Genomic DNA, 72,089 nt, shown 5'->3' with positions numbered 1-72,089 from the left:
TTTCCGGTATGGCACCCATTAAATCAGAAATAGAACTACCTAGAGGAATAGTTTCGAATTCATTTATTTTATCTTTATGCAGGCACAAATCTTTTAGAAACTTAGCGTATTTAGGTACTTGCTGAATGACATCAAAAAGGGGAATTGTTACCTCAACCTTTTTGAATATTTCTACTATTTTGGGGTCTAGCTCCATCTACTTTCTGGGCTTCCTAGCAAGATGTGGAAATGGAATAGGAATGGCGCCACCTGTAGTGTCTGCGCCTCTTGGTGCTTCATTCCTTGGTGGGGATGCTTCTTCTTCAACTGCTCCTTGTACTGCATCCTCTTCTTCAACGTCCTCTACCTCAACAAGTCTTCAATTGGGATGTTTGCTTTTGAGCTCGGCTCCTCATGACTCCTCTCTGGCAGTGTAGTCCCGAACCTCAAAGTAATGGCATTGATTCCTCCTTTAGTTTTGGGTAAAGGTTGAGAAAGAAGTGTATTTGAGCTTGCAGGCTGATTGTTGGAGGTATTCAATGATCCAATCTAGGAGACGAGAGCTTGTATAGCAGAGGTTAGACCAGTAAGTGTGCTTTCCATGGTCGTTTGTCTTTGTGAAAGAGAGTGAAACAACTCGTCATTGGGAGAGGAAGATGGGTAAGTGACTTGAGGGACCTGCTATTGGTTGTTTTGAGATCCTTGGGCTTGCCTTTGGTGAGGTACTCGGCAAGGCTGGTTTTGGTTCTGCTGATTATTGTTGTTGTTCCACCTCTGATTACCACTATTATCTCTGCCTCCTTGGTTGTAGTTGTCCCTCCTTCCTTGGTTGGAGTTGTCTTGCCAACCTTGATTGTAGTTCCCACCTTGGTTGTAATTACCACCTTGCTAATAGTAGCCTTGATTAGGGCGGTCATAGAAGTTATGGGTAGCTGCCACGGTGATGTCTTCTTGTTGGAGTTACATACATTCATCAGTGTAATGAGTATTGCATGCACATATTCCGCAGACTCTCTGAGGGGCTAACTGTTGATACTGTTGTTGTGGAGGAGGCTAAGGTTGTTGTTGATTCAGCTGTATCTGCTTCAGTAAGTTGGTTATCTTATATAGTGTCTGTGTGAGAGCAGTATTCTCACTGCTAGAGGAAACCTCTACAACAACCTTGGGATGGTTTTTTCTGTGCCTAGCATTCCGAGTGGACTCAGCTAGATCGGTGATCAGTTGCCACGCTTCATTCGCAGTCTTGTACTTTTTCAGAGAACCATTACTCACACCATCTAATGTAGTCTTGTCTTGAGACTTCATGCCCTGTGTGAAGTAGCTGATCAACACCAACTTGTCAATTATGTGGTGGGGACAAGCGTCTAGGAGATTTCTGAAGCGCTCCCAATACTCATACAGAGTCTTTGATTCGCCTTGAATAATGCAGGAAATTTCTTTCCTCAGTCTATCAGTAACTTCAGCTGGAAAATATTTTTCTAAGAATTCTCTCCTGAGTGTATCCCAGTTAGTAACAACTGCTTCAGGTTGAGTGTAGTACCACTCCCTCGCCTTTTCCTCAAGAGAAAATGGGAAGGCAGTTAGCAGAATAGAAGTCTCGTCTGCACCATGACCCCTAACAGTAGAACAGGCTGTCTAAAAATCTCTGAGGTGCTTGAGAGGCTCTTGAGTAGGCAAGCCATGAAACCTTGGCAGTAGATTGATTAGCGCAGTCTTCAGTTCAACATCTGTGCCCAGATTTGGATGACATGCTCCTGCTTCCTGGAGAGTTACCCTCCTGGGCGCTGCCATATTATCTGTGCGTAAATCAACAGAGTCAGTAGAAGAGGAGCTTGTTTCTCCCTTAAATGACGCTTCAGATTCGTCCTCAAATAAGACTGGTGAATTGGTAGTACCCACATCACCACCCTCAGAGGCTAACCGACACCGAGCTCGCCTTATACGGGAAAGAGTTCTTTCAATTTTCGGATCAAACGCGGCTAAGCTCAGATCAGGTAGTGAACGCGTCATTCAATGAGAGAAACATACAGCTCATGGTAATAAAAATATAAAAATATAAAATAGAATATGCAAATATGTAAATATTAAAATATTTACACTAATCAATAACTTAGCACACTGTTGCAACTCCCCGGCAACGGCGCCAAAAATTGACGTACGAAAAATTACCTATTAAGAATTTAAAAAAGAAATTAACGTTGCAAGTACAATTTTTAATCGATAAGAATTCCGTGTATCAATTTAAAAGGGGTTGTCACAAAATTTAGAAATAAATACGGGGAGTAGAGTTCCCAGCTCATCTCCCAACAAGTTGCTAAGAGAGTGCGAATTATTGATTAGGGGGTTTCTCAAAAATTTGGAGTTTGGAGAAGATTAATTGGAAGTTCTATCCTTGTTGGATTTCCCAAGATAAATAATGATAGGTTGTTGTTTCTACTTAGTTAACCCTCAACGAATGAAGGAAAGTCAAGTAGTTAAGCTAACCCCAATTCACAAGTCATAATCCTCTCCCTCGGGAAGGATTAGCGTTAGTGACTAGAGAGCCAGCCAACAATTTCCAATTACTATTTAACTCTTGAGTCTTCCCACTCAAAGGTCTCCAATATTAATCAACCCCAAAGCCAAGTAAAAAGTCTACTCCATTGACATGGATGCCAATTTCGCATTCATGTTAAGGGAGTAGACAAAAGACATGGCAATTAAACTCAATTGAAAATAATCAAGAAATAAAGAAGTTAAATAGAAAAGTATCTTTGCATTAATTAAATCCAAAATAGAGGATATCCAATTGTAACTCTAAACAGAATAAATGGGAAATTAAAAAGAGTAAGGGAATAGAAAACAAACTAGAATAATAAAGACTTCACGGAGGTAGTAACTCTTTGTAAAATCCAACTCAAAAGCATAAAGCTAGAATCTATGAATATCAAGAACCCTAGAGGAAGTAGTAGTTTTCTCCCTCAGATTCAAAAAACTAAAACTAAAACTATTGAATGAATGAATGTGGGAATGTGTGTTGAGTCTCTACTGTCCCCTGGCTTTAGTCTGCATTTCTGGGCCGAAAACTGGGTCCAAACGCAGCCCAAAATCGCCCCCAGCGTTTTCTGCGTTTTTTGCACGTGGCGCATGTCACGCGTACACGTCACGTACGCGTGCACGTCGATGGTCCTCTCCGCGTTTCGCGTGTCTGCGGCAAGTATGCGTTCGTGTTCATAGGGAATGCGCCAAATTTGCGCGTGTGCGCCGGTCCTTGTTGGTCAGCTCCTTTGTTTTCTTGTGTTCCTTCTATTTTTGCAAGCTTTTCCATCCTCTAAGCCATTCCTGCCGTATAAAGCTTGAAAACATTTAACACACGGATCACGGCATCGAATGGTAAAAAGAGGAATTAAAAATACACAATTTAAGGGCTTGGGAAGCAAGTTTTCAATCATAGAACAACACTGGGAAGGATTTGTAAAACCATGCAAATTGTATGAATAATTATGCAGAGAATTGATAAATACCACTCAATTTAGCACAAGATAGACCATAAAATAGTGGTTTATCAAAAAGTCACTAGAAACATGAAGGGGACACAAATTTTGACCTAGTTGGGAATTCAGGTAGCAATCACAGGCGAAATTGAAAGTAATACAGAAAGAAGGGAGAGTGAAGTTACAATGCGATCCTGAAGGATTTTGGCGCCCTCGGCGACGGCTTGGCTGGCGTGTTGTACGACGGCGCGAGCGAGGTTGGTATTGTTCCCAACCTCCACTGCTTTGGTCATCGCAGATCTCAGCCACGACATCTTCTATCACTATTACTCCCTTTAATTTCACAGTTCAGATTACGAATGCCAACACTCAAAATAGAAATGCATGCACCAAATTTAGGGTTTGAATAGTTGGTACGTAGTGACGATAACAAGAATAAGGTGGTTTTGGAAATTGGAATCGATACAGAACCAGCATGTGTCTAAAGCGGTAAATTATGACCAGAATAAACATGACCAGAATTTCTAGATTTAGAAAACAAGATATTACAATTAGATCTTAGTTAGAGGATTTCTAAATGAAACTGAAGTTGGCTTTGAAAAGAGTTCAGTAACAGTCAGAAAATGATACCTGGTTCTTGTGAGCTCGATTGAGAGAGAGTGGAGAAGGACCAAAGTAGGAGGAGCGACGGCGGCAACAAAGAGAAGGGGCGACGGCGGCACGGCAGCAACAGAGCGACAGGTGGCGCCAGCAAGAGGAGCGATAGTGGCGGCGCGAGCAAACAGAGTGACAGCGGCACAACTGTAAAGTGGGCTGAAATTGTGTTTCTGAATGCAGAAAAGAAGTGGAATGCAAAATAGAAAAGAAAAGGATAAAATTGTGTTTCTGAATTTGGAGCGGGAAGTGGACGCGGGCTAGTGTTTTTAGCAATAAAAATCGACGGTGTGTATGTCGATTTTATTTTGAAAAAAAACAACGCCTTTAGCATCTATTTTATACATTGAATCCACACCATTTATTTGATTTTAAAAAGTAATCTGGACCGTTCAAATTTATCGACAGAAACTTTGTCGATATTTTAAATATAAAAATAGACGCCATGTCTGTCGATTTTAATATAAAAGTATTTTCAACCCCCACTTCGTCGACAATATGACAATGGTTAAAAGGAGATTTAATGCATCATCAAAAAATCGACAACCAAGCTATCGATTTTATTACTTTACTTTTATTTTTTTTTTTAAAATATCGACAGCAAGCCGTCGAAAAATATCGACAGGAGAGATAGCCGTCGATTTTTTGCGTCGATAAATACGCTAATTCTTGTAGTGAGTGTCACTGTTTCTCATCTGACAATTAGATACACACTTACAACAATATATCCACTACCACTAGATATTTTTACTAAATTTATTAAAGAAATGGAGGAGAAGAAGAAGCGAAATATTTGTAGAAAAGACTAATAGTTGCAGATCTTTTTATAGCTGATTGAAATTTGTCGTACTTTATCTCGTTTACAGTGTCAACGAATTGAGTTTAAGTGTATCTCATTTACAGTGTAAATAAAATATATGCATATCGCTCCTCTTATGTAAACGACATGTCTTATCTCGTTTATAATGTAAACGAGATACACTTAAACAGTTAAACTCAACTCGTTTACATTGTAAACAAGATATGTAAAATAATACAAAATGGTAATTAAACTATAAATTATCTATATCTGTAAATAAAATAACTAAATTATTCATTTAAAAAAATCCAAAAAAAAAATTAATACCTAGGAGGTATATTTACAGTATGCAAAGACATATTCACAGTACATAGGTGGTGTATTGTACTTCTCTTATTAAAAAGAATATAATTATTAATTAAAATATTATGAAGGCAAAACAGTCAAACTTTTAGGTTGAATGCAAGTATGTGGATGTTTTTCTTTTGGAGAAAAAATTATTTAAATGAGTTTAATAAGAATATAAAAATAGGTAAAAGTATTAGTTTAAAAATATATTATAATGATCAATTTTTTTCTCAAACATTTGGGGTGTCAATTTTGTATATAAAAATTTATGTGATGTTTATTTTACAACAACATGCAAAGAATTTAAGATTGTACTTTATCAATATGTAGATAATCAAGTATTAAAGAGAATCATAAATATTCTTTATAGTAGCCTGTGTTAGTGTTCAGTGATTTCGTTCAATTTCAAATGATATATGTGGCTAACAAAGCAAGCACGCAAGAAATATTTGATATATCAGCAAACACAGACAAAAGTATCAATTATCGAATTATATATTGAGTTTGAAGAACTAGTTGGGGTTGATTTAGTGGAGCCTAACATCGACTGGACAGGTTATAACACTGAAAGCGACAAGAAATTTAAATGTACTTATCATATTTTAGTCCAACGGAAGATGGTGATAAAATTGATATAATAGTTGAACCTGATATGAAAAAGCACTAGCAAGCCAACATCTATATGGAGAATTTTCTTTCATACACGCTTTAGATTTTGACAAAATTTTATGAGTATGTCAATACAGGTAAGTTTATTATTATTATTATTATTATTATTATTATTATTATTATTATTATTATTGAATCGTATAGTAATAATCAAATTTATTTTTTATTATTGGTGTAAACTCTCCTATTACAAAGAATGGTTAGTTTGTCATTGACATAGAGTTCAGTTGTAGAGAGATGGTAACTACGGCAATCAAAGATTATATATTTTAATAATATATTAATAAAATATATTTAAAATATATTAAATATAAAAAAATATTTAATTCTATTTTAAATAACATAACATATATTAAATTATTTTTAATATATTTTTAATAATATATTATATTAAATATATCTATTTTTCATAAACTAAAAATATATCTAAATATTACCTTCATCTAACACACACTAACTAATTTCAAAAATAATAAACTAAATTATTTTTTAATTATAAATCACAAATTTAGAAAGAAATTCTACTTACATCATTAAGTAAAAAATTATCATTAAATAAAATATTTACTTGTAAAAAATGAGCTCGTGTTGATGAATGAGTTGAAAATAAAATTCTCAGAGAATGAAAAAGTGTGTGAAAGAAGAGAGAGAAACAAAGCGTGAAAATGACATGAAGAGTGAGAGATGTTTCGTTTAAGGTTGGAGCATCGGATCACAGGTCTGTCTAGTTTGCAACGCATGTCGCGCAAATAACGCAATACCTAAGAGAGGTATTTTGATGGCGTCAAAACTATGCATCCATCTTCCTATATGTTTGCAGCCATCGATGTCCAGAGTCTCTTTGAGATTTTAAATGCTTTGTCTTAAGGGAACTCTTGATGGTGGGCTTTCGATCGGTAATCCCAGACAAGTTGGTCCAAGTTATTGGGTGATGAAGTACCCCTTGGATCTAGTCGCCTGAGCCCTATCCTTAGACAATCATACCACAGACATATAACTGGGTTCTTTAACCGTTGATGCTCAAAGCTTTGCAACCTTTGATCTTTATTTTGATTTTTCTTTGTTGTTTCTTTCTCTCTTTCTTTTCAATTCATGTTCAAGGATTCTTTTCCTTTTGTCAGAAATCTCATAATACTTCTCTAAGCTTCAGACGCATAAGGAATCATCCTTTCTCTTCACACAAGATCATCAACCATAATCAATCCACGACTATCACAGTTAATGCACCGCCACTTATTGTCAGAGGATTCTTTATTTATTGAATCCAATCCTCCCTCTATCTGGCAACTATTTCTTATGTGTTTAGAGTGCTTAAGAGAATTTCACAAGTAGTAAGTTCAGCAGGCATGACATGGTGTAAGAAAATATGAAAATAGCAAACCTATAATGGAAAGTATATGACTGGGAGCGAAAAAGAAACAAAATCACCTTAACTATTGTTATTGCCTTCCTCATCTCTAAGGTTATATAGCGCATAGCCTCCAACACCAAACTTAGAATAGTTGTGTAATACCCTAATTACCCTAAGCCTTACTTCGCGTCGTAAAGTTAAGGCGAATAAAAGGTTACGAAAGTTCTAGAGCTTATACATATAATATATAGAAGAAGTAATATATTCTAGAAGCCCGATGAAGGATACAGCTCAAATCAGGATTTGAAAAGTGCAAAACGTACACACAAAGCTACAACTTAACGCACAAGATATAGATGTAATATAACAAAATACCAGAGTATAATGGTATAAAGATATAGCCACGGCTCGCAGAGTTTAAGCCGGCTAGCTATAAGTTCAGACAATACAGAACAGTTAAAAACAGCTTATACAAGTTTTTCTCTTAAAATAAGCCTCTAGGCAAAAGTAAATACAAAAGTAAGAGGTATACACAAAATAATCAAAAGACTCCAAATATATGTCTAGGATCCTCCGCTCTGTTACCACCAAAACAACCCACTGAGGTGGGTTGCGACCTGCATCTGAAAAATAACAACAGAATATGGTATGAGAACCAGAGGTTCTCAGTATGGTAACAGTGCCCAGTGATGTAAGATATAAGACCCCGGGATGCCAGAAGCAATCCTAGAACTTCATATCCATCACAAGATTCATCTTAAAGCATAACTAAAACATTAAAGTATAACTTAAAACATTAACATAATAAAAAGGTAATCTAACTTAGGAAACTTTCTGGTCTAACAGTTCTCCGCTGTCCCACAGCCTTCATCACCAACCTATCCTCCATGCGATCCCATTGCCACCGCCTTCGGAACTTCCTCAATCCCAGTAGAAAGCACAGATAATATCAATGCAAGTAAAATACAAGTATAAGCATATATGGCAAGTAAGTCAAGTCGGCAAAGCAAACAAACAAATAGAAGATGCACATGATGAATGCCTGCCCTATTGGCTGTGATATCACATTGTCGGTTCAACTGCCAACTCGACACATCTCCATGGAGATGTTGTCCTTCGGAATCATAATTGGGAACCCCCGAGATATGGTGCTCGGAACACCGTCCAGGATTTTGTGCCTGCACACTCTAGTGATCCAAAGGGATGCAAGCGGGATATTCTTGCCACGGACCTCACATCTCAACGCAAGCGGGATGAACCACCGCCCTTACGCCGCCGTCGTTACCTCGACAGGCGGGATCCAACCGCCGTCCCTGCCGGGCGCATAGCGTCTCAACAATTTCAGTATAAAACAGTAATTCAGTGGTTTTCAGAAAACATTTTTCAGTACAGCATGGATCCATCATTTCATTCCGAGTCCTCGACTCATCTCAACCACTGACAATTCAACATTTCCATTCCGAACTCATTATTTCATCAGTTTCTCAATTCATATATCTTTCTCCCTTCTTATTCCACCAAACTCATCCCCAGTACACCAGAAACCTAAGCTTCCGTTCTCTAACTTTTCAAAGTAATACCAAGTAAATTTCCTAGGACCATCCCCATGCTTTGATACCTAGATATAAGCCAAAGAGTATTAAATAGGTGTCACAGAAGTTTACAAGTTTGTTGGGAAGGTGAAATAGTTGAAAACAAAGTTTTACTTGAAAAACAGGGCATGTGCGTGCGCACGCCCAAGGAGATTTTCAAAAAGTGTGCATACGCATAGAGGTGTGCGTACACACAGATGCCAAATTTTACAATTCTGTTCACTCGCACAAGAAGTGTTAACGCCCTCAACAGAATGCATCTTCCAACGTGTGTGTGCGCACAGATCTGTGCATGCGCACAGCTTGCAGAACTTCATTGGTTAATGTTCGCACAGAGCGTGCTACGCTCTCATCAGTATCCACATCCCCGTGTGTGCATACGCACAAGGCTGTGCGTGCGCACAGGTTTAGAAATTCACGGGGTGTGCGTGCGCACACAAACCAGAAATCACAAAATTCTATAACATTGCAGAATTCAGATTTTGACACCAAACTTTGAATGATCATAACTTCCTCTACGAAAATCTAAATTTTACAAACTTTATATCAATTTGAAGATTTTTCAATGAACTTTAATTCTAAACAAATTTCAACAAATTTTAAAAACTGAGGCACAAGTTATGATCCATCAAAGTTCACTAAAAACCAATTTTTACCAAAATCAACAAATTTCTCAATTCCTTGAAATACATAACGAAAACCAAATCAAACCATACCAAACTCCAATTTATATCATAACTCACCCTTTATGTCACATTCCACCATTTATACCAAATTTTCCTTCACATCTCATTTTTCTCAACCATCAAACATCCAATATATAACACTATAATCAATCTTCCACCAACACATTCTTCAATCATAAATTTATCAATACCAAGCATCATAATCAATCTCATTTCATCTCAATATAAATCTCTTACACCATATTTATCAATTTCAACATCATAATTCATCAACATATTCAAAAACCATCAATTCATCATGATTCATCACAATTCATCATTCAACAATGCAGCAACTATTTCAATTCAAACCTATCCTATGGGTCACTAGCCTAAGTATCCAGAAATATATTACATAGAGGAAACCGAAATCATACCTTGGCCAATTCCCAATATGTACTGTTCCGAAGGTTACCTGAAACTGAAGTCGATCTTGGACGAGATCTTCGGTGCTGGTCGGAGCTGCCGTGTCCGACCTGCAAGAGTTGGAGATGTTGCTGATCCGTGATCACTAGAGGGTGGTGGTACCTGCAAGAGACTCCGATGCTTAAGTTTGCACGTGCTTTAGGCAGGTTTTTTTGTGTAGAATCAGAGTATGAGTTATACCTGGGTGCTCCAGTGTATTTATAGTAGTGCAAGGTGTCCTTTAAGATAAGTTAGTTATCTTATCTTAACTTTTAGGGGAACCGCCTTATCTTTTTAGGCTTAGCCGCCTTTAAAGTAGGCTGCGTTCCTTCATCTGGGTCTGCTTAGGCCTCTATGGCGATTTGGCCGAACTCTTTAAGGAGAGGTCGGTGGCGATCCAACCTTAAGAGGTCGGTCGCTCTTGTCTTCAGTCAGCCCGGGTCGCATAGCTCGACCCAGGGTATGAACAATGTCCCTGCTCAAGTTCGATCTTTCCCTTGATGAGGTCATGTCTTTAGACTTCTACCCCTTTGAGGAAGTCGTGCTCGAGCATCTGCATTTAGTCGATCTCCTGTATAACTCCTGCTGGGATTGCTTAAATGTGAAGCATTTCTTTCTTTCATTTTTAATTGTAGCACGCGTTGCGCTTCCTTGTGAACATGCGAGGGTTTTAAAAGCTCATTAAATTTCCCTTTGCCATTTCTTCTTTCTCCCTTTTGTATTTCATTTTGAAATTAAAGAATCACTTTTTAGTTTCTTCCTCCCTTTCTCTTCATTCTTTGCTTGTCGTTTGCTAGGTGCTTTGTTCGTCTGACTTCTCTTGTTTTCACGCCCCCAAGCTTTCTATCTTCTTTGCTCAAGAGCGTTCATTGGCCCAAATTCGATCGTTGCTTCTGTCTGAGCCTTCCCTTCGCGCTTGTTTCCTCTTCGCAGGTTGGTATTCTCCTTCCTTTTTATGCTTCGATAGTTGCCTTTATGTATGCTTTCATTGTTGCATGTCTGCAAAGTTTTGATTTTTATTGAGTCTGTCTTGAAAAGTTTGATCCTTTTGCCAAAAGATTATATCTTGATCGACGTTGAGATTTTCCCCTGCTGCTTTTGTTTTACTAAAAATGTGCACCTTTGAGGTTTCTGTTGCTATCGGTAGTTTTGCTTATGTTGGGGAATTCTTGCTGTTTGTATGAAGAAGTGTTGGCACCTAGGTTTGAACTCCTTGCATGTTTCTCGAAGGATGAGGCTAGTTAGGCATGTTTGGCTAATTAGGATTCCGATTTTTGTGTCGTTTCCCTTTCCTAGGTTCTCATTTTGTTATTGCCTCTAAAGGGTGCCCTTGGGTTTTGTTACATATTCCTTGTTTTCATGGACCCTAGGGTGCCCTTTTTGTTGCCCCACCTCTGTGTTTATTGGTTGTTTCTTCTTTTTTCTGATTCTGCCCGAGTTGTTTAGTAGTGACCCCTTGTTGTCTTCCTTTGCTATCGGTGTAGTTTTCCGTATGTCTTCTCGCAAAAATATTGTTGAGATGTCTACCAAGGTCCCTGCTGGCATGGCTGACTGGCTGGACTCTATAGTCCTGATGTGTGTTACTGTGGCTGATCCCTAGTATTGTGTAAGGCTTAGGAGGTTCCATAGGATTTGTAGTGATAGGGACAAAGAGAAGAATTATGAATTGGTGTCGCCTGACCCTGAGGAGAGGGTTAGTTTTCCTTCCTTAACTCAAGGAGAACGGCCCTTTTTCTATGCTATGCCTACTTTTTTAGTCAGCTGAATATCACCATCCCTTTTACCACTTTTGAGACTGACCTGTTGTGGTCTTGTAATGTGGCCCCTTCTCAGCTCCATCTGAACTCATGGGGTTTCATAAAGATTTTTCAACTGTTGTGTCAGGAATTGGGTGTCCGACCTACCCAAACTCTCTTTTTATATCTTTTTGTGTTGATAAAGCCTGGGGTAGCTAAGAAGAAAGCCTTTTGGATTTCTTTCCGAGCTACTCAAGGGAAGAAAGTGTTCTCTATGTATAATGAGTCTTTTCGTGATTTTAAGAATTATTACTTCAAGATCCGAGCTATTGAGAACGCCCAGCCTTTCTTTCTAGATGAGAATAACGAGCCAACTTTTTCTTTGTGTTGGTAAAAAGATATAATAGCAACAAAGTATTCTTGGGAGAGTTTAGATGAGGTCGAACAGGCCTTTATGGGTGTCTTAGAGGAGCACTGGGGCGAACCCCCTCATTTAGATACCAAGAGGTTTTTGGAAAATCCTTTCCTCCTTCATACTGAACTCGGTAGCGTCCGACTTCTTTCTGATAATTTCTCTTTTATTATAACTAAATTTTATCCCTTTCTGTTTGTGACTTATTTTCCTGGCTTCTTTTTCGGAGATGGTGAAGTCTTCTGATTCCATGAAGGCCTTCTGTAAGGCCAAGAAGGCATCGGCTGTGCAAAATTTGTCGGCGAAGACCTTGGGAGAGGGGTCTTCTCAGGTGCCTCCAAAGAAGCCGACTTTTGATACTGCCAGTCCAAGGAAGATCATCCCGACACCACAAGTTTGGGTGATTCCATCTGACCCTGTTTAGCGACCTCTGGTGCTACCTCCTCTCCTACTACTGCTGGTCCCCCTCCAAAGCGGCAAAAAATTGTTGGTACCTATGATCTCAATAGTAAGGATTTTGATGGTGTGGGTTTTGCTACCGAGGTGATAGCTCCACACGGCCGAATTCTGTTGGATGACGTGTCTATCCTTTATCATCTAGATTTTATTGCCAGTAATACTGTTCGGATGGCCAACATGGGTGCGTCCTTATCACGGGTTGTCAGGGAGTCTCCCGTTCATGCCACTAGAGCTTTTATGGAAAATGCCAAGTCTGAATTTGATAGGATCAAGGGTTTGAAAAATGAGCTGGATGCTAAGGTTGTTAAGTTGGAGTTGGATGTGGAGAAGAAAAAATCTCAAGCTACTGTTGTCGAGGCAACTGCAAACTTGGCCGAGGAAACGGCGAAAAAATTCAAGGAGAGGTACACCCGTACATATGGCAAGCTGCTGGACACCAGGGAAGGGCTTCAGTCTGCCCAGGCTGATTATGCCGAGCTCCAGGATCTCATGGTGGATAGTGTGACTGACGCATATGAGAACTTGAAGGCCCAAGTCCGAGTTCTTGCCCCTAAGCTTGACCTTACTTTATTCAGCCTGGACAATGTAGTAGGGGACGCCAAGATTGTGCCTGCTCTGGATGATGAAGATGAGGGTCCTCCTCTTGTGCCACCAGGGAAAGCTTCAGTAGCTTCAGCTTCTTCCGTCCCTTCAGAGGTCGACCATCCAGAGCCCAAGCCCGATATGCTAATTCTGAACTGGCTGGATGGAACTGTCGACGCTGTCCCGATCTCGACCATTCCTCCTCCTCAAGGTAAGAATGATGCTACTGGAGTGGCTTCGGATCCCATTATGATGTTATTTTCTTGTCTTATATATTCATATAGTCCGACCTGTGGACTTTGTTTGAACTTTGTTGTTTTGTGGATAATTCTCTTGACATTTGGTTGCTTGCTAGCAACCTTTTTATTTTGAAAAACAAAACACTTTAAACTCTTGGGACGCCTTTTAGGTGACTTTTTGAGTCTTTAATGTTTTATGTTTTGCTGATATTTTTTATCTTACCTTTAAGGCTTTACCTTTGCAATCTTTTTGGATTTTATAGAGGGTTGGTACTTCCCTGTCTGACCTCCTTTGGGTGAGTTTTTTACCCTTGCCTTTGGGGGTCTTGCCTTGTTTTTACTTAGTGCAGGTTAATTTTGAATCAAGTCGGGCAGTCCCTGTGGCTTGGTGGCTGGGATTTTAGCGACTTGTCCGATAACTTTTTAGCGTTCTTTCACATAGAACCCTTTTAGTTTTGAACGTCTTTTGTAGCCTTGTTTTGAGATCGCGCCTTTTTTTAGCGGAGTTGTTCCCTTAAGCGCCTTTGACCCTTAAGTTGTTTTCAACCTTTTGGCTTTTGACTCGTTCTCTTCTCGAGTTTATTTCTTTGGATCATGCCTTTAGCTGACGTCGACCTATCTGGCTTCACCGTACGGGCTTTTTAGTCAGATTTCAACAACTTTTCAGGTAGTGTTCCAAGGGGAACCTTTTCTTTATAGTTTGTTTGGATGACTTTTTGGCGCAGTTTCGACTTGTGCTTTTGCTTTTTAAGTAGTGTCTTTTTTCAAGACTTCGTACCTTTCAGCAAAGCACTTCTGGCCTTTCTTTGGCCTTTGTGAGATGTCTTTGTCCCTTTTTAGTGATCCTTTCACTGGTCTGACTTCTCTATCGGGCCTTCTTAAGTTATTTTTAGTAATCCATTTTTAGTCAGACCTCGTCAGGTCGCTTTCTATGGATTACTTTTTATAACTTCTTGCATTAATCTGCTTCTATCACTTTTCACCTTGTCGACTTCTTTGTAATCGGTCGATGAATTTGGTTTTCACCTTGTCGACCTCTTGGTAATCAGACGATGAATTTGGTTTTCACCTTGCCGACCTCTTTGTAATCGGGCGATGAATTTTTGCATTTTGTGAGCTTAGATTAATGCGTCTTGGTAGGAAACTTTTTAGGGAATTGATAACTTTTATGTGCATAGTAAATAAAAATATAAATGAAAATATGAGCATGCAAGTGCTTACCCTTCTAGGTCGGGCAATTTTGTAGATCTTGACCTGGCGCCTCATTAAAAAACTTTTTCAGGAAAAAGAGTGCACTTTGACCTAAGATCTTTTATTATTTTCTAACTATAGTACCTTCTTAGGTTACAAGCATGCCATGATCTTGGTAGCTCTCGCCCCTCGAGGTCAGACACCTTGTAGTAACCTTTTTCCAGTACTTCTACAACTCGGTAGGGTCCTTTCCAGTTAACTGCTAGCTTCCCTTCTCTTGATCGACCTGCTCCGATGTCGTTTCGGATTAAGATGAGATCTTCGGTGGTGAAGCTTCGTCAGACTACCTTCTGATTATATCTTAAGGCCATTCATTGCTTTAGTGCTTCCTCTCTGATCCGAGCTCTTTTTGGACTTTTGGAGGTAGGTCGAGCTCCTCCCTTTGAATTTGGGAGTTGGCATCTTCATTGTAGAGGATCATTCTGGGAGATCCTTCTTCTATTTCTACTGGAATCATTGCCTCCATTCCATAAGCAAGTCGAAAGGGTGATTCTCCTGTGGTTGAATGTGGGGTTGTCCGATATGCCCATAGGACTTGTGGGAGCTCTTCAGCCCAGGCTCCCTTTGCGTCCTGTAGCCTTCGTTTTAGCCCAGCCAATATGACTTTATTGGCAGCCTCTACCTATCCGTTGGCTTGTGGGTGTTCTACAGATGTGAATTGGTGCTTTATTTTCAGGTCAGCTACCAAGTTCCTGAAACCTGTATCGGTAAATTGAGTGCCATTATCAGTGGTAATGGAGTAAGGAACTCAAAACCTTGTGATAATGCTTCTATATAGAAATTTTCGACTTCTTTGGGCGATGGAAGTAGCTAAGGGTTCTGCCTCAATCTATTTTGTGAAATAGTCTATTCCTACAATGAAGAATTTGACTTGTCCTAGTCCCTGGGGGAAAGGTCCAAGGAGGTCGAGCCCCCATTTTGCGAATGGCCAGGGCGACATAACACTGATGAGCTCCTCTAGCAAGGCGATATGGAAGTTAGCCTGCTTCTGATATGGTGAGCATGTTTTGACGAACTCTGCCGCTTTCTTTTGTAAGGTTGGCCAGAAGAATCCAGCTCAGAGTACCTTTTTGGAGAGAGCTCGTGTCCCGAGATGGTTGCCACACATACCACTGTGTACTTCTTCCAGAACTTCCTTTGTGTTGGAGGTCAGCATACATTTTAGGAGGGGTGTTGAAATCCCTCTCCTATATAGGGTGTTGCCCACTATGGTGTAGTAGTGTGCTTCTCGTACTAGCCCTTTTGCCTCCTTTTTAATCTTTGGGAAGTGTCTCAGATTTGAGGTAGTTGATTATGGGAGTCATCCATCCTTGATCCTGACCTGATATGGTTAGGACCTTTTCTTCCTCCGAGATCGATGGACTTTGCAATGTTTCTTAGATGAGGCTTCTATTATTGCCCCTTGGTTTGGTGCTGCCTAGTTTTGAGAGTGCATCAGCTCGGGCATTCTGTTCCCAAGGTATGTGTTGGACCTCGTATTCCCCAAACTGTCCGAACTGTTCTTTGGTTTTGTCTAGATATTTCTTCATGGTGGGATCCTTAGCTTAGTAGTTCCCTTCTATTTGTGAGGTAACTACTTGTGAATCACTAAAGATGGTAAGCTTTTGAACTCCTACCTCCCTAGCCAGCCTCAAACCAGCCAGTAGTGCCTCATATTCAGCCTGATTATTTGAGGTAAGGAATTCGAACTTTAATGATAGCTCAATTTGGGTTCCCTGATCACTTTTAATAATTACACCTGCGCCACTCTCGGTTTTGTTTGAAGAGTCGTCCACGTAGAGATTCCATTTTGTGGGAGTTCCCGGGGTGTCCGTATATTCAGCAATGAAGTCGGACAAATATTGTGATTTGATGGCTGTCCGAGCTTCATATCGTAGATCGAATTCGGATACCTCGACCGCCCACTGTAGGATTCTTCCAACTAAGTCTGTTTTCTGTAGGATGCCTTTTATGGGCTGGTTGGTCTAAACTCTGATAGTGTGAGCTTAAAAGTATGGGTGGAGTTGCCGAGAAGTGAGTATGAGGGCGTAGGCAAACTTTTCTATCTTTTGATAGTTTAGTTCGGCCACTTGTAAAGCGTTGCTAATAAAGTAGATGGGTTGTTGCCCATTTTTGTCTTCTCTGACTTGTGCTGAAGCTATTGTCCGACTTTCCACTGCGAGGTATAATATGAGTTCTTCACTTTCCGTGGTCGGGTGAGAATGGGTGGTTGCCCTAAGAATTTTTTGAAATATTGAAAGCTTGTTCGCATTCTGTTGTCCATTCAAACCTCTTTCCCTTCGTTAATGTTGCGTAAAAGGGGAGAGATCTTATGGCTGATCCAGCTAGAAATTTGGACAGGGCTGCTAGTCTTCCGTTGAGCTGTTGTACCTCTTTGACGCATGTCGGACTTTTCATGTGGGGTATGGCCTGGCATTTATCTGGGTTCGCCTCGATTCCTCTTTGAGTGAGCATGAAGCCCAAGAATTTGCCAGCTTCTACCGCGAAGGTGCACTTTGCGGGGTTAAGTCGCATACCATGCTTTCTTATGGTGTTGAACACTTTAGCGAGGTCGGATAATAACGATTCCTCACTTTGTATTTTTACCAACATGTCGTCTATATAGACCTCCATTAGTTTTCTGATGTGGTCAGTGAAGACTTTGTTCATCAGTCTTTGGTAGGTAGCTCCTGCGTTCTTAACTCGAAGGGCATAACTACATAGCAATAGTTTTCCTTTGGAGTTAGGAACGAGGTCTTTTCTTGGTCGGGTAGGTATATTGGGATTTGGTTGTATCCTGAATAGGCATCCATGAAGGAGAGGTACTTGTATCCGGAAGAGGCATCTACTAGAATGTCTATATTCGGGAGCGGGTAGGGATCTTTTGGGCAGGCCTTATTGAGGTCGGTGTAGTCGGTACACATTCTCCACTTGCCATTTGACTTCTTCACCGAAACAACGTTGGCTAGCCATAATGGGTACTTGACCTCTCTTATAAACCCTGCCTCTAGTAAGGCTTGTACCTACTCTTCCACAGCTTGGGACCTTTCTGGGCCGAGCTTCCTACGCTTCTGTTGTACTGGCCGAGATCCGGGATATACCGTTAGTTTATGGCACATAAACTTGGGATCTATGCCGGGCATGTCTGCGGCCTTCCATGCAAAAAGATCAGCATTATCCTTTAGGAATTGTATCAGCGGTTCCTTTAAGTCTCTCTTTAAAGTTGCCCCTAAATTTGTTATTTTATCCTGGGCATCCCCAATTTGGACTTCTCCGGTCTCACCCTCAGGTTTTGGACGAAGTTTTTTGCGAACTCGAACTCCCCCGAGTTTAATAGTGTTGATTTCCTCTATTTTGGGGTTGCCTTTAAGGTTCAGACTTTCATTGTAACAACGTAGTTGGGAATTTCATGCACAGATATGGAGTGGAGACTACTGCAGCGAGCTGGTTCAGCGTTGTCTGACCTATAAAGTGTTATAAGCCGAGTTCACATTGACTACGATATAGTCTATGTTCAATGTCCTTGACCGAGTTCCTCTTCCAAAGGTTGTATGTAGTGAGATGTATCCCAGTGGTTGAATTGGGGTGTCTCTGAGTCCGAACAAGCTATTCGGATATGCTCTGAGCTCCTTTTCTTGTAGGCCGAGTTTATCAAAGGCGGGTTTAAACAAGATATCTGCGGAGCTCCCTTGGTCTACCAACGTTTGGTGGAGATTAGCATTGGTGAGTATGATGGTAATGACCATGGGGTCATCATGCCCCAAAATGATGCCTGTGGCATCTTCTTGGGTGAATGTAATAGTGGGGAGGTCGGGTGACCTGTCCCCTCCTTCGACATGATTTACCTCTTTAAGGTGTCTTTTGCGAGATGATTTAGAGATCCCTCCTCCTGCGAATCCTCCATTTATCATATGAACATGTCTCTCAGGGGTGTGAGGTGGACGTTCAACTCGTCCAACCTCTTCATCCCTTCTTCTCTTTCTTGGTTCGTCCGTTCTATTGGCTAAGAACTATCTAGTCACCCTTCTCGTGCTAACTTTTCTATGACATTTTTTAGGTCGAAACACTCATTGGTAGAGTGTCCGTATATTCAGTGGTATTCGCAATACTCTGTCTGACTTCTTTCTCTTTTGTGTTTTATCAAGCGAGGCGGTGGGATCTTCTCAGTGTTGCATATTTCTCGGTAGACATCCACAAGAGACATCCGAAGAGGGGTGTAGCAGTGGCATTTCTAGGTTTCTCAGTGGGTTAGTCTTCTTTCTTCCTGGATTCTTTATCCTTGTCCCGAGGTGGGTAGGAGAATCCGGGTTTTGAGCTATCTCCCAATCAGGAGTTCTCCTCCATGTTGATGTATTTTTTTGCCCTTTCTTGAACCTCGTTTAGAGTTGTTGGGTGTTTTTTGGATATTGAGTGGCTAAAAGGTCCTTCTTACAGACCATTGATGAGACCCATGATGGCTGCTTCTGTGTGCAGACTTTGTATGTCCAAACATGCTTTGTTGAATCTTTCCATGTAGTTCTGGAGGCTTTCCTGATTTCCTTGCTTAATTCCCAACAGGTTAGGGGCATGCTTGGCTTTGTCTTTTTGGATGGAAAATCTTGCTAGGAACTTCTTGGCGAGGTCATCAAAGCTTGCTATTGACCTTGGCGATAAACTGTCAAACCACTTTATTGCCATCTTGGTCAGAGTAGTTGGGAAAGCTTTGCATCGAATGGCGTCCAAGGCATCTGTGAGATACATCCTGCTTCTGAAATTGCTGAGATGATGACTTGGGTCAGATGTACCGTCGTATGGGGTCATGTCAGGAGCTTTAAAGTCCTTTGGGACTTTAGCTTTCATGATTTCTTTGGTGAATGGATCTTGTTCCTTGTGGGAGTCGTCCTTGTGGTTGGATCGAGTAATTTTGGTCTTGAGATCGGCCTCGAGCTTTAAGATTTTATCTTCTAGCTCTCGGCGCCGTCTTATTTCTCTCCAGAAGTCTCTTTCGGCTTCCCGCTGATGTTCGGCCTCCTTTTCGAGCTGCTTGAGGCGATCTTGCTGCTCTCGAAGGGCATTTAAAATTTCTGTGTTTGGAGGCTGCTTGTCTCCCTTGGGTTGAGGTGCATCCTTAGATGTGGTATCCATGTTTTTAAGTGGCATTCTATTTTCTAAGTCAGAGTTGTGATCGTTGTCGAGGTTGTCCGCCATGATGATGGAATGACTTCCAGGTTCCCCGGCAACGGCGCCAATGTTCCGAGGGTTACCTGATACTGAAGGTCGATCTCGGACAAGATCTTCGATGCTGGTCGGAGCTGCCATGTCTGACCTGCAAGAGTTGGAGATGCTACTGATCCTTGATCACTGGAGGGTGGTGGTACCTACAAGAGACTCCGATGCTTAAGTTAGCACGTGCTTTAGGCAGGTTTTTTGTGTAGAATCAGAGTATGAGTTAGACCTGGGTACTCCAGTGTATTTATAGTAGTGCAGGGTGTCCTTTAAGATAAGTTAGTTATCTTATCTTATCTTTTAGGGGAACCGTCTTATCTTATTAGGCTTAGCCGCCTTTAGAGTGGGCTGCATTCCTTCGTCTGGGCCTGCTTGGGCCGCTATGGCAATTTGGCCGAACTCTTTAAGGAGAGGTCGGTAGCGATCCAACCTTAAGAGGTCAGTTGCTCTTGTCTTCAGTCAGCTCAGGTCGCATAGCTCGACCCAGGGTATGAACATGTACCAAAATTCCAATTGAGCATAAGTTAAGCTTCTAACCACAATCCAAGTCACCAATCACTCCAACAAGCTCCAATATTCAAGCTAATATCACATATTTCACATAAATCAAAACCTAATACTCACCATAAATCAATTTACAAAAGTTCAAGAACAACTCACCTTACCCAACAATTTTGGAAGCTAAATCCAATGTCAATCAAGGGCTAGAGTGTACCTAAACACTCAAAATCACAAAATTTCACTTAATCCAAAACCCTAAAAATTCGAAATTTTGGAAGGAAGAACTGAGAGGGATTTTGTGATTTTCTTACCAATTTCTTGGGTGGGTTTTGTAGAGCTCTTCACAGGGATCGCATGGCCGCAAACGGTGCGGCGATCGAAGCTCCGTAGCTCAAGTTATGAGCTTGAGAAGATGAGGATGAATAGTAATAATGGGGGTTTCTTCTCCCTTCTCTTCTCAGCTATGTGTGTTGTATTTTTGTGTTAATGAGGCTGAATAGGTTCATTAATGAACCTATTATATGTTGGGCTTGGGCCCAACTTGAACCCGGTCCAACCTGTTAGCGTTTTTAGCCCGTTTGGTCCAATTTTAGGCCAAACCTTTAAAATTAACGCCCGGTTTTTCATTTCAATATTTTTCTAAGGTTTTTTACTGTTTTAAATTTTTCTCGCACAATGCCGGGCAGATTTAAACTGGTTCGACCGGTTCGGCTGCCGGTTCGAGGTTTTTCGCAGAAAATACATTTTCTGACTCAAAAAAACCTACTTATTCCAAAAATCACATTTAAATCCTCAAATTCTCATTCTAAATTTTTGGATCCTATTTTGGGCAATATTAATTATTTAATTAGACATTTAATTAGTCTCTGTTCTTACAGGTTGCTTGTCCTCAATTAACAAAGAAAAAGAAATAATGGTAATGGAAATAAGAGTAAATAGTATTGGCAAGTGAAAGTAAATCGAGCAATGTAAAAAGGTGAGCCAATGCTTGCGCCTCGATCAGAACAATAGTGATGATGATGAAGTTTGCAGAGATTTTTTGACTCTTCGAGTAATCATAGCCACTTCATCCAAAAACAAGTTCAATCTAACATTAAAATGGGAAAACAAATTTGAATTGAAGGCAAGGAATAATATGTATAATGTATATGATAAGAAAAGCCAGGTGTGCATCGATGTTGCATGCATGGTGGTGGTGAGAAACCATACTAAACTTAGGTTTGGTTATAGTGTATAAGAAATTGAACCGAAATGCTAATGCATGCATCGAGAAGGAACTCGATATGATGTCCCCAGGGTGCACTATGAAGCACGGCGTGGGACTCTAGGGCTTTCACATGGGACGCCGGAAATTATTGACCCTGGGAGTGTAAAAATGGTGCATGGCATGGGATGTGAAAATTTTCACGTCGCACGCAAGATCGAGTAACATCTCTGGGATGGCCTTTTGATATGTGGTGAGGTACGTCACCACACTATACTTATCTCGAATCATGTCTCGATGTGTATAGTTATTGCACCAAACTCAGATAAGTATATATGCAAGTTATGAAAGAGGAAATAAAGTAAGAATTAAGGAAAGAAAAACACAAAATTAAAGGATACTTAATATTAGGTTGCCTCCCAACAAGCTCTTTTTTAACGTCACTAGCTTGACGATTCACTCCTCTAGGTGAGGAGCTATGTGGTCCTTTGGCGATCAGTCTTGCCTCCGAGATAATGCTTGAGTCTTTGATCATTGACAGTGAAATTTCTTCCTAAATTCCCTTCCATAATCTCAATATGACCATAGAGTGAAACCTTGTTGATAATGAAAGGTCCTGACCACCTAGACTTTAGCTTTCCAGGGAAGAGTTTCAACTTAGAATTATAGGGTTTCAACTTTCTTTTGAGTTCTTGATTAGAGACCTTGACTTGGCCACTTGTTTGAGGATGATAAGGGGTGACCACTTTATGTTTAACACCATATCTCAAAAGAAGTGTGCATCGAGCTGTTTGTTACAAAAGTGACTACCGCCATCATTGATTAAGGTTCAGGAAACACCAAACCGGCTAAAGATGTACTTCTTGAGAAAACGCATCACTGTCTTAGTATCATTGGTGGCGAGAGGTGCAGCTTCAACCCATTTCGATACATAATCGACAGCCACCAAGATGTAATTATTTGAGTATGAGGAAGGGAATGGTCCCATGACGTCTATGCCCCAAACATCAAACAATTCCACCTCCAAAATTGGGTTCAGAGGTAATTCATTCTTTTTGGAAAGGTTTTCTACTCTTTGACAGGGATCACAATTCTTCACAAACTTCCTTGCATCCTTGAAGAATATGGGCCAGTAAAATCCACATTGAAGAACTTTGGTTGCTGTCCTTTCTTCACTAAAGTGCCCGCCATACTCGGAATCATGGCAATGCTAGAGAATTTGAGGGGTTTCAGTCTCTGAAACGCACCTTCGGATTATACCATCCGAACACCGCTTGAATAGGTAAGGATCGTCCCAAAGAAAATACCGTGCATCATGATGCAGCTTTTTAATTTGTTGCTTGATGAATTCCTTTGGTATTATCCTTCCAGCCTTGTAATTGGCCATATTAGCAAACCAATGGGTCTTTTGAATTAGAAAAAATTGCTCATCAGGGAACTCTTCTTGAAGAGGAAGTGGAATTTCTTGAGTTTACACAGGTTTGATTCGAGAGAGGTGGTCTATCACTTTATTTTTGGAACCCTTTCCATCCCTGATTTCGATGTCAAACTCTTGTAGGAGGAGCACCCACCTAATCAACCTTGGTTTAGAATCTTACTTAGCCAAAAGGTACTTAAGATCAGAGTGATCAGTGTAAACAACAATCTTCGAACTAACTAAATAGGATCTAAACTTATCTAAGGCAAACACTACAGCAAGTAGCTTCTTCTCGGTGGTTGTGTAATTCCTTTGAGCATCATTGAGTACCCTGTTTGCATAATAGATAATATGCAAAAGCTTATTTTTTTTCTTTGACCCAAAACAGCCCCAATTACAATATCACTTGCATCACACATTAATTCAAATGGTGATGTCCAATTAGAAAGAGCAATAATGGGCGCATAGATAAGCTTGGCCTTGAGAATTTCGAAGGCATGCAGGCATTCATTATCAAATCGGAAAAGAATATCAGCAACTAGAAGATTACTTAATGGCTTTGCCATTTTGGAAAAATCTTTAATGAATCTTCTATAGAAGCCTGCATGCCCCAATAAACTTCTAATGCCTTTTGCATTTAGGGGTGGTAATTTCTTGATTACCACTACTTTAGCCTTGTCAACTTCTATGCCTTTGCTTAAGATGTGGTGCCCGAGAACTAGACCCTCTATAACCATGAAACGACACTTTTTTCAATTTAAAACCAGGTTAGTGTCTTGGCACCTTCTCAAGACTAAAGCTAGATGTTGCAAGCACTATTCAAAAGGAATTGCCAAAAACAGAGAAATCATCCATAAAAACCTTAATAAATTTTCCAATCATATCATAAAAGATGAAAAGCATGCACATTTCGAAAGTCGCAGGAGCATTGCACGAACCGGAAGGCATATGTCAGTAAGCAAAGACTCCAAAGGGACATGTGAATGCCTGGTGCACGAAATTGTGATCTCTAACAATGGCGCTCAACTTGGTATGCGCGTTTATAATCTCAGCACTTTCTTCGCAACTTCGCATCACTAACCAGCAACTGTACTGGGTCGTCCAAGTAATAAACCTTACGTGAGTAAGGGTCGATCCCACGGAGATTGTTGGTATAAAGCAAGCTATGGTCATCTTGTAAATCTCAGTCAGGCGGATTCTAATGGTTATAATGGTTTTCGAAAATAAAGACAAATAAAGCATAAAATAAAGATAGAGATACTTATGTAATTCAATGGTGGGAATTTCAGATAAGCGCATGAAGGTGCTGTATGGCTCTTTGAACGTCTGCTTTCCAGTTGTCTCCATCCAATCGTGTATATTCCTTGCTATGGCAAGCTGTATGTTGGGGTATCACTGTTGTCAATGGCTACCGTCCATCCTCTCAGTGAAAATGGTCCAGGTGCTCTGTCACAGCACGGCTAATCATCTGTCGGTTCTCGATCATGCTGGAATAGGATCCATTGATCCTTTTGCCTCTGTCACTACGCCCAACACTCGCGAGTTTGAAGCTCGTCACAGTCATTCAATCCCTGAATCCTACTCGGAATACCACAAACAAGGTTTAGACTTTTTGGACTCTTAAGAATGCTGCCAATGGATTCTAGCTTATACCATGAAGATTCTGGTTAAGGAACCCAAGAGATACTCATTCCAGCTTATTTGCTTGTAGAACGGAAGTGGTTGTCAGGCACGCATTCATAGATGAGAATGATGATGAGTGTCACATAATCATCACATTCATCAGGTTCTTAGGCGCGAATGGATATCTTAGAATAGAAATAAACAAGAGTTGAATAGGAAAACAATAGTACTTTGTATTAATTCTCGAGGTACAGCAGAGCTCCACACCTTAATCTATGGTGTGTAGAAACTCCACCGTTAAAAATACATAAGAACAAGGTCTAGGCATGGCCGAGAGGCCAGCCCTCAAAATGTGATCAAAGGATCAAAAGATAATCCAAAGATGTAAATACAATAGTAAAAAGTTCTATTTATACTAAACTAGTTACTAGGGTTTACAGAAATAAGTCTTAGTGCAGAAATTCACTTCTAGGGCCCACTTTGGTGTGTGCTTGGGCTGAGCTTGAGCTTTACACGTGCAGAGGCTTCTCTTGGAGTTAAACGCCAAGTTGTAATGTGTTTTTGGCGTTTAACTCTGGTTTGTGACGTGTTTCTAGCGTTTTACTCCAGAATGCAGCATGGAACTGGCGTTGAACACCAGTTTGCGTCGTCTAAACTTGAATGAAGTATGGAATATTATATATTTCTAGAAAGCCCTGGATGTCTAATTTCCAACACAATTGGGAGCGTGCCATTTTAAGTTTTGTAGCTCCAGAAAATCCATTTCGAGTGCAGAGAGGTCAGAATCTAACAACATCAGCAGTCCTTTTTCAGCCTGAATTAGATTTTTGCTCAGATCCCTCAATTTCAGCCAGAAAATACCTAAAATCACAAAAAAACACACAAACTCATAGTAAAGTCTAGAAATGTGAATTTTGCATAAAAATCAATAAAAACATCCCTAAAAGTATCTAGATCCTACTAAAAACTACCTAAAAACAATGCCAAAAAGCGTATAAATTATCCGCTCATCACAACACCAAACTTAAATTGTTGCTTGTCCCCAAGCAACTGAAAATCAAATAGGATAAAAAGAAGAGAATATACTATAAATCCCAAAATATCAATGAAGTTTAGTTCTAATTAGATGAGCGGGACTAGTAGCTTTTTGCTTCTGAACAGTTTTGGCATCTCACTTTATCCTTTGAAGTTTAGAATGATTGGCATCTATTGGAACTCATAATTCAGATAGTGTTATTGATTCTCCTAGTTAAGTATGTTGATTCTTGAACACAGCTACTTTTATGAGTCTTGGCTGTGGCCCCAAGTACTTTGTTTTCCAGTATTACCACCGGATACATAAATGCCACAGACACATAACTGGTGAACCTTTTCAAATTGTGACTTAGCTTTGCTAAAGTCCCCAATTAGAGGTGTCCAGGGTTCTTAAGCATACTCTTTTGCTTTGGATCACGACTTTAACCACTCAGTCTCAAGCTTTTCACTTGGACCTGCATGCCACAAGCACATGGTTAGGGACAGCTTGATTTAGCCGCTTAGGCCTAGATTTATTTCCTTGGGCCCTCCTATCCATTGATGCTCAAAGCCTTGGATCCTTTTTACCCTTGCCTTTTGGTTTTAAGGGCTATTAGCTTTTTCTGCTTGCTATTTCTTTTTCTTTTATTATTATTTTTTCGCCACTTTTTTTTCTTTTTTCTTTTTTTTCGCAAGCCTTTTATTCACTACTTTTTCTTGCTTCAAGAATCAATTTTATGATTTTTCAGATCATCAATAACATTTCTCTTTTTCATCATTCTTTCAAGAGCCAACAATTTTAACATTCATAAACAACAAGATAAAAATATGCACTGTTCAAGCATTCATTCAGAAAATAAAAAGTATTGTCACCACATCAGTATAATTAAACTAATTTCAAGGATGAATTCGAAACTCATGTTCTTCTTGTTCTATTGTATTAAAAACATTTTTCATTTAAGAAAGGTGAAGGATTCATGGAATTATTCATAGCCTTAAGACATAGACACTAGACACTAATGATCATGTAGTAAAGACACAAAACATAGATAAACATGAAGCATAAAAATCGAAAAACAGAAAAATAAGAGCAAGGAGATTAAGGAATGAGTCCACCTTAGTGAGGGTGGCGTCTTCCTCTTGAAGAACCAATGGTGCTCTTTGAGCTCCTCTATGTCTCTTCCTTGTCTCTGTTGCTTGATCCCTAGTGATTTTGGTGCTCCTATCCTTAGTTGTTCCCAATAGTTGTGTGAAGGAAAATGTATCTCTTGAGGCATCTCAGGGGTTTCTTGATGAGGGAATTCCTCATGCTCTTGTTGAGGTCCATGAATGGGCTCTCTTGTTTGCTGCCAAATGCTCTACTATTGAGCTATGGACCCTTGAGATGAATCTCTCCATCTCTCATGACTTGGAGGTGGAAGCTTTTGTCTTCCCTTTTCTCTTTCCAGAGGTTTCTCCGGCCTTAGGTGCCATCAATGGTTATGGAAAAACAAAAAAAGCTATGCTTTTACCACACCAAACTTAGAATGTTGCTCGTCCTCGAGCAAAAGAAGAAAGAATAGAAGAAGAAGAAGAAAATATGGAGGAGAGGGAGAGAGATGTGTATTCGGCCAAGGGGGAGAAGAGAAGGTCGTGTTGTGTGAAAATGAAGAAGGAATGAGGGGTTTATATAGTGGAGGGAGAGGGGTTTGGGTTCGGTCATTTAGGGTGGGTTTGGTTGGGAAAGAGATTTTGAATTTGAAGGTAGGTGGGGTTTATGGGGAAGAGAGGATGGATGTGAGTGGTGAAGAGGTGATGGGAAAGAGTGTTATGAAAAGGTGTGAGAGGGAGGGATAAGGTAGGTAGGGATCCTGTGGGGTCCACAGATCTTGAGGTGTCAAGGATTTCTCATCCCTGCACCCATTAGGCGTGTAAAATGCCTTCTATATGCAATCTTGGCGTTTAACGCCAGACTGCAGCTTATTTCTGGCGTTAAACGCCCAAATGTAGCCTGTTTCTGGCGTTTAACGCCAGTTTGATGCTTGTTTCTGGCGTTTAACGCCAGCTTTCCTCAGGGTGCAATCCTGGCGTTTAAACACGAAACTGTTGCTTGTTTCTGGCATTCAACGCCAGCTTTATGCTCTGTTCTGGCGTTGAACGCCAGCCAGATGCTCCTTACTGGCGTTTAAACGCCAGTAAGCTCTTCCTCCAGGGTGTGCTTTTTCTTCTACTGTTTTTTTTATTCTATTTTTAATTTTTGCAATTGTTTTGTGACTCCACATGATCATAAACCTAATAAAACATAAAAGAACAATAGAAATATAGATAAATAAAAATTGGGTTGCCTCCCAATAAGCACTTCTTTAATGTCAATAGCTTGACAGTGAGCTCTCATGGAGCCTCACAGGTATTCAAAGCATTGTTGGGACCTCCCAACACCAAACTTAGAGTTTGACTGTGGGGGCTCTATTTGACTCTGTATTGAGAGAAGCTTTTCATGCTTCCTCTCCATGGTTGCAGAGGAGGATCCTTCAACTTTAAACACAAGGTTGTCCCCATTCAATTGAAGGACTAATTCTCCTCTGTCAACATCAATTACAGCTCTTGCTGTGGCTAGGAAGGGTCTTCCAAGGATGATGCATTCATCCTCATCCTTCCTAATGTTTAGGATTATAAAATCAGCAGGGATGTAAAGGCCTTTAACCTTCACTAACACGTCTTCTACCAATCCATAAGCTTGTTTTATTGACCTGTCTGCCATCTCTAATGAGATTCTTACAGCTTGTACCTCAAAGATTCCCAGTTTCTCCACTACAGAGAGTGGCATAAGATTTATACTTGACCCCAGGTCACACAGAGCCTTCTCAAAGGTCATGGTGCCTATGGTACAGGGTATTAAGAATTTATCAGGATCTTGTTTGTTTTGAGGTAAAGTTTGCTGAACCCATGTATTTAGTTCACTAATGAGCAAGGGAGGTTCATCTTCCCAAGTCTCATTACCAAACAACTTGGCATTCAGCTTCATGATGGCTCCTAGATATTAAGCAACTTGCTCTTTAGTTACATCTTCATCCTCTTCAGAGGAAGAATAGTTTTCAAAGCTCATGAATGGTAGAAGGAAGTTTAACAGAATCTCTATGGTCTTTATATGAGCCTCAGACTCCTTTAGGTCCTCAATAGGGAACTCCTTTTTGTCTGGAGGACATCCCATGAGGTCTTCCTTATTGGGATTCACGTCCTCCTCCTCCTTTGTGGATTCGGCCATTTTGATCATATCAATGGCCTTGCACTCTCTTTTTGGATTCTCTTCTGTATTGCCTGGGAGAGTACTAGGAGCAGTTTCAGTGATTTTCTTACTCAGCTGACCCACTTGTGCTTCCAAGTTTCTAATGGAGGACTTTGTTTCATTCATGAAACTTAAAGTGGCCTTAGATAGATCAGAGACTATGTTTGCTAAGCTAGAGGGACTCTGCTCAGAATTCTCTGTCTGTTGCTGAGAAGATGATGGAAAAGGCTTGCTATTGCTAAATCTGTTTCTTCCACCATTGTTATTATTGAAGCCTTGCTTCTGTGGATCATTCCATAAAAAATTCAGATGATTTCTCCATGAAGGGTTATAGGTGTTGCCAAAGGCTTCACCCATGTAATTTACCTCTGCCATTGTAGGGTTCTCAGGATCATAAGCTTCTTCTTCAGAAGATGCTTCTTTAGTACTGTTGGATGCATTTTGCAATCCATTCAGACTCTGAGAACTGGCTGAGTCAACATTTTGTTCTGAGCCAATATGGCATTCAGAGCATCAATTTCAAGAACTCCCCTTTTCTGAGGCATCCCATTACTCACAGGATTCCTCTCAGAGGTGTACATGAATTGGTTATTTACCACCATGTCAATGAGTTCTTAAGCTTCTGCAGGTGTTTTCTTTAGGTGAATGGATCCACCTGCAGAATGGTCCAGTGACATCTTAGAAAGCTCAGATAGACCATCATAGAATATATCTAAAATGGTCCACTCTGAAAGCATGCCAGAAGGACACTTTTTGGTTAACTGCTTGTATCTTTCCCAAGCTTCATAGAGGGATTCACCATCTTTTTGCTTGAAGGTCTGAACATCCACTCTAAGCTTACTCAGCTTTTGAGGAGAAAAGAACTTGGCCAAGAAGGCCGTGACCATCTTATCCCAAGAGTTCAGGCTATCTTTAGGTTGTGAGTCCAACCACGTTCTAGCTCTGTCTCTTACAGCAAAGGGGAAAAGCATGAGCCTGTAGACTTTAGGATCTACTCCATTAGTCTTAACAGTATCACAGATCTGCAAGAATTCAGTTAAAAACTGATAGGGATCTTCTGATGGAAGTCCATGGAACTTGCAGTTCTGTTGCATCAGAGCAACTAGTTGAGGCTTCAGCTCAAAATTGTTTGCTCCAATTGCAGGGATTGAGATGCTTCTTCCATAAAAATTGGAAGTAGGTGTAGTATAATCACCAAGCATCCTCCTTGCGCCTCCACCATTGTTATTGCGTTCGGCCATGTCTTCTTTTTTGAGATTCTCTGTAAGATTTTCTCTGGATTGTTGTGCTTTAGCTTCTCTCAACTTCTTCTTCAGAGTTCTTTCAGGTTCAGGATCTGCTTCAACAAGAATGTCCTTGTCCTTGCTCTTGCTCATATGAAAAAGAAGAGAACAGAAAAGGAAGAGGAATCATCTATGTCACAGTATAGAGATTCCTTTATGTGAGTAGAAGAAGAAAAGAATAGAAAAAGGAGAACAGAAAAATTCGAACACATAGGAGAAGAGAGGGTTCGAATTTTTAGATGAAGAGAAGTGTTAGTAAATGAATAAATAAATAGAAAGAGATGAGAGAGAGGAGTTTTCGAAAATTAATTTGAAAAATGGTTAGTGATTTTCGAAAATTAGAGATAGAAAAGTAGTTAGGTGGTTTTGAAAAAGATAAGAAACAAACAAAAAGTCAAGTAGTTAGTTGAAAAAGATTTGAAAATCAATTTTGAAAAGATAAGAAGTTAGAAAAAAGATTTTTGAAATCAATTTTTTGAAAAAGATATGATTTGAAAAAGATATGATTAAAAAGATATGGTTGAAAAAGATTTGATTTTTAAAATTAAAATTGATTACTTGACTAACAAGAAACTAAAAGATATGATTCTAGAATTTAAAGATTGAACCTTTCTTAACAAGAAAGTAACAAACTTCAAATTTTTGAATCAATCACATTAATTGTTAGTAAATTTTCGAAAATTATGAAAAGAAGATAAGAAAAAAGATTTTGAAAAATCAATTTTTTAAAACTATCGAAAATAATAAAAAATGAAAAAGATTTGATTTTTGAAAAAGATTTTGAAAAGATAGGATTTTTGAAATTGAAATCTTGACTTGACTAACAAGAAACAACTTATTTTAAAAATTTTTGACTATGTCAACCCAAAGATTTCGAAGATTATGAGAGAAATAAGGAAAAGATATTTTTTGATTTTTTTGAATTTAATGATGAGAGAGAAAAACACAAAAATGACTCACAACATGAAAATGCAAGATCAAAACATATAATGCATGCAAGAACACTATGAATGTCAAGATGAACACCAAGAATACTTTGAAGATCAAGATGAACATCAAGACTTATTTTTGAAAAATTTTTAAGAAAAGAAAAACATGCAAGACACCAAACTTAGAGATTTTTCATGTTTAGACACTATGAATGCACGAATGCATATGAAAAACAACAAAAGACACAAAACAAGAAAATATGGAGATCAAACAAGAAAACTTACTAAGAACAACTTGAAGATCATGAAGAACACCATGCATGAATTTTTGAAAAATTTTTAGAAAATTAAAAAGATGCTATTGACACCAAACTTAAAAATTGACACTAGACTCAAATAAGAAACATAAAATATTTTTTATTTTTATGATTTTATTAATTTTTTTGGTTTTTTTAAATTATTTTGGAAAACGAAAAAGAAAAGAAAAATTTTTTTGAAAGATTTTTGAAAACTTTTTGGAAAACAAAATAAGAAGAAAATTACCTAATCTGAGCAACAAGATGAACCGTCAGTTGTCCAAACTCAAACAATCCCCGGCAACAGCGCCAAAAACTTGGTGCACAAAATTGTGATCTCTAACAATGGCGCTCAACTTGGTATGCGCGTTTATAATCTCAGCACTTTCTTCACAACTTCGCATCACTAACCAGCAAGTGTACAAGGTCGTCCAAGTAATAAACCTTACGTGAGTAAAGGTCGATCCCACGGAGATTGTTGGTATGAAGCAAGCTATGGTCATCTTGTAAATCTCAGTCAGGCGGATTCTAATGGTTATAATGCTTTTCAAAAATAAAGATAAATAAAGCATAAAATAAAGATAGAGATACGTATGTAATTCAATGGTGGGAATTTCAGATAAGCGCATAAAGGTGCTGTATGGCGCTTTGAACGTCTACTTTCCAGCTGTCTCCATCCAATCGTGTATATTTCTTTCTATGGCAAGCTGTATGTTGGGGGATCACCTTTGTCAATGGCTACCGTCCGTCCTCTCAGTGAAAATGGTCCAGGTGCTCTGTCACAGCACGGCTAATCATCTGTCGGTTCTCGATCATGCTGGAATAGGATCCATTGATCCTTTTGCGTCTGTCACTACGCCCAACACTCGCAAGTTTGAAGCTCGTCACAGTCATTCAATCCCTGAATCCTACTCAGAATACCACAGACAAGGTTTAGACTTTCCGGACTCTCAAGAATGCTGCTAATGGATTCTAGCTTATACCACGAAGATTCTGGTTAAGGAACCCAAGAGATACTCATTCCAGCTTATTTGCTTATAGAACGGAAGTGGTTGTCAAACACGCGTTCATAGATGACAATGATGATGAGTGTCACATAATCATCACATTCATCAGGTTCTTAGGCACGAATGGATATCTTAGAATAGAAATAAACAAGAGTTGAATAGGAAAACAGTAGTACTTTGCATTAATTCTCGAGGTACAGCAGAGCTCCACACCTTAATCTTTGGTGTGTAGAAACTCCACCGTTGAAAATATATAAGAACAAGGTCTAGGCATGGCCGAGAGGCCAGCCCTCAAAACGTGATCAAAGGATCAAAAGATAATCCAAAGATGTAAATACAATAGTAAAAAGTTCTATTTATACTAAACTAGTTACTAGAGTTTACAGAAATAAGTCCTAGTGCAGAAATTCACTTTCGAGGCCCACTTTGGTGTGTGCTTGGGCTGATCTTGAGCTTTACACGTGCAGAGGCTTCTCTTGGAGTTAAACGCCAAGTTGTAACGTGGTTTTGGCGTTTAACTCTGGTTTGTGACGTGTTTCTGGCGTTTTACTCCAGAATGCATCATGGAACTGGCGTTGAACGCCAGTTTGCGTCGTCTAAACTTGAATGAAGTATGGACTATTATATATTTCTGGAAAGCCCTGGATGTCTACTTTCCAACGCAATTGAGAGCGCACCATTTGGAGTTCTGTAACTCCAGAAAATCTATTTCGAGTGCAGAAAGGTCAGAATCCAACAACATCAGCAGTCCTTTTTCAGCCTGAATCAGATTTTTGCTCAGATCCCTCAATTTCAGCCAGAAAATACCTGAAATCACAGAAAAATACACAAACTCATAGTAAAGTCCAGAAATGTGAATTTTGAATAAAAACCAATAAAAACATCCCTAAAAGTAGCTAGATCCTACTAAAAACTACCTAAAAATAATGCCAAAAAGCGTATAAATTATCTGCTCATCAATGCCGTCTTCTCTTGTTCATAAGGATCTACAGCAATTTAGTTGTAGCCGGAGTATCCATCCAAGAAACAATAAAAAGCGTGTTCGGCCAACCGGAATTGGGAAGTGATCCTTCCTTGTGGCTGTGTTGAGTCTCCTATAATCGATGCACATCCTCTAACCAGTTACGGTTCTTGTGGTAATAAGCTCATTCTTGTAATTAGCCATCACTGTCATACCTCCTTCTTGGGAACAATTTGTACCGGGCTCACCCAAGGGATATCAGAGATTGGGTATACAATGCCAGCTTCCCACAGCTTCATTACTTCCTATTGCACTACCTCCTTCATAGTGGGATTTAACGTCCTTTGTACTTGCACTACTGGTTTAGCCTCTTCTTCGAGCAAGATTTTGTGCATACACATTGTAGGACTTATTCCCTGAGGTCACTAATAGTCCATCCAAGTGCTGTTTTTTGTTCCCTTAACACCTCGATTAGTGTCTCTTCTTCGTGAGTATTCAGTGAAGAATTAATTATCACAGGACATGTCTCTGTCTCTTCAAGGAAATCATATTTTTGAGAAGAAGAAAGGGGATTTAGTTCAAGCTTTGGTGTCCCCTCATCCCTTGAAGGAATATATAATGCTTCCTTGGGTGGTGGGCAACACTCTTTGATCTCACCTACTTCGACTTTGACAGAAGATTCAAGCGACTCCTCATCGAGCCTGCCTTCTTCTAATATCTCTTGTACCAAAGGATCAATTATGTCAATTTTCATGAATCTTCTTAATCATTCGAGTATTGTAAGGCTTGGAATACATTGAACACAAAATGTTAATTCACCCTTTTGAACATCGATTAAGGCCTTTCCATTAGCCAAGAAAGGTCTCCCCAATATGATAGAGGCATTGACATCTTCCTCCATGTCTAAGATCACAAAATCCACAGAAAAAATAAAAGCTCCCACCTTCACTAGCAAATTCTCCACAACACCTAATGGAAATTTAAGAGAACGGTTAGCAAGTTGCAAAGAAGTTCTGGTGGGTTTTACCTCTTCGATTTGTAACTTGCGCATTAAGGATAATAGCATGAGATTGATGCTAGCTCTAAGATCACACAAGGCTTGATCGACAATCACTTCCCTAATAGTACAAGGAATTACAAAGCTTCCATGATCTTTTAGCTTCTCAGGGAGATTCTTTTGAATGACACCATTGCATTCTTTTGTAAGCACCATGGTTTCATTCTCCCTCCAATTTCTTTTCTTGGAAATCAACTCATTCATGAATTTTGCATATAAGGGCATTTGTTCAAGAGTTTTAGCAAAAGGAATGATGATTTGTAACTTCTTGAATACCTCCAGGAACTTAGAGAATTGTTGATCTTTGGCCTCTTTGCAACCTTTGAGAGAAAGGAATTTTTTGCTTGTATTCAAGCACTTCAATCTTCTCCTTTGGTGCATCTTTGGAAGCTAGAAATTGTTTCTGCAAGATGAAGGAAATTACGTGCTCCTATTGAGTTTGGTTGCTCTTTAGAGCTTTTTTGCTTGGCTTAGCAGTGGGAGCTTTTTCTTTCTCTTCTCCCAATACCTTTTCACTTCTCAAACTAATGGCTTTACACTCCTCCTTAAGATTCGGGACAGTGTCACTTGGGAGTATTTGAGTAGATTTTGCCAATTGCTGAGCAATTTGGCCCACTTGTATATCTAGATTTCTCATTGAGGATCCTTGATTCTTGAATTTGGTTCTTGTGTCCTCCATGAATGAGACAGTGGCATGTGACAATTTTTCTAGGGCCAGTTCAAGGTTAGAAAGCCTTTGGGAGTCTTGAGTGGGTTGTGTGGGTGGTGGCTATTGGTTCGAATTGAAGGTGTTATGCTGAGGGTTACAGTGGCTTAGTTCATGGTTGTTGTTGAAGTTATTGGGCCTTTGACTTTGATCTCTCCACCCAAAATTTGGGTGGTTCCTCCATCCAGGATTACATGTTTTGGGGAAAGGATCATTTTGAGGTGGCCTAGAAGGATTGCCCATGTAAATTAATTCCTCGAGAGAAGGTCGACCGTACTCCATGCCTTCACCTTGAGATAGTCCATCACTCATACCATAAGAATTCTCGTGAAAGCTCACCGCCGAGACTTGCATTCCACCTAGGTGTTGAGTAATTGCATTAATTTGTTAGGACATGAATTTATTTTGAACCAAAATGGTGTCTAAAACATCTAATTCCATACTTCCTTTCCTCGTTGATCTCTCTGAGGAATAGAGATATTGATTGTTGGCAACTATCTCAATCAATTCCAGTGTTTCATCGGTGGTTTTCTTCATATGCAAAGATCCTCTAGCCGAACTATCTAATGAAACCTGTGAAGTAGGGGTGATCCCATCATAGAATATCTGAAGCTAAACCCAGTCAGCAAACATATCCAGAGGGCACTTTCTGATCATTTCTTTGTACCTCTCCCAAACTTCATAGAGAAATTCTCCTTTATGTTGTCTGAAGGTTCTAAGCTTAGTCCACCTCTAAAGTGGGAAGAACTTGTTTAAGAACTTAGTGACCAAGTCCTCCCATGTGGCTATGCTTTCCTTGCACTGATTATCCAGCCATTACTTAGCCCGATCCCTTACAGCAAAAGGGAAGAGCAACAATCGATAAACCTCAGTCGGGATGCCATTTGTCTTGACAGTGTTACAAATTTGTAGGAAATTAGCGATAAACAAATTCGGATCTTCATGCAAGCTCCCGCTAAACTGACAATTTTGTTGAACCAATGTAACGAGTTGAGGTTCTAGTTCAAAATTATTGGCATTAACAGTAGGTGTAATAATGCTAGTTCCACAACTCCCTAGATTGGGGGTAGTGAAAAATCCAAGGGTCCTCCTACGTGGGGGGACATTAGCATTGTCGTTTGCATTTTCAGCCATGTCGAATGCAAATTTTTCTTCAACTGCCTCCTCAATTTCTTCTTCAACTCTTCAATTTTGAGTTTGTTTCCTTAGTCGCCAAAGACTTCTCTCGATCTCTGGATCGTATTGAAGAGGTTCTTTATCCCTATTATTCTACCTATACAAAAACAAAAAGAAAAACAAATTAGAATTTCCTTTACTGTGTGAAGAGAATTCCTAGCGGGTAAAACTAAAATAGTAAATAAATAAAAGCTAAAGAAAAGAAAAGTCTAATCTAGGTAATCAATTAATTGGTATTTTGTTAACCACAATTAGTCCCGGCAACAGCGCTAAAAACTTGATTGCGAAATTTCAAATACCACAACTAACCAGCAAGTGCATCAGGTCGTATCAAGTAATAACTCATGACGAGTGAGTGACAATTCCACGAGGACTAACGAATTAAGCAAGCAATGGTCAATCAATTAATCTAGTCAGACAATCAAGTCGGGGTTTCAGAAAACTTAATCGATGACAATGAATTAAATTAAAACAAATAGTAAGTGTTAAAAGATAATATGATAAAAGAGAGTTAAGGTTTTGGATATGTTGAAACTTCTTGATCAACAATTTTCACTTTATACCTTAATCATGCAAATACTCTTTTATGGCAAATCTTTAGTAATCAAACCCCAATCCCTTGGTGATTTAATTTCTCTTTAACCTAATTAATCGCTAATCCCTTAGTCAATTATTTAAGAAAAGAGTTGAAGAACGTTCAATGGTTTATATTGCCACACAATTCATAAGAAGCTCCCCTAGTTGATTCGATGTCACTTATCAAGTCTAGTTTTAAGACTTAAGAATAGTGAGAATTAGTTTTCAAGCTTAATTCAATTAATAAAATTTTTCAAGAAGTTAAAAGAATTCAAATCAGAGAAGAATTATTTCTCAATATATTCAACCCCTTTAAGATGAAGAACAAAGACATTTTTCTTAAGAAGTAATCAATTGCATAAATTAAAGGTAGAAAAGCTAATGTATTAATCCATGGAATTAACAGAGCTCCTCACTTTAACCAAGGAGAATTAGTTGCACATGTTCTTTAGAAAAATCCTAAATTATCAAAAGTAAAACTACTGAAGGAGGAGAGAGCCTCTAAAGTGTTTGACTCCTCTCTTTTTATACTAACCCTAATTTAATTCAAATTCAAACTAAAACAGAATCAAAATCAAAATAGAATCAAATCTATCTAATTAATTATTGACACTAGAAGAACTTCCAATCTTTATCTCCTTGCAAATCCTCAATTAATGCTGTGATTAGTAGGCTTGAGTTGAGCCTTGAATTGATGAAGAATTGAAGGTTTAGTGGCTTAGTTTGAAGTCCTAGAGGATGCCCAAGGTCCCATGTCCCACGTGGGGTATTGACGTGCAACATGAAGTCCAATCCTTGTTTGAATTGTTCCTTGTAATGCCCACGTACCACATGAAGGAGCCCATGTTGTACATGGGCTTAAGCTTGTTCAATTATTGTCCTTCACGTTGTACGTGGTGATTTTCACGTCCCATGTAAGCATAACTACTGGTATGAAGAGATCGAGATCGATGCAGGATGGAAATCAATGCAGGATCGAGGAGATGTTCCGATCGATGCAGGAGACGCTGCAGCGCTTCGATTCTCGAATGGATTCGTTCGAAAATCGTGCGCTTAATCAAAACGCGCATGGCACGGCAAGGTTCTTTTCTTCATCCTTTGGCTTCCTCTTTACTTCTCTTGAGCTTATTTCCAACTTTTGCCACCTCCCTTGCTTACAGTGATTCCTTGCCTCCTTTTCTCTTTGATCTTTGCCAATTCTCTTCTAAATTCTCTTGTAATTAATGAATACACACTAACTCAAAGTATTGCTCAATTATTCATTAAATCATTGGCTATTCTGTAATAACTTTTAGTTTATTGATTGGAATTCTAAGAGAAAAATACTAAAGATGCACATGCATCATATTTCTATAGCGGTAATAATGCATGACAAAGTTATTTTAGTAACTAAGTTGGTCCAACAACTTATTGACACAATAAAAATTATAGTTATCTAACTTAGCTCAATCCGGTCGGTTTGACCAAAAAATCGGGTCACCCTAGTCAATTGGTCGGGCCAAGCCACCTTGTGGACCGTCTAAGCATGAGACTCAGTGAAAACTGATTTGACTCGGTTGATTTTTATCAAAACTGATGATCGAGTCAGTTTTTGTAACCCAGATTGGGTCATGCTTTATTTTTTTAAGCAATGTAGAAAACGACGTCATTTTCTTTCAGGGTTAGGCAAAAAAACTAAAAACCCTAGCCTCAACGCCTCTTTCTCTCGTTACTCTCTCCCTGAACTACTGAAGCTTCGAGCTCTCTCATCTCTCTCTGTGGCTTTCGGCCTCTCGCACTCAAGCTCTCTCTCATCTCCAGTGTCTCACATTGTCTTGGTCTCGTACTTGGCCGTCATTGTCGCTCTCTATGTCGTAACTGTCTCAAACGCAATCATGCACCTTCCTCGCAATCGACGTCGCCGCGGCAGAAGCAGCAAGTCCTAAGGTTGGTTGTCAGTGTTGCTCTCAGTCTCATCACCGTCTCGCACTCAAACGCGCCTCTTCCTTGTGCTCGCAGTCACCGGCAGCAGGTCCCTGATGAGCGGATAATTTATACATTTTTTGGCATTGTTTTTAGATAGTTTTTAGTAGGATCTAGCTACTTTTTAGTATATTTTTATTAGTTTTTATGCAAAAATCATATTTCTGGACTTTACGATGAGTTTGTGTATTTTTCTGTGATTTCAGGTATTTTCTGGCTGAAATTGAGGGACCTGAGCAAAAATCTGATTCAGAGGCTGAAAAAGGACTGCTGATGCTGTTGGATTCTGACCTCCCTGCCCTCGAAATTTTTGGAGCTAAAAAATCCAAATGGCACGCTCTCAATTGTGTTGGAAAGTAGACATCCAAGGCTTTCCAGCAATATATAATAGTCCATACTTTGCCGGAGTTTAGACGACGCAAACTGGCGTTCAACGCCAACTTTCTGCCCTATTCTGGCGTTAAACGCCAGAAACAAGTTGCAAGCTAGAGTCAAATGCCAGAAACAAGTTGCAAGCTAGAGTCAAATGCCAGAAACAAGTTACAAACTGACGTTGAACTCCAAGGAAGACCTCTACACGTGGAAGCTTCAATACTCAGCCCAAGCACACACCAAGTGGGCCCCGAAAGCGGATTTCTGCATCATTTACTTATTTCTGTAAACCCTAGTAACTAGTTTAGTATAAACAGGACTTTTTACTATTGTATTCATATCTTTTGGAAAATCTTTGGATTATCCTTAGATCGTCTTGGTCATTCTGGTTCCCCCTCTGGGGCCAAAGCCAATGAACACCATTATCACTTATGTAATTTCAACGGTGGAGTTTCTACATACCATAGATTAAGGTGTGGAGCTCTGCTGTTCCTCGAGTATTAATGCAAAGTACTATTGTTCTTCTATTCAGTTCATGCTTATTCTTATTTTAAGATATTCATTCGCACACAAGAACATGATGAATGTGATGATTATGTGACACTCATCACCATTCTCACTTATGAACGCGTTATTGACAACCACTTCCGTTCTACATAAAAATAAGCTTGAATGTATATCTCTTGGATCTCTCTTCAACGATTCACATCGTCTCTCCTGACAACAGAGCATCTGAGTCCGAGATCAGAGTCTTCGTGGTATAGGCTAGAATCCATTGGCAGTATTCATGAGATCCGGAAAATCTAAACCTTGTCTGTGGTATTCCGAGTAGGATCTGGGATGGGATGACTGTGACGAGCTTCAAACTCGCGACTGTAGGGCGTGGTGACAGACGCAAAAGGATAGTAAATCCTATTCCTACACGATCGAGAACCAACAGCTAATTAGCCATACGATATCTGTGCATGGTATTTTTCATCCGAGACGAGAAATTCGACAGTTGATTAGCCGTACAGAAACTGTAGAGGGCCATTTTCACTGAGAGGACAGGAAGTAGCCATTGACAACGGTGACACCCAACATACAGCTTGCCATAGAAAGGAGTATGAAGGATTGGATGAAGGCAGTAGGAAAGCAGAGATGCAGAAGGAACAACGCATCTCCATACGCTTATCTGAAATTCCCACCAATGAATTACATTAGTATCTCTATCTTTATTTTATGTTTATTTATCTTTTAATTATCAAAACTCTATAACCATTTGAATCCGCCTGACTGAGATTTACAAGATGACCATAGCTTGCTTCAAGCCAACAATCTCCGTGGGATCGACCCTTACTCACGTAAGGTTTATTACTTGGACGACCCAGTGCACTTGCTGGTTAGCTGTGCGAAGTTGTGAAAAAGAGTTGAGATTACAATTGTGCGTACCAAGTTGTTGGCGCCATTGAGATCACAATTTCGTGCACCAAGTTTTTGGCGTCGTTGCCGGGGATTGTTCGAGTTTGGACAACTAAGGTTCATCTTGTTGCTCAGATTAGGTAATTTTATTTTAATTTTAAGCTTTTTATTTATTATTTTCGAAAAATACAAAAAAAATTTCTTCTTTTACGTTCTTCCCAAAATAATTTTCGAAAAAACCAAAAAATTTAATAAAATCATAAAAACAAAAAATTTTGTGTTTCTTTTTTGAGTCTAAAGTCAATTTTAAGTTTGGTGTCAATTGCATGTTTTAATTTTTCTAAAAAAATTTTTTTCGAAAACTCATGCATGGTGTTATTCATGATCTTCAAGTTGTTCTTGGTAAGTCTTCTTGTTTGATCTTCATATTTTCTTTTTTTTGTCTTTTGTTGTTTTTCATATGCATTTTTGAATTCCTAGTGTCTAAGCATGAAAAATCTCTAAGTTTGGTGTCTTGCATGTTTTTCTTTTCTTGAAAATTTTTCAAAAATAAGTTCTTGATGCTCATCATGATCTTTAAAGTGTTCTTGGTGTTCACTTGAGATTCATTGTGTTCTTGCATGCATCATTGTTGACTTAGTCAAAATTTTTTAAAATAAGTTGTTTCTTGTTAGTCAAGTCAAGATTTCAATTTTAAAAATCTTATCTTTTCAAGTTTGTTACTTTCTGTTAGAAAGATTCAAACTTTAAATTTTAGAATCATCTTTTGATTTCTTGTAGTCAAGTCATTAACTTTAATTTTCAAAATCAAATCTTTCTAAATTTCTTTTTCAAATCTTTTTCAAAATAAATTTCAATCATATCTTTTCAATCATATCTTTTCAAACATATCTTTTTCAAAATCAATTTCAAAATCTTTTCCAACTTCTTATCTTTTCAAATTTGATTTTCAAATCTTTTTCAACTAACTAATCAACTTTTTGTTTGTTTTACTATTTCTTATCTTTTTCAAAACCACCTAACTACTTTTCTCTCTCTAATTTTCAAAAATCACCTTCTTCTTTTTCAAAATTCTTTTTACTTAACTAATTGTTTTAAATTTTAATTTTATTCTATTTCTTCTCTTAATTTTCGAATTCTAACTAAATTTTAAAATAAAAATAAAAATATTTTCCTTTTCCTTTTAATTATTTTCGAAAACCCTCTCTCTCATCTTCTTCTATTTATTTATTTAATCACTGTTCATACCCTGACCGGGCTCCCCCAACTCGGCAAAACCATGAAAGGTCCGACCTCGTCCCAAGGCCCACGCCTAAGGTCGGACCTCGGACAATAAAGCAAGGAAGGCCCATCAAGAGGAACGCAGCCCAAAACCTAAAGGCCGAAAAGGCCTAGCAAAGGCGGTTCCGCGAAGATAGGGATAAAACTCCCGAAAGATAAGATAAGATAAGAAAGTCTTATCCAGGGAAGATCACAGCCAACTACTATAAATACACTGGAGCACCCAGGTATGAGACACATTCCACATTCTACACATATCTGCTTGGACCAATGCTAACTTAAGCATCGGAGTGTCATTGCAGGTACAACCACCAACCATCAGATAGGGATAAAACTCCCGAAAGATAAGATAAGATAAGAAAGTCTTATCCAGGGAAGATCACAGCCAACTACTATAAATACACTGGAGCACCCAGGTATGAGACACATTCCACATTCTACACATATCTGCTTGGACCAATGCTAACTTAAGCATCGGAGTGTCATTGCAGGTACAACCACCAACCATCAACATATCAAGCTCGGGTCCCTGACCCCACCTCGGGCATCTCCAGACGACCGAGCTACACGTTTCAGGTAACCCCCGGAACATTGGCGCCGTTGCCGGGGACCTTGGAAGTCATCCCTCCATCATGGCGGACCCTCACAACAATGATCGCGCTATCTGAACAAGAGGAAGAATTGACACGGAGAACGACCGGACAGCCCTCTATCACCACGCACTCCAGGAGGAAACAAACAGAATCGCCCAAGACATCACTCCCAAACAAAGATCCACGGAATCCCGAAAAAGGAAGAGCTCGGAAATCCTGGAAACAGTCCGGAACAACAACACCGGCTGAAACAACTTGAAGAGAACATAAAGAAGCAGAAAGAAACTGAACAAGATCTGAGAAGGGAGACTCGAAAGCGCAGAGAATTAGAAGAAAAACTGCGGAAAATAGAGGCCAATCTGAAAGACCGGACAGAACGCGGCACCACCCCCGAAGGCAACCATGATCCCTTCACGCAAGAGATCATGAAGGAGAAGGTACCGCGAAACTTCAAACCACCCGACATGGATCTCTACGACGGCACCACCGATCCAAGCCACCACCTCAGCAACTTCAGGAGCAGAATGTACCTAGTCGACGCCTCCGACGCAATTCGGTGCAAAGCCTTCCCCACCACTCTCACCAAGTCGGCCCTGAAGTGGTTCGACAACCTGCCACCAAGATCAATCACCAGCTTCGAAGACCTAACCAAAAAATTCCTAACAAGGTTCTCTATTCAAAAGGACAAGGCAAAACATGCCCCCAGTCTACTCGGGATCAAACAGGGTAACCAAGAAACTCTTCGAGAATACATGGAGCGATTCAACAAAGCCTGCCTGGACATACAACACTTGCCCACTGAAGCAGCCATCATGGGACTAGCAAACGGTCTAAAAGAGGGACCGTTTAGCCAATCCCTATCCAAACGATACCCGACCTCCTTATACGAGGTGCAGGAGCGGGCAGAAAAATATATCAACATGGAGGAAACCTCCCAGCTAAGAGACTCTTCCAGGAAGGAAGCAACCTACCCACTCCGAAATCGAGATCGGGAATCCAACTCGGACAAGCCCCGGAAGTACCACAACTACACCCCCCTCCGAGTCTCCCTGGTAGATGTCTATAGAGAAGTATGCCACACCGAAAAGATCCGCCCCGACCGCTAAAACACAAGAGAGCGGGAAGAGATCGGTCCGAATACTGTGAATATCACAAACTCTACGGACATTCTACTAACGACTGCTACGACCTAAAAATGTCATAGAAAGTGGCCAGAGAAGGAAACTCGACAAATACATAGCAGAGAAAGGAGAAGAAACCAGGAAGAGAAGGCGGGGAGATAACGAAGGTCGGGCCGAACAAAACCCACGAACTCCTGATAGACACGTTCACATGATAAATGGAGGTTTTGCAGGCGGAGGAACATCCAAATCCTCGCGAAAAAGACACCTCAAGGAAGTCTATCATGTCCGAGAAGACAGTCCCCTGCCCGAGTTACCTACTATCTCATTTACCCGAGAAGATGCTCAAGGGATAATTCCGGGCACGACGATCCGATGGTAGTCACCATTATCCTAGCAAACGCCAACTTACATCGAACCCTGATTGACCAGGGAAGTTCAGCAGATATCCTGTTCAAATCGGCATTCGACAAGCTCGGACTTGAAGAAAAAGAACTAAAGGCCTATCCTACCGACCTATTTGGGCTAGGGGATACCCCGATCCATCCCTTAGGATACATCTCGCTACACACTACCTTTGGAAAAGGCGAACAATCTAAAACATTAAGCATCGACTACATTATAGTCGACGTCACTTCGGCATACAATGCCCTCATTGGGCGACCAACCCTAAACAGGCTAGGGGCTATAGTCTCGACCCCACACCTCTGTATGAAGTTCCCTACCGCAAAAGGAATCGCTACTCTAAAAGGCGACCAAAACTAGCGCGGCGATGCTATAACGAAAGCCTGAGCCTGAAAGGGAAAGAGGTCAACACGATAGAACTCGGACGAGTTCAGTCCCGAGAAGATCTTCGACCACAACCAGAGGGAGAAACCGAACAAGTCCAGATTGGGAACACACCTGAAAAAATCACAAACATAGGGGCGAACCTCAAAACGGGCCTAAAAGAGGAACTCATAAACCTCTTAAAGGAAAACTCCGACCTCTTCGCCTGGAAAGCCTCCGACATGCCAAGAATAAATCCCGACCTGATGTGCCATAAGCTATCAGTTTACCCGGGATCCCGACCTGTCCAACAAAGACGTCGGAAGCTCGGACCCGAGCGCATGCAAGCAATAGGAGAACAAGTACAAGCACTACTAGATGCAGGATTCATTAGGGAAGTAAAATACCCCCTATGGCTTGCAAACGTGGTCCTGGTAAAAAAGCCCAACGGAAAATGGAGGATGTGCGTCGATTACACAGATCTCAACAGAGCTTGCCCCAAAGACCCATATCCACTACCAAACATCGACGCTTTAGTAGACGCAGCCTCAGGCTACAGATATCTCTCCTTCATGGATGCATACTCGGGATACAATCAAATCCCGATGTACGAACCCGACCAAGAAAAGACCTCGTTCATAACCCCAAGGGCGAACTACTGCTACGTAGTAATGCCCTTCGGGCTGAAGAACGCAGGGGCAACCTACCAAAGGCTAATGAACAAAGTGTTCTCAGAGCACATCGGACTACAGCTAGAAGTGTACGTCGACGACATGCTGGTAAAGACACAAGAGGACAAAAACTTACTGACCGACCTCACCAGCGTCTTCGGCACCCTCAGAAAACACAACATGAGACTTAACCCGACGAAGTGCACCTTCGCCGCAGAAGCCGGAAAGTTCTTAGGCTTCATGCTGACTCAAAGGGGCATCGAAGCGAACCCGGGCAAATGCCAAGCGATACTCAATATGAAGAGCCCGACGTGTGTCAAGGAAGTACAATAACTGAATGGAAGGCTAGCCGCACTATCAAGATTCTTGGCAGGATCAGCAATAAAGTCACTGCCTCTCTACTCACTCCTAAAGAAAGGGAAACCCTTCTCATGGACCCCAGAATGCGAAAGGCCTTCCAAGAATTCAAGGAATTCCTCGGGCAGCCACCAATCCTAACCCGACCTCTAAAGGGAGAAGAACTCGTACTATACCTCTCGGTTGGACATCGAGCAGTCGCTTCAGCATTAATACGAGAAAATGACCAAGGACAACACCCCATATACTTTGTAAGCAAGGCACTACAAGGGGCCGAATTAAACTATCAGAAGATAGAAAAGTTCGCCTACGCCCTAGTGTTCACAGCTCGGAGGCTCCGTCCCTACTTTCAAGCCCACACCATCAAAGTCCGGACAAACCAACCCATGAGACACATCCTCCAAAAAACAGACCTGGCAGGACGATACTGCAATGGGCGGTGGAACTGTCCGAGTTCGACCTCCACTATGAAACCCGGACTGCCATAAAGTCTCAGTATCTAGCCGACTTCATCGCAGAATACACTGAGACCCCTGGAACCCCACTCTCATGGAACCTATATGTCGACGGGTCCTCAAACAAAACTGGAAGTGGAGCCGGGGTTATACTCGAAAGCGACCAAGGAACGCGGATAGAACTATCCCTAAAATTCGAGTTCCAAGCTTCAAACAACCAAGCCGAATACGAAGCCCTACTAGCAGGTCTAAAGCTAGCCGAAGAGGTCGGAGCCCGGAAAATCACAATCTTCAGCGACTCCCAGGTCGTCACATCACAAGTAAATGGAAGCTACCAGGCCAAAGACCCAACTATGAAAAAATACCTGGACCAAACACAGGCACAATTACGCCACTTTCCAGAGATACAGATCCAGCACATACCTCGGGAACAAAACGCCCGGGCAGACGCCCTCTCAAAACTTGCCAGCACCAAACCAGGAGGCAACAACAGAAGTCTCCTCCAGGAAACCTTACAATCTCCCTCCGTGCTAAGAGAGGAAGAAACGCTAAATATATCAGACCAGCAGCAAGGATGGATGACCCCCATACTCAGCTACCTGAAGTCGGGAACTCTCCCGCCGAAAGAAAGGAAGCCAAAAGACTCACGAAAGACGCCCAGAATTACACACTAATTCACGACGTATTATACAGAAGAGGATTCGCAAGCCCCCTCCTTAGGTGCGTCCCGACCTCAGGAACAAAGAGCGTCCTCGAAGAAGTCCACGGAGGCATGTGTGGGAACCACCTCGGAGCTCGGGCATTATCCAAGAAAGTAGTCCGAGCCGGGTTCTATTGGCCAACTTTGCAAAGAGACGCAACGGAGTTTGTGAAAATATGCCCCCCTGCCAAAAACACGCCAATTTTCACAAAGCACCACCCGAAGACCTTATCAGCATCACTGCACCATGGCCCTTCGCAAAATGGGGACTCGACCTACTCGGCCCATTCCCCCAAGGACCGGGGCAAGTCAAGTACCTCATAGTAGGGGTCGACTATTTCACGAAGTGGATCGAAGCTGAACCTTTAGCCACCATTACGGCTCAGAAAAGCCGAAAATTCCTATACAAAAACATTGTCACAAGGTTCGGAGTCCCCTACTCCATTACCACAGACAATGGAACACAGTTCATGGACACAAGTTTTCAGAACTTGGTGGCCGAACTAAAAATCAAACAGCAATTCACCTCAGTCGAGCACCCACAAGCCAACGGACAAGCAGAGGCCGCAAATAAAGTCATCTTGGCCGGGTTAAAATGAAGACTCCAAGAGGCCAAAGGGGCATGGGCCGAGGAGCTCCCCCAGGTATTATGGGCATATCGGACAACTTCACACTCTACAACGGGAGAATCGCCATTTCGACTAGCCTATGGGATGGAGGCAATGATTCCTATCGAAATAGATGAAGGGTCACCCAGAGTCATCTTCTACAACGAAGAAGGTAACCCGCAGGCACAAAAGGAAGAACTCGACCTCCTACCCGAGGTCCGAGAAAGAGCCCGAATCCGAGAAGAAGCCTTAAAACGGCGAACGGCCCTCAGATACAATCAGAAAGTAATAAAACGAAGCTTCTCCACTCACGACCTAATTCTAATCCGAAATGACATCGGAACACAAAAGTCGGGAGAAGGGAAGCTAGCCGCAAATTGGAAAGGACCCTACAAAGTAACTGAAGTCTTAGGAACAGGCTATTACAAGATATCCGACCTAGAAGGCAATGAGCTGCCCAGAGCCTGGCACGCCTGTAATCTAAAACGGTACTACAGCTAGAAAAATCTGACCCGAGGTGTACTCTTTTTCCCTATAGGGGTTTTTTAATGAGACACCCGGTCAGATAAGGCACCCGACCTAGTCAAGGGTAAACACTTTGTAAATATTCTTTCTTTCTTAATACTAATCAAATTTTTCTATTTTCTTTTGTTCCTTCTCGTGATAAAACAAATCCTGAAAAAGTACCCCGTCAAGGCGCATTAATTTATGCTCGACAAAACGCAAAAAATCATTTGCCAAGAGACCACACAAGGTCGGCAAAGATAAAGCGACGAGGTTCAAATTAATGTGAGAAGTTATAAAAGTAACTCTGAAAAAGGCTCAAAAAAGCCAAATAAAAAGAGATTACAAAAATAACTTAAAAGGCCGACCAAAGACAAGGTCGGACCAACATAGGGTGTACTCGACCGCGCCACCCGAGGTCCGATAAAAAGCTCGGACCCGAGAAGGAAGCCCAAAAACGGCGAAAACAAAGATTTCGAAAACGCCTACTAAAAAGTTGCTATACAAAAACAACTAAAAAAGTACGAGCGAAAAAACGAAATCAAACGCTAGCTAAAAAGTTGTTATCCAAAAACAACTAAAAGCATAAAAGCGGAACAAACAAAGTCAAAACGCGAACAAAAACACCGCATAATAAGCTAAAAAAGTTACTACAAGTAGCTAAAAGCAAAAAAGGTGTCCAAAGCATCCACAGAAATCATCCAAAAAACAAAGAGCCCACAGGCCGGGCAAAAACCCAAAAGATAAAGGGATTACAGAGGATCAAGATCCTTCCCGGTCGCCGCATCAACAGAAGGCTGCGGAAGAAACATAGAAATCGGGACAGCATCGACAGCACCATCATCCCGGTTCAAAACTTCCGCACCAGACCCATTCCCGACCAAAGGTGAAGTCGGGTTCGCAACCGGAACCTCGGGGACGGACACCGGAACCTTGGGGTCGGACACCGGAACCTCATCCTCGTTGGGAGCAGGAACAATCTCTCCCTCCACAACAACGTTATCCATACTAAATAAGCTCAGATCCAGGTCAGGAGCAAGAACCCGGACCTGAGCCTTCAAATTTTCATACATAGCATCCATACCCTTCGCCACATGCCCTTCTAGCTCGTAAAGTCATTCTGAGCAGATTGCAACTTCTCCTTCGTCTCCACAAGCTCGGCAAGTGCCCGAGTATAATTTTCCTTCGCTGCCTTCGCCATCCCTCAGATGCATTCGCTGCCGCCACAGCCGCGGTAGCCTTAGCTTTCTCCTTCTCTAAAGATGCTTCCAACTCAGCAATCCTAGCAGCCTTCAGCTCACTAATCTTCTCAAGCTCGGACTGAGCCTTCTCAAGTCGGGAACTGGTCGCGCCAAGGGGAGATTTCTTGAACTCTCGGGCAATAGCAGCATGAAGACTAGCCATCCGAACACAACTCCGCGCCATATACTGAAAATGGTGCTCCATAGACACATCATCAGTAGAAATAAAGGTCTGAGGGAGAATATGCTGTTCAATCCAACCAAGAGCATCGAAATCCTTGTCATTAAAACTCGCAGGCTCTTGAGAGGTCTTCTGCTTCTTGGGAGGAGGACCCGAGAACGGGGGAGGAGAAGAGGTAGCAGGCCCGGAGGTCGGAGGATCTTGAGTTATAGCTCGGAACTGGGGAGTCGGAATAGTCTTTGACCGAGTCTGAACACCCACAGTAGACTTCTCCGGAGAAGATCGGGCAGAAGCCCCCCCAGCTTCAATATTCCGAGCGGCCACAGACTTCTTCGTCCGACGAAGATACTTCATGGAATCCGTCTGAGAAGACATCTCTGCAGAAATAAAAGAAAAGGAGTTACCACAACAGAAATTCCACCAAAACAAACAAGGCCAAATACTAAGAAAAAGATGAATCTCGAAAGAGGTCGGGAACTACCTAACTCGGAACGGAGAAGACTTGGATCTCCCAACATTTTCTTCGTATCCAAGTGAGGTGCCCGACCCCATAAACTGCTCACCACACCCACAAAGGCCTGCTCAACCTCATCTAGACTCTCAAAGGTATATTTAACAGACACTACATTCTCCTGCCAACAAAGAGGAAAAGAAGGCTCCCCACTCTCATCTAGAAAGAAAGGTCGGACGTCTCCAGTAGCCCGGACCTTGAAGTAAAAGTTCTTGAAATCATGAAAAGACTCATCATAAAGGGTACAAAACTTCCTTCCCTGGTTAGCCCTAAAAGAAACCCAAGATACCTTCCCTCCACCCGACCCCGGCTTCGTCAACACAAACAAATAGGAAAAAAGAGAAATAGAGGGAGGGACCCCCAAAACTGACACAAAAGTTGGAACAACTTCAAAAACGCCCAAGAATTTGGATGGAGCTGCGTAGGGGCAAGGTTACAAGACCACAACACCTCGGACTCCAGGTCGGTAAAAGGAAGTCGGACACCCAGCTTAGAGAAAAAACAATCATAAGCATAAAAGAAGAGCTTCTCGGAACTCTCTAAAGGCGGGAAGCACACTCTCTCCTCGGAATCCGGGGCCACTAGTTCATAATCCCTCTCAGACTCTCTATTTTCACATATGCTACTGTGCCTACGGAACCTAGCTAAATATTCAGAATCTACCACAGAAGGGATTCTCAAAGGAAGAGGATCTACCCAACTAAGACCACTCGGAATCTTGGTCGACACCGCTTGAAGAACCTTTCGAGACATAAATTCCTACCTACAAAGAAGAATACAACAGAAAGCAAAAACCCATTCAGCAATGCAAGAAAACAAAAACCCCGCGAAGAAAATGCAGCAACCCGGACCCGGAAAACACCAGAAAACAAAAAAGAGCCCCCCCATATACAAACAGCAGCAATGGCGGCGCCTCTTTTTCGGGGCAACCCAGGCATAAAGAGACAAAGCAAAGAGCCACACAAAGAACAGAAGCATATGATCACAAGAAAGTAAAAACATGGAAAACAAACCTGGAAAGTAGAAACGAAGGCGAGGAGCTCCGAGGCAAAAGAGAAACGAAGGCGGCAAGCTCCGGAAGCAAGAAGCACGAAACAGCGGCGCAGAGGAAACCCCGGAAAAACGCACGGAAAGAATCAGGGAAGAAGAACAAAGAAAAAGAAGAAGCGGCGCTCGAAAAAGAGATGGCGAAAACTTAGAAAAACAAGAAAGGAACAGAATAAACGAAGAAAAAGGAAAGGGAGCGAATAAATAAAGCCTTCACGAAGGCCGGAACGAAAATCAAGGAAAAACGGTAAAAAAGCAATAAATGCAGAAACGGCCATTTTTTGAAAATTTGAAAAACTACTATGCCCGAGCTCGACCTCCCAAAAAAGGACGAACTCGGGCAGGGGCACTGTTCATACCCTGACCGGGCTCCCCCAACTCGGCAAAACCATGAAAGGTCCGACCTCGTCCCAAGGCCCACGCCTAAGGTCGGACCTCGGACAATAAAGCAAGGAAGGCCCATCAAGAGGAACGCAGCCCAAAACCTAAAGGCCGAAAAGGCCTAGCAAAGGCGGTTCCGCGAAGATAGGGATAAAACTCCCGAAAGATAAGATAAGATAAGAAAGTCTTATCCAGGGAAGATCACAGCCAACTACTATAAATACACTGGAGCACCCAGGTATGAGACACATTCCACATTCTACACATATCTGCTTGGACCCATGCTAACTTAAGCATCGGAGTGTCATTGCAGGTACAACCACCAACCATCAACATATCAAGCTCGGGTCCCTGACCCCCACCTCGGGCATCTCCAGACGACCGAGCTACACATTTCAGGTAACCCCCGGAACAATCACTAATACTCTTCTCTTCTTCTCATAATTCGAACCCTCTTCTCTTCTCTCTCCGTGTTCGAATTTTTCTTCTTCTATTCTTTTCTTCTTCTACTCACCTAAAAGAATCTCTATACTGTGACATAGAAGATTCCTCTTCCTTTTCTGTTCTCTTTTTTTTAACATGATCAGGAGCAAGGATAAGAACATTCTTGTTGAAGCTGATCCGAAACCTGAAAGAACTCTGAAGAGGAAGCTAAGAGAAGCTAAAATACAACACTCTGAAGAGGACTTTACTGAAATTTTTGAAAAAGAAGTAGAGGTGGCCGATTCCAATAATAATGGTGGAGGTGCAAGGAAGATGCTTAGTGACTTTACTGCACCAACTTCCAACTTCCATGGAAGAAGCATCTCAATCCCTGCCATTAGAGCAAACAATTTTGAGCTTAAGCCTCAATTAGTTTCTCTGATGCAACAGAATTGCAAGTTTCATGGACTTCCATCAGAAGATCCTTTTCAGTTCTTAACTAAATTCTTGCAGATCTGTGATACTGTTAAGACCAATGGAGTTGATCCCGAGGTCTATAAGCTTATGCTTTTCCCTTTTGCTGTAAGAGACAGAGCTAGAATATGGTTGGACTCTCAACCTAAAGATAGCCTGAACTCTTGGGATAAGCTGGTCACAGCTTTCTTAGCCAAGTTCTTTCCTCCTCAAAAGCTGAGCAAGCTTAGAGTGGATGTTAACCTTCAGGCAGAAAGAAGGTGAATCCCTCTATGAAGCTTGGGAAAGATACAAGTAACTGACCAAAAAGTGTCCTTCTGACATGCTTTCAGAATGGACCATCCTGGATATATTCTATGATGGTCTGTCTGAATTGTCTAAGATGTCATTGGACCATTCTGCAGGTGGATCTATTCACCTGAAGAAAATGCCTACAGAAGCTCAGGAACTCATTGAAATGGTTGCAAATAACCAGTTCATGTACACCTCTGAAAGGAATCCTGTGAGTAATGGGACGCCTCAAAGGAATGGAGTTCTTAAAATTGATGCTCTGAATGCCATATTGGCTCAGAATAAAATGTTGACTCAACAAGTCAATATGATTTCTCAGAGTCTGAATAGTTTGCAAAATGCATCCAACAGTACTAAAGAAGCATCTTCTGAAGAAGAAGCTTATTATCATGAGAACCCTGCAATGGCAGAGGTGAATTACATGGGTGAAACCTATGGAAACACCTATAATCCTTCATGGATAAATCATCCAAATTTCTCTTGGAAGGATCAACAAAAGCCTCAACAAGGCTTTAATAATGGTGGAAGAAACAGGTTTAGCAATAGCAAGCCTTTTCCATCATCCTTTCAGCAGCAGACAGAGAATTCTGAACAGAGCCCCTCTAGCTTAGCAAACATAGTCTCTGATCTATCTAAGGCCACTCTAAGCTTCATGAATAAAACACGGTCCTCCATTAGAAATTTGGAGGCACAAGTGGGTCAGCTGAGTAAAAGAGTCACTGAAACTCCTCCTAGTACTCTCCCAAGCAATACAGAAGAGAATCCAAAAAGAGAGTGCAAGGCCATAACCTTACTTGGTGTGGCCGAACTTATAGAGGAGGAGGAAGACGTGAATCTCAGTGAGGAAGACCTCATGGGACGTCCTCTGGACAAAAAGGAGTTCTCATCTGAGGAACATAAGGAATTTAAGGCTCATCTAGAGACCATAGAGATTCCATTGAACCTAATACTGCCATTCATGAGCTCTAATGAATATTCTTCCTCTGAAGAGAATGAAGATATTACTGAAGAGCAGGTTGTTAAGTACCTTGGAGCAATCATGAAGCTGAATGCCAAGTTAGTTGGTAATGAGACTTGGGTGGATGAACCCCCTTGCTCACCAATGAATTGAATGACTTGGTTAGGAAGACATTTCCTCAAAAGAAATAGGATCCTGGTAAATTCCTAATTCCCTGTACCATAGGCTCCATGACCTTTGAGAAGGCTCTGTGTGACCTGGGGTCAGGCATAAACTTAATGCCACTCTTTGTAATGGAGAAACTGGGAATCTTTGAGGTACAAGCTGCCAAATTCTCATTAGAGATGGCAGACTGATGAGCGGATAATTTGTACGCTTTTTGGCATTGTTTTTAGTATGTTTTTAGTATGATCTAGTTAGTTTTTAGTATATTTTTATTAGTTTTTAGTTAAAATTCACTTTTCTGGACTTTACTATGAGTTTGTGTGTTTTTCTGTGATTTTAGGTATTTTCTGGCTGAAATTGAGGGATCTGAGCAAAAATCTGATTCAGAGACTGAAAAGGACTGCAGATGCTGTTGGATTCTGACCTCCCTGCACTCGAAGTGGAATTTTTGGAGCTACAGAAGCCCAATTGGCGCGCTCTCAACGGCGTTGGAAAGTAGACATCCTGGGCTTTCCAGCAATATATGATAGTCCATACTTTGCCCAAGATTTGATGGCCCAAACCGGCGTTCAAAGTCACCTTCAGAATTCTCAGCGTTAAACGCCGGAACTGGCACCTAAATGGGAGTTAAACGCCCAAACTGGCATAAAAGCTAGCGTTTAACTCCAAGAAGAGTCTCTACACGAAAATGCTTCAATGCTCAGCCCAAGCACACACCAAGTGGGCCCGGAAGTGGATTTTTATGTCATTTACTCATCTTTGTAATTCTTAAGCTACTAGTTCCCTATAAGTAGGACCTTTTACTATTGTATTTTTCGTCTTTGGACATCTAGTTCTTAGATCATTCTGGGGGCTGGCCTCACGGCCATGCCTAGACCTTGTTCTTATGTATTTTCAATGGTGGAGTTTCTACACACCATAGATTAAGGTGTGGAGCTCTGCTGTACCTCGAGTATTAATGCAATTACTATTGTTCTTCTATTCAATTCCGCTTGTTCTTGTTCCAAGATATCACTTGTTCTTTAACTTGATGAATGTGATGATCCGTGACACTCATCATCATTCTCACCTATGAACGTGTGACTGACAACCACCTCCGTTCTACCTTAGATTGGGTGGATATCTCTTGGATTCTTTAACCGGAATCTTCGTGGTATAGGCAAGAACTGATGGCGGCATTCAAGAGAATTTGGAAGGTCTAACCTTGTCTGTGGTATTCTGAGTAGGATTCAATGATTGAATGACTGTGACGTGCTTCAAACTCCTAGCAGGCAGGGCGTTAGTGACAGACGCAAAAGAATCACTGGATTCTATTCCGGCCTGACCGAGAACCGACAGATGGATAGCCGTGCCGTGACAGGGTGCGTTGAACATTTCCACTGAGAGGATGGGAGGTAGCCACTGACAACGGTGAAACCCTTGTATAAGCTTGCCATGGAAAGGAGTAAGAAGGATTGGATGAAGACAGTAGGAAAGCAGAGAGACGGAAGGGAAGGCATCTTCATACGCTTATCTGAAGCTCTCACCAATGATATATGATGAGCGGATGATTTGTATACTTTTTGGCATTGTTTTTAGTATGTTTTTGATATGATCTAGTTAGTTTTTAGTATATTTCTATTAGTTTTTAGTTAAAATTCACTTTTCTGGACTTTACTATGAGTTTGTGTGTTTTTCTGTGATTTCAGGTATTTTCTAGCTGAAATTGAGGGACCTGAGCAAAAATCTGATCCAGAGACCAAAAAGGACTGCAGATGCTGTTGGATTCTGACCTCCCTGCACTCGAAGTGGATTTTCTGGAGCTACAGAAGCCCAATTGGCGCGATCTTAACGGCGTTGGAAAGTAGACATCCTGGGCTTTCCAGCAATATATGATAGTCCATACTTTGCCCAAGATTTGATGGCCCAAACCGGCGTTCAAAGTCACCTCAAGAAATCCCAGCGTTAAACGCCGGAACTGGCACCCAAATGGGAGTTAAACGCCCAAACTGGCACCAAGGCTGGCGTTTAACTCCAAGAAGAGTCTCTACACGAAATTTGCTTCATTGCTCAGCCCAAGCACACACCAAGTGGGCCCGGAAGAGGATTTTTATGTCATTTACTCATTTCTGTACACCTTAGGCTACTAGTTTCTTATAAGTAAGACCTGTTGCTATTGTATTAGAAATCTTTGGATTGTTTTTGATCCTTTGATCATCTTTGGACATCTAGTTCTTAGATCATTTGGGGGCTGGCCATTCGGCCATGCCTAGACCTTGTTCTTATGTATTTTCAACGGTGGAGTTTCTACACACCATGGATTAAGGTGTGGAGCTCTGCTGTACCTCGAGTATTAATGCAATTACTATTGTTCTTCCATTCAATTCCGCTTGTTCTTTTACCAAGATATCACTTGTTCTTCAACATGATGAAGGTGATAATTGACGCCCATCACCATTCTCACCTATGAACAAGGTGACTGACAACCACTCTTGTTCTACAAGCATTCGAGGCTTGGTGAATATCTCTTGGATTTCTGATTGCATGATGCATGGTTGATCGCCTGACAACCGAGTGCTCGCCTGACAAACGAGCCAGCCATTCCGTGAGATCAGAGTCTTCGTGGTATAGGCAAGAACTGATGGCAGCATTCAAGAGAATCCGGAAGGTCTAACCTTGTCTGTGGTATTCTGAGTAGGATTCAATGACTGAATGACTGTGACGTGCTTCAAACTCCTAGCAGGCTAGGGCGTTAGTGACAGACGCAAAAGTATCAATGGATATTATTCCGGCCTAAACGAGAACCGACAGCTGAATTCCGCTATGCCGTGACAGGACATATGCAATCGCTTTCACTGAGAGGATGGGAGGTAGCTGCTGACAACAGTGAGACCCTACACAAGCTTGCCATGGAAAGGAGTAAGAAAGGATTGGATGAAGACAGTAGGAAAGCAGAGAGACGGAAGGGAAGGCATCTTCATACACTTGTCTGAAGCTCTTACACCAATGATATACATAAGTATCACTATCTTTATCTTCTATGTTATTTTCGTTCATCATCATATATATTTGAGTTTGCCTGACTAAGATTTACAAGATGACCATAGCTTGCTTCAATGCTAACAATCTCCGTGGGATCGACCCTTACTCACGTAAGGTTTATTACTTGGACGACCCAGTGCACTTGCTGGTTAGTTGTGCGAAGTTGTGTAATGCCATGGTATTGAGCCACCAAGTTCTTGGAGTTCATGACCAGGGATTATTTGAGTTGTGAAAAAGTATTGTTCACAATTTCGCGCACCAATATACATAAGTATCTCTATCTTTATCTTTATGTTTCATTCATCATCTATACCCATTTGAGTCCTCCTGACTAAGATTTACAAGGTGACCATAGCTTGCTTCATACCAACAATCTCCGTGGGATCGACCCTTACTCGCGTAAGGTTTATTACTTGGACGACCCAGTGCACTTGCTGGTTAGTTGTGCAAAGTTGTGTTTATGCCATTGTATTGAGCACCAAGTCTTTGGGGTCATTACTAGGGATTATTTGAGTTGTGAAAAGTTGTGATCACAATTTCGCACACCACAGACAAATCCATGAAAAAGGCTTATGGACAGGTAGAGGACGTGCTAGTAAAGGTCAAAGGCCTTTACATCCCTGCTGATTTCATAATCCTAGACACTGGGAAGGATGAGGATGAATTCATCATCCTTGGAAGACCCTTCCTAGCCACAGCAAAAGCTGTAATTGATGTAGACAGAGGAGAGTTGATCCTTCAATTGAATGAGGACTACCTTGTGTTTAAAACTCAAGGATCTCCCTCTGTAACCATGGAGAGGAAGCAAGAAAAGCTTCTCTCAATGCAGAGTCAAACAAAGCCCCCACAGTCAAACTCTAAGTTTGGTGTTGGGAGGCCACAACCAAACTCTAAGTTTGGTATTGAACCCCCACATTCAAACTCTAAGTTTGGTGTTGGGAGGTCCCAACAATGCTCTGAACATCTGTGAAGCTCCATGAGAGCTCACTGTCCAGCTATTGACATTAAAGAAGCGCTTATTGGGAGGCAACCCAATTTTTTTTATTTATGTTATTTTCTTTTTCAGGTTGATGATCATGTAGAGTCACAAAAACAACTGCAAAAATTAAAGAAAAATAAAAAACAGCATTAAAAACAGCACACCCTGGAGGAGAAACTTACTGGCGTTTAAACGCCAGAAAGAAGCAACAAACTGGCATTAAACGCCAGAAACAGGTTACAGCTTGGTGTTTAACGCCAGGAAAGGAATAAAAACTGGCGTTTAATGCCAGAAACAAGCAGCAGTCTGGCGTTAAACGCCAGGATTGCATAATAAGGGCATTTTGCACGCCTAAAAGGAGCAGGGATAAGAAGTCCTTGACCCCTCATGATCTGTGGACCCCACAGGATCCCCACCTACCCCACCTCTCTCTCTCCCCCTCACACATTTTTATAACACTCTACCCAAAACACCACTCACATCCATCCACTCTTCCACAAACACTCTCCTACCACCTTGGCCGAACCACACACCACCCTCCATCTCCTCTTTTTTCTTCTTCTTCCCTTTCTTTCTTTCTTCTTTTGCTCGAGGACCAGCAAACCTTTTAAGTTTGGTATGGTAAAAGCATTGCTTTTTTGTTTTTCCATAACCACTTATGGCACCTAAAGCCGGAGAAACCTCTAGAAAGAGGAAAGAGAAGGCAAAAGCTTCCACCTCCGAGTCATGGGAGATAGAAAAATTCATCTCAAAGGTCCATCAAGACCACTTCTATGAAGTTGTGGCCAAGAAAAAGGTGATCCCTATGCAATTCAGTTGGAATTGTCATAGAGGGAGACATCCTCATTGAAGAGGACAAGTCCATCACCAAAAAGAAGATGTAGCAAACAAGAGAGCCCACTTATGGACCTTAACAAGAGCATGAGGAATTCCCTCATCAAGAAATCCCTGAGATGCCTCAAAGGATACATTTTCCTCCACACAACTATTGGGAGCAACTAAGGATAGGAGCACCAAAAGCACTAAGGATGGAGCAACAAAGGCAAGGAAGAGACATTGAGGAACTCAAGCACTCCATAGGATCTTCAAAGAAGAAGAACTAGCCGCCATTACTAAGGTGGACCCGTTCTTTAATTTTCTTGTTCTTATTTTTCTGTTTTTTGAATTTGATGCTTTATGTTTGTCTATGTTGGTGTCTTCATTACATGATCATTAGTGTCTAGTGTCTATGTCTTCAAGCTGTGAATAACTCCATGAATCCTTCACCTTTCTTAAATGAAAAATGTGCTTAATTACAAAAGAACAAGAAGTACTTGAATTTCAAATTTTATCCTGAAATTAGTTTAATTATTTTGATGTGGTGGCAATACTTTTTATTTTCTGAATGAATGCTTGAACAGTGCATATTTTTTATAGTGAAGTTTATGAATGTTAAAATTGTTGGCTCTTGAAAGAATGATGAACAAAGAGAAATGTTATTGATAATCTAAAAAATCATGAAATTGATTCTTGAAGCAAGAAAAAGCAGTGAAAAAGAAAAAATTAGCGAAAAAAAAGAGAAAGAAAGAAAAAAGAAAAAAAGCAAGCAGAAAAAGCCAATAGCCCTTTAAACCAAAAGGCAAGGGTAAAAAGGATCCAAGGCTTTGAGCATTAATGGATAGGAGGGCCCAAGGAAATAAAATTCAGGCCTAAGCGGCTAAATCAAGATGTCCCTAACCATGTGCTTGTGGCATGAAGGTCCAAGTGAAAAGCTTGAGACTGAGTGGTTAAAGTCGTGATCCAAAGTAAAAAGAGTGTGCTTAAGAACTCTGGACACCTCTAATTGGGGACTTTAGCAAAGCTAAGTCACAATCTGAAAAAGGTTCACCCAGTTATGTGTCTGTGGCATTTATGTATCCGGTGGTAATACTGGAAAATAAAGTGCTTAGGGCCACGGCCAAGACTCATACAGTAGCTGTGTTCAAGAATCAACATACTGAACTAGGAGAATCAATAACACTATCTAAAATTCTGAGTTCCTATAGATGCTAATCATTCTGAATTTCAAAGGATAAAGTGAGATGCCAAAACTGTTCAGAAGCAAAAAGCTACTAGCCCTGCTCATCTAATTGGGACTAAGTTTCATTGATATTGTGAGATTCATTGTATATTCTCTTCCTTTTATCCTATTTGATTTTTAGTTGCTTGGGGACAAGCAACAATTTAAGTTTGGTGTTGTGATGAGCGGATAATTTATACGCTTTTTGGCATTATTTTTAGATAGTTTTTAGTAGGATCTAGCTACTTTTTAGTATATTTTTATGCAAAAATCATATTTCTGGACTTTACTATGATTTTGTGTATTTTTCTATGATTTCAGGTATTTTCTGGCTGAAATTGAGGGACCTGAGCAAAAATCTAATTCAGAGGCTGAAAAAGGACTACTGATGCTGTTGGATTCTGACCTCCCTGCACTCGAAATAAAATTTTTGGAGCTACAGAAACCCAAATGATGCGCTCGCAATTGCTTTGGAAAGTAGACATCCAGGGCTTTCCAGCAATATATAATAGTCCATACTTTGCCGGAGTTTAGATGATGCAAACTGGCGTTTAACGCCAGCTTTCTGCCCTATTCTGGCGTTAAACGCGAGAAACAAGTTGCAAGCTAGAGTCAAACGCCAGAAACAAGTTACAAACTAGCGTTTAACTCCAAGGAAGACCTCTACACGTGGAAGTTTCAATACTCAGCCCAAACACACACCAAGTGGGCCCCGGAAGTGGATTTCTGCATCATTTACTTATTTCTATAAACCCTAGTAACTAATTTAGTATAAATAGGACTTTTTACTATTGTACTCATATCTTTTGGAACATCTTTGGATTATCCTTAGATCGTCTTGGTCATTCTGGTTCCCCCTATGAGGCCGAAGCCAATGAACACCATTATCACTTATGTATTTTCAACGGTGGAATTTCTACACACCATAGATTAAGGTGTGGAGCTCTGCTGTTCTTCGAGTATTAATGCAAAGTACTATTGTTCTTCTATTCAGTTCATGCTTATTCTTATTCTAAGATATCCATTCGCACACAAGAACATGATGAATGTGATGATTATGTGACACTCATCACCATTCTCACTTATGAACGCGTGATTGACAACCACTTCCGTTCTACATGAAAACAAGCTTGAATGTATATCTCTTGGATCTCTCTTCAACGATTCACATCGTCTCTCCTGACAACAGAGCATCTGAGTCCGAGATCAGAATCTTCGTGGTATAGGCTAAAATCCATTGGCAGCATTCTTGAGATCCGGAAAGTCTAAACCTTGTCTGTGGTATTCTGAGTAGGATCTGGGATGGCATGACTGTGACGAGTTTCAAACTCGCGACTGTAGGGCATGGTGACAGACGCAAAAGGATAGTAAATCCTATTCCTACACGATCAAGAACCAACAGTTGATTAGCCATACGATATCTATGCATGGTATTTTTCATCCGAGACGAGAAATCTGACAGTTGATTAGTCGTACAGAAACCGTAGAGGACCATTTTCACTGAGAGGACGAGAAGTAGCCATTGACAACGATGACACCCAACATACAGCTTGCCATAGAAAGGAGTATGAAGGATTGGATAAAGGCAGTAGGAAAGCAGAGATGCAGAAGGAACAACGCATCTCCATACGCTTATCTGAAATTCCCACCAATGAATTACATAAGTATCTCTATCTTTATTTTATGTTTATTTATCTTTTAATTATCAAAACTCTATAACCATTTGAATATGCCTGACTGAGATTTACAAGATGACCATAGCTTGCTTCAAGCCAACAATCTTCGTGGGATCGACCCTTATTCACGTAAGGTTTATTACTTGGACGACCCAGTGCACTTGCTAGTTAGTTGTGCGAAGTTGTGAAAAAGAGTTGAGATTACAATTGTGTGTACCAAGTTGTTGCCACCATTGAGATCACAATTTTGTGCACCAGTCCCCGTGGGCTGGTCTTCGTTGTTGTCTTCTTGCTTTGAGTCTCACCGTCGGCTTTCTTCACGCAACCCAATTTGGTGAGTTCCAACAAATTTTCCAATTCTTTATGTTTCAATTTTGTTATTGAAAGTTGAATATATTGCTGAAATTTATTTCTGGTTATCATCATTGAACCTTGAATTTGTTGCCGTCTTGCTGAAATAATCACTTAGCTTAAATTTGTTTGTCGTTGAAAATCATCACTGAGTTGAATTTGTTATTGATTGAACCTTGAATTTGTTGTTGTATTGCTGAATAATCACTTAGTTAAATTCTTTTAGTGTTGAAAATCATCTCTGAGTTGAATTTGTTACTGATTATCATCATTGAAGATTGAATCTATTGTTGTTTTGCTGAAATAACGTAGCTAAATTTTTTATTACTGTAAATCTATAAATTATCTTTTGAACTAAATCTTTTGTTATTGAAATTTATTATAGTTGAATTTGTTGCTGAAAATGTAGTTCATGCTTTCTGTAACTCAGAATTATTCAATTAAATTGTTGTTCCCATGCTTTCTCTTTGTATTATTATGAATTATTCTTAATATTGATTTGTAAAAAATACACAAATATAGATACAGATGCAAATTAAAATGAAGGAATTGTTGGTCAAGCTATAAATCTGTCCTATGAAGATATAGATGCTTATTTCAGATCGGCTCTTGGATTTGATTTATTGATGTTATTTTTTGCCTTCTCTATTTCATTTAAATTGAGAAAGGATTTTGTACTAGTGACTAATTTATGATCTCTTTTTGCATCATTAGTTATGTATTTGTTTGAGCGCCATTATGGTCTAGTTTGAATAAACAACTTAATTAAGCTCCTTTTAAAAAAGAGCTTAAACAATAAAAATACATATATTAAAAGTAGCTTATAAATAAGTTATTTTGTATTTGGTCTTTTAGTCCTAAAGTGCATATTTTAAAAGAAGAGTGATAAAAAGCTTTTTATTATAAGAGAAGTCATTTTTTTTAACTTCTCCATAAGTACTTAAATAACTTTGAGTAATTATCCAAATCAGTCCCCAAAGATTTTAAAAGCGGAGATTTTAGTCCCCAAGAAAAATTATTACACAGATCAATCCCCAAGGTTTTACTCCAGCAAACAAATCAGTCCACAGTTTATTTTTCGATAGAGTAATTATCCAGATCAGTCCTCAAGGATTTTAAGAACGGACATTTTAGTTTCCAAAGAAAATTAATATACAGATCAATCCCCAACGTTTTCTTCTGTCAGACATAACAGTCTTTCATCCAAAAAAATTATTATTACTATTATTATTAATTGCACAATAATACTGTTCCATAATTTTTTTTATTTTTTAGACAAAAATAATGATAAATTTATTCGTTAGATTCTTATGTATGTATTTCTAATATAAAAAGTATATATATATACACATATATATATATATATATATATATATATATATATAGTCACTCAATAATAATAATAATAATAATAATAATAATAATAATAATAATAATAATAATATTTTTATTATTATTATTATTATTATTATTATTATTATTATTAGAGATTATTCTACGAAAAATTCAAGGTTGAAATTATTTGATATTTTTGTATTTAATATAAGGGATAAGTATGGTTTTGGTCCCAAAAGTTTTGCGCCAGAATCGAATTCGTCCCTCTTCTAATTTTCGATTTAGAATCGTCCTTAACGTTTTTTTTGTATTAAAATCGTCCTTTTTAATAAAATTTTTTATATTATTCCTAAATTACCCCTATTCCTATTTTAATAATAAAAATTATAAAATTAAAAAAAAAAGAAAACGCGTGTAACACGTGTTGGAGGGGGCGGGGGGAAGAAAACGCATTTGGGGGAGGGAGAAAAGGGTATACGAAGGGGGAGGAGGGGAGGGGAGAGGAGGGAAAGGGAAGAGGGGGAGGGGGAAGGGGAAGGGGAAGGGGGGAGGGGAACGGCGCCGGCGCCGGCGAAGCTTGGAGCTGCCGTCGCCGTCATCGTCGCCGAAAGAAAGGAGAGAAAGGGATACAAAGAAGCGGGGGATTGTTATGTCTGATAGAGAAAAACGTTGGGGATTGATTTGTATATTAATTTTTTTAGGGACTAAAATGTCCGTTTTTAAAATTTTGGAGACTGATTTGGGTAATTATTCTGTCGAAAAATGAACTAGGGACTTATTTGACTGCTGGAATAAAACTTGGGGATTGATCTGTGTATTAATTTTTCTTGGGGACTAAAATGTCCGCTTTTGAAATCCTTAGAGACTGATTTGGGTAATTACTCAATAACTTTTTATAAAGTTACAACAAGTTTAATCACCCGTACCATGCACGTGATAAGATTGAAATTATAATTTTAAGTTGTTATGTTAAATTTTATTTTAATTATAATAATTTAATTAATAAAAAAATAACTTGTATGCGTTGTTTTTCTTTTCTTAATATAGTATTAATTGTATTAACTATAAAATAGTTATTTAATCTACTTTTTTCAATAAATGAAACATATATACTCAATATGACCATAAATAATCTAGTAATACTTAAATCTACCAACAAAGTTTTATATGTTGGTTTACTGTGAAGTAAGAAAATATCAAAATAAGCTCAAAATGAAGAACAAATTAATAGAGAATCATAATGCAGAAAGTTTTGTAATAAACAATAAATAATTTAAACCTACTGAATAACAATTCAATGCTATCCTTTGATACCTGTAAAATATATACATAAAACAACACTGTATCAATGTTTGTATATAAAATTATATGATTAACGTAATTATAAAATTGTTTGTCAAGAGAATAAAATTATACAAATTTTAATGATACTTTTAATATTCTCAAACTATTAATGTACAATAAGAATTCATCTATTAGTTGCTAGAATTTCTAAATTTTTTTAAGTGATAGTAATAAATTTTAATAAATAAATAGATTTAGTAAGACATTTTGTTATTACCTTTTTATTATAGGCTCTCAAAAACTTCTCTATATACTACATTCATCGTGCAGTTATCTTCTAAGTGTCCATGATCTTACAACAGCACTCGCAGACCATCTTTACTCGTTACCATTGATAACGCAACATACAATTGACCATGGGTGAAAACTGGCATTGGAAGGTAAATTCCAACTTTCGATAGAGTTTGTCCCTAGGACTTATTTATTGTCATTGCAAATGACATGATAATTGGGAATTGTCTTCTTTGAAACCTGACCGGCAATGTTTCATTATTTGGAATTAGATTTAGTCTTGGGATAAGAACAATACTTCCAACTTTGTTACCAGTTAAAGTCTTGCATTCTATTACATGATTTTCCATTCTTCTAACTTGCATCCTCGTTCCATTGCACAAACCATTAGTTTGGTCTATATTCCGCAGCAACATAACAGGAGCACCAACCTTCAGAACCAAGTTGTGTGGTGGTAGACCTGAACAATTTATTCCATTTAGAATCTCCGACGAGAAAGCATCTAACTCAAATTCCATATTTCCCTCTTCAGCACACACAGAGTCTGAACTTAAGTAGACTCTTTCTTGTCTAGGTAACCCTGCAGTCATCTTGTTGTTGACATCAGTGACACAATCCAAAGTTGGTGCAAGAATTGCTCTATCCTTAAAATAATTTTCAACGGATAAATTGGATAACATATCTGGATACACGAAATCAATGAGGTCATCCAAAGCTGTCTCAAAGTTCTTAATCAAAATGTCAAATGGTATATGAATGATCGATTCACCATCTGTTGTATCACCAGCCAAACCATCACCAATTTTGAGTAACCATTCTGCAAAATTTCTGAGTTCTTGTATGTTGTTGTTTTCACCTAGTGACAATCTCATGTTTTTTGTAAGCTTCAAAATCTTACAGTTATGCCACAAATATGAAGAATTAATAGAAGACTGAATTATATCTTGCCTTGAGCCTCTGGGAATCATAGGTAAAATTTGTCTAAAATCTCCTCTGAGAACAACAACTTTACCTCCAAATGGGAAATGAGCATTATACGAATCTAAGCACCTTAAAATATCTCTGAGGCATTTGTCTAAAGTTTCGTAACAATACTTACTTATCATTGGAGATTCATCCCATGTGATTAATTTGGCCTTGGATATTAACCTTGCAAGAGGACTTCCCTGTTTAATGCTACATAAAGAATCCTCATTTATGGCCAAAGAAATTTTAAACCTTGAATGTGCAGTTCTTCCATTAGGCAACAAAAGTGTAGCAATCCTACTTGAAGCAACATTTAAAATTATACCTCCTTTAGACCTAATTGAGCATGATATAGTTGACCATAAGAATGTTTTTCCACAACCACCTTGACCGTATAAGAAGAAAAGTCCACCCATATTACCGCTAACAGCACCAATTATTTGATCGTATGCAAATTTTTGCTCATTAGTTAGCCTTTCTAAATACCCACTTAGTTTATTCGCAAAAGCATTAACATCAAAATACACACTAATTACAAATGATATGAATTTTTAATGAAAATACTTGATACTAATAGAAAAAAATTATATAAATAGAAATTATTTAATTTCAATTTCAATTTCATATAACAAAACAGTGGTTTTCAAAAATTATGGAATCTTTTTTGACATATGTATTATGCCATACGTATAAATTATACGGGTTATTATATAAATTTATATATATGCATAACAAAACAGTTTAATATTATATATTTCCTAATTAATTATATGTCAATATTTAAAAAAAAAAGAGATAAAAGAAGAGATATATAAATATGTATAATATTATTGCTATATATGAAGCAGTTTTATATTGCTTTAATTATAAAGACTTACTATAATTATATAAAATTTAATTTGAGGAAATAATTTCCCTTGCCATAAATAATATACTAAAACTGTTAGTATATTATCTTCTTTATGGTTAATTGAATTTATCAATGATTTTTTCGTATAAATTGTTATTACCAAGTTTTTAATAATTACTTAATATACAAAATTTGAAATTAGAAATTGTTATTACTAATTCAATTAACTGGTTAATTAAGTAATAATTGTCAAATTATTAAGGTGCAAAATCATTGATTTACTCAATTGATTTCCATATATTATTTATATTTCAAGTAATAATTTGAAATTATATTATTTACCCAGTTAATAATACTATTATTAAAAATTATTTTTTGCATTGATTTTTAAATCAATTATTAAATAATTATTTTTGTTAAGATAATTGTTTATAAATTATTTCAAATTATATTTTGTTAAGATATAATTATTTAGATTATTACTCATGACACGGGTATAATTTCATTTTATACCAATTAATCAATTATAATTATATGACACGGGTGTAATTTCAATTTTATCTACGGATTATTTCCTGTAATAATATACAACATATTATTTACCGTGATAATTTGATTTGATTGATTTCTAATTATTTATGTACATAAATGATTAAAATATATAACATAAATATCGTAATTATTATAATTCTAACATATAATTATAATTAACATATTTTATCATAATTAAATATTGATTTGATATAATTATAATGAAAATTCTTTCCCAAAATAATATAATCTACTATTATTCATCCACTAATTATTTGGCAATAAACCTTAATATGATTTTTTACATCTCCACTATGAGAAATAACTACTTAGATATACCAAATAATATGTAACATATTACTACTTGTATAAGTTAAGGCACAAAGACAGGATTTAATTAAGGTGATTAAAACTATCACCAAACAAAATATGACCTCAATCGAATAAAAAATGGTACTCGATTTTGCATTAATTAGCTAGTTGAAGAAATAACATACTCATTCATCATTCATGTTTCATTATATTTTTTAAATAATATATAGAAAACATATATCTTGTGTATAAAAATGTGACTATTAGTAATTTTATTAATAAACCTTTTTTTAAACTATTACTAATTTCAATTCTAATAGAAAATCTGAGGAAATAATTTCGCTTGCCATAAATAATATACTAAACTGTTAGTATATTATCTTCTATATGGTTAATTGAATTTCTCAATGATTTTCTGTGTAAATCGTTATTACCCAGTTTTTAATAACTACTTAATATACAAAATTTGAAATTGGAAATTGTTATTACTAATTCAATTAACTGGTTAATTGAGTAATAATTGTCAAATTATTAAGGTGCAAAATCATTGATTTACTCAATAGATTTTCATATATTATTTATATTTCAAGTAATAATTTAAAATTATATTATTTACCCAATTAATAATACTATTATTAATAATTATTTTTTGCATTGATTTTTAAATTAATTATTAAATAATTATTTTTGTTAAGATAATTGTTTATAAATTATTTCAAATTATATTTTATTAAGATATAATTATTTAGATTATTACTCATGGCACGGGTATAATTTCATTTTATACCAATTAATCAATTATAATTATATGACACGGGTGTAATTTCAATTTTATCCACCGATTATCGGCAAATAAAATTTATTCCAATTATAAATAAAATCTGTTTTTATTGGCAAATGAATTGTCTTTAGGTCAACGATTTAATATATGTGTAGGTTTATTTTTTGTCAAATATAATGAAAATACAAATAAAGAAATAAAGGATAAAAATAAACTTAATAATATGTGACACTACTTTATTTTATTAAATTATATAAAAATAGCACATCCACAAAAAATAATCGTAATATATAAATTGAGGCAATAATTTAAAATTCTATAATTATAATTTAATCAAATACTAATAGTAAAACCAAATTACCTAAACAATATTGAACCTATTCTAGTCCTTAGTCACGTATAGTAGTATAGAATCGTTCTTGTAAGGACAACCAACTGAAATAACATCGTAAGTTTCAATATTTAGAATTCGTGCAAAATCAGACCATCCTCTTGTTAGATAAGCTTTATCATCCGCTATCCATGCAATGCGGCAAGGTATAGAATTGTCACACCGAGAAACCAAACTAACTCTTATTCCCCTCAATGGCATTGCATGCATGCAAAAGAAAGCTGGTAATTTCTGAAAAAAATCAAAATATGTTAAAAAATTATTCTAATAATGAACAGCTTAAACTAAGAAAATTTAAATATATTACCAATCGTTGAAATTGCATATCTGAATTTGTCATGAATTTAACAAAACTGAACGCTTACATCCTTCGATAAAGTAGAGACTATTGCCTCTTCTTTGAACGCTTACATCCATGTAGTTGGAACCCGAATCGGTGAAGACAACTCGATGAGGTATTTCATGGATGTGATGCATTGTAAATGATTGTGGTAAAAGACAATCGAACTAGAACATTAGACGATAAGAATAACTTAGAGTAACAACAAATAAAAAATTATCAAAAGAATAATAATAGAATGAGTATATAAAAAAATATTATAAAAAATTATAAATTATACCTTAAAAGGATCAAATTCAATAAAAAACGAAGAATACATTCTTATTCTATGAAGTAGTAAAAAAAACACTAAATATAAAATTATGAATTGATTTTCAAATTTAGATTCATGTACCACAGGAAAACACTATATATAGACTTTAGTAAAACAAAAATAAATATATAAATTACCTATTATTAAGGTAATTTTTTAATAATGCATTAAATTTTGATTTGATACAATTATAATGAAGATATGCTTCTAAATTAGTATAATTATATATTATTCATTAAATATTAATTACAATATAATTATATTAAAGATATTTTTTATAAAAATTTAGAAAAATTATTTGATATACGTGAATCGGGTAACAAAGATTTTTTATTATTATTATTACTATTATTGATATTATTATTATCATTAAAATTATTAAAAGTATTTTTAATTGATAATTAATAAGTAATTTAATAGTGCATTAAATATTAATTTGATATAATTATAATGAAGATATGTTGCCAAATTAGTATTATTATATATTATTCATTTAGTATTAATTATAATATAATTACAATAAAATAATTTAGAATAAAAAAAATTATTCGTTTTGGAGGGAAAACGGAAGCATGAGAAATCGACACGTCACCTTTAGTAGCTGGTGGAAAACCCAGTTTTAGTATATTAAGTAGATTTGGTTTTAAAAATTGTACCAAACATTAATACTATACCATTTCATAAGTTAAAAAAAAATACTTATGGACCTATTCAAATTGACTCTAAGTTAATAAAAAATAGATATTTTTTAATGAAAAAGATCTTTTTTTTTCTATTTTTTAGTCTGTTTGGTAAATTTTTAGTAATAAAAGTAAAAGTAATAGAAAAATAAAAAATATTTTTTGAAAAGTTACAATTTACATATTTTTTTAAAAGATATTTTCTCTAAAAAAAGATGTTTTTCATATAATAAATAAATAAATAAGTACTTTTATATTATTATACCCAAACATAATTGATAGATAAAAAAATCTTTTTGTATGAGATATCCAAACATAAAAGTACTTTTACTTTTTTATAAGATCTTTTTAAAAAATAACTCGAAAAAAAATATTTCTTAGAAACTCACTTAAACAAGTTCTATGTCTAAAAATTGATACTTAATTATTATTAATATATTTGTAAATTGATACTTTAACTTTTGATTTTAATTTTATATTTTTATTTAATTATGATTGGGTCAATTGGATGGATCAATGAGCCATCGAAGGAACTAATAATCCAATAATTTAGTTATATGACCCAATTAATTACCAGTTCGATTCTGATAACTATAATAAAAATTCTTTAAAAAAAACTTAATTAAATTTACTATAAAAATGACTTATTAATTTTTTTTCATAAATCTTTTGAAATGATCGTCAAAGTAAATATTGTATTTTTCTATTTAAAATTTTAAATTGAAAAAATTTTTAAACAGTATCTGGATGGGAAATTGAGATTGAGAAATAAAAATTAAATTAAATTAAATTTTTATATTATATTTAGTATAAAATATATTAAACTGAATTATGTCTTAGTATTATATTTAGTTTAAGATAAATATAAAGATTAAAAATTAAATATAAAATTTAAAAAATTAAATAAAGATATTTTTTAAAAAATATTATTAAAATTTTAGCCTCTGATTCCCTGTATCCTTATATTTAAGAAAAAATTTACTATACATATAAGTCTTTTTGGCATACCGGTTCATACAAATTGGCCCAAACTCAACAAAAACAACTCTCAGTTTAGATTGCGTGTAAGCACGCACTTTCCCAACTCTTGAATAGCACAAACAGTTTTTCTTTCCTCAATTAATGCAATGCTCAAAATTTAAACAACAATAAAAATCTCTCAAAGATCTTTCAAAATCGGCGCAAAAGTGAAGAAAGTTTTAAAGCTGAATTCGAAAAAAATATGAGAAAATGAAATAAGAAAATGAAGAAGAAGAAGCAACAGAAGATGAGGAGGAGGAAGATGAAGCGTTTTGAATTATGCAGAATTTATCAGTACAAACAAATCCACCGAAAATTGTTAAACAATACACATAAATATCTTAGTTTTATACCGAAATTTGCTGTAATTACACAAAAATATTTTCTTTAATGCTGCATTTTCTTCGTCTTCTTTCTTTTTTTCTTATTTCTTTATTTCTTTTAGTTGAATGAATATAAATTTAGCCTCTTTTAAGTAATTTTGCAACATTATGCATTTCTTCTTTTTCTTTATTTGATTTTTTTTTATTTTTGTTAAGAGAGTTAAAACAAGAAGAAACTTGAGAATGTAAAACAAGAAAGGAAAGATGAATAAGAAAAAAAAGAAAAAGATGGTAATGACAATGAAAAAAAGAAGAAGAAGTAACAGAAGATGTGGAGGAGAAAGAGGAAGAGTTTTGAATTTATAGAATTTATCAGTACAAATCCACTGAAAATTCTTAAATAATACACATAAATGTTTTAGTCTTACACCGAAATTTACTACAAATACACAAAAATATTTTCTCTAATGTTGGATTTTTTCTTATTTCTTTCTTTCTTTTAGTTGAATGAATGTAAGTTCATTTTCTTCCAAGCAATTTTGCAGTGTTGTGTGTTTTTTCTTCTTCTTTGTTTGATTTTTTTTGTTTTTATTCTCATTAAGAAAGTAAAACAAGAAAAAACTTAAGAAAGTAAAATAAGAAAAGAAAGATGAGTAAAACAAAAAGAAGATGATGGTGATGATGGAAAAAAAAGAAGAAGTAACATAAGATGAGGAGAAGAAAGAGGAAGAGAAAGAGGAAGAGTTTTGAATTATGCAGAATTTATCAGTACAAAAATGTTTTCTTTAATGCTGCATTTTCTTCTTTTTTTATTTTTTTTAGTTGAATGAATGTAAGTTTATCATCTTCCAAGTAATTTTGCAGCATTATGTGTTTTTTCTTCTTTTTTGTTTGGTTTTTATTCTTGTTAAGAGAGTAAAATAAGAAAAAACTTGAAAAGGTAAAACAAGAAGGAAAAGATGAATAAGAAAAAGAAGAAGAAGAAGATGGTGATGATGATGATGAAAAAAAAGAAGTAGCAGCAAAAGATGAGAGAGAAAAAAGAGGAAGAATTTTGAATTATGTAAAACTTATCGGTATAAATTCATTGAAAATTCTTAAACAATACATATAAATGTCTTAGTTTTACATCAAAATTTGCTATAAATACTCAAAAATATTTCCTTTGATGCAGAACTTCTATATTACGTTCAATTCAAACCATCAACGATGAACAGTAATTTTCACGAACAAAAACAACATTATTCACCTACCGAATCATAAACTACT

The 72,089-nt window shown here is 38.5% G+C and overlaps 3 protein-coding genes and 2 non-coding genes across 5 annotated transcripts in view; 1 reads left to right on the top strand and 4 right to left on the bottom strand.

Moving 5' to 3' along the window:
* Nucleotides 1-19, bottom strand: part of LOC130949452 (uncharacterized) — a 681-nt gene extending 662 nt beyond the window's left edge. The window contains exon 1 of the mRNA XM_057878167.1: nucleotides 1-19. This exon is cut by the window's left edge and continues 662 nt beyond it. Coding sequence (XP_057734150.1) covers nucleotides 1-19 — 19 coding nt within the window.
* A 29,598-nt stretch (nucleotides 20-29,617) lies between these two features.
* LOC130953133 (small nucleolar RNA R71) lies at nucleotides 29,618-29,721 on the top strand. The gene has a single exon (XR_009075305.1). It is a non-coding gene; the product is annotated as a small nucleolar RNA R71 (small nucleolar RNA).
* A 4,403-nt stretch (nucleotides 29,722-34,124) lies between these two features.
* On the bottom strand, nucleotides 34,125-34,571 carry LOC130949451 (uncharacterized). The gene has a single exon (XM_057878166.1). The coding sequence runs from the start codon at nucleotides 34,569-34,571 to the stop codon at nucleotides 34,125-34,127; it is 447 nt and encodes a 148-aa protein (XP_057734149.1).
* A 17,575-nt stretch (nucleotides 34,572-52,146) lies between these two features.
* LOC130953450 (small nucleolar RNA R71) lies at nucleotides 52,147-52,252 on the bottom strand. Its single transcript, XR_009075620.1, has one exon. It is a non-coding gene; the product is annotated as a small nucleolar RNA R71 (small nucleolar RNA).
* Nucleotides 52,253-64,492: 12,240 nt separating this feature from the next.
* On the bottom strand, nucleotides 64,493-65,695 carry LOC130949450 (uncharacterized). The gene has a single exon (XM_057878165.1). The coding sequence runs from the start codon at nucleotides 65,693-65,695 to the stop codon at nucleotides 64,493-64,495; it is 1,203 nt and encodes a 400-aa protein (XP_057734148.1).
* Nucleotides 65,696-72,089: the final 6,394 nt, after the last annotated feature.

The sequence above is a fragment of the Arachis stenosperma genome, chromosome 9, assembly GCF_014773155.1.
Source record: "Arachis stenosperma cultivar V10309 chromosome 9, arast.V10309.gnm1.PFL2, whole genome shotgun sequence".
NCBI classification, from domain to species: domain Eukaryota; kingdom Viridiplantae; phylum Streptophyta; class Magnoliopsida; order Fabales; family Fabaceae; genus Arachis; species Arachis stenosperma.
The sequence above is the reverse complement of the archived record's forward strand: the minus strand, read 5'-3'. Positions and strand labels throughout refer to the sequence as shown.

Coding starts and splice junctions, on each gene's coding strand:
- LOC130949450 (XM_057878165.1), bottom strand. CDS start 65,695: ATGGGTGGACTTTTCTTCTTATACGGTCAAGGTGGTTGTGGAAAAACA.
- LOC130949451 (XM_057878166.1), bottom strand. CDS start 34,571: ATGGTGCTTACAAAAGAATGCAATGGTGTCATTCAAAAGAATCTCCCT.